The 72,089-nt window shown below is 43.9% G+C and overlaps 1 protein-coding gene across 4 annotated transcripts; it reads right to left on the bottom strand.

Annotated features, from left to right (window-relative positions):
• Window positions 1-15,328: 15,328 nt before the first annotated feature.
• Window positions 15,329-52,320, bottom strand: VSTM2B (V-set and transmembrane domain containing 2B). 4 transcript variants are annotated; one of them, XM_074969155.1, is made up of 6 exons: window positions 52,238-52,320; window positions 49,959-50,701; window positions 48,984-49,168; window positions 47,304-47,333; window positions 41,487-41,886; window positions 15,329-15,960 (listed from the first exon to the last, which is right to left on the bottom strand). In XM_074969155.1, exons 2-6 carry the CDS (start codon window positions 50,029-50,031, stop codon window positions 15,872-15,874), a joined length of 777 nt encoding a protein of 258 aa, XP_074825256.1. In that variant the 5' UTR covers window positions 50,032-50,701; window positions 52,238-52,320; the 3' UTR covers window positions 15,329-15,871. The 4 variants fall into 4 exon arrangements, with proteins under 4 accessions (XP_074825256.1, XP_074825254.1, XP_074825253.1 ...); XM_074969153.1 differs by lacking the exon at window positions 52,238-52,320 and adding an exon at window positions 51,940-52,117; XM_074969152.1 differs by lacking the exon at window positions 52,238-52,320 and adding an exon at window positions 51,302-51,420.
• Between the last annotated feature and the right edge of the window lie 19,769 nt (window positions 52,321-72,089).

The raw sequence follows: 72,089 nt of genomic DNA, 5'->3' as shown, positions 1-72,089 counted from the left end.
CTTTGCCTTAGCTTAACATACAGAATATGGCCTGTAGGTCTCTTGCGTTACACCCAAACTATTTTAATATAAAATTATAAACCTTTTATAATAAAACAATCAAAACCATAAAAAAAATAAACCTATAAGAAAAATATATAGGCAAGCCAGCAAGCTAGCCTTATAGGCTACAGATTCACCACTGTTACACTCTAGTGTTATGAGGTTTTATGAGTGTTACATCAGCATACAGTTGGGAACACCCCGCTGGGGAATCAGGGCCACCATTATTAGAAAGACAGCTATTATAACAGACATAATATTTGTGAGATTAATGATCCTCTGATCAATCTCTGTCTGAACCATCTGTTCATAAGAGCTATCACAAAGAATTTACTTGTACTTCAAATGATACTTTTAAGAAATAATCAGGTAAATGTAATTTCATGTGTGATACGTTCCCTCATGAGGACTGCTTGATGTTCATATTTTTGGAGCATGTCTGTTTTAGCAATTTGCCATTTATTTTATTGAGCTGTCCTGCTTTTGGTTTGGGAGTGTTCCATTTTGGGAAATAATTTGTTATTGAAAATTTTCAAAGACAAACTGGGGCCAAGATTTTTTTTAAATGGGTGTCTATTGCTAGGGTCCTAAGTCCATAGTTCATCCTCTAAACAGGGAGTCCAGTTTTCAACAGTGCAGAGAACCAAGCAGTTGCAGGGATGCCAAGGGATGCTGCTAGCTGCTCACCTCTCTTGAAAATTAGGCCTCTTATTTGGTTGTCTAAATATGAATATGCAAGCCTAACTATAGGTACTTAAAATAAAAACACTGGCAATTACACTTCAGTGTGGCAGGCTCTTTCCAAAAAAACACCACGGGTCTGTGAAAGGAGCGGTGGTCAGGCAGCAGAAGAAAAAGCAATTGTTTCATCTTTCCCCCTGCCACCTTTGAGGTAGACTGTTCGCTTGTCCTTCAGCTTGATTACATCCATTTGCTAATACTTCTTTTTGAATTTCTGACCTAGATTTGCTACAGCCGTGGCAAGAAGTGTTTTTCCTTAGTGCCTGGAGCAGTCAGTTCAAAAATAAACTTTATTTAATAAAACAATTAGTTCCAGCTGAATTCACTTTGTAGAATAACGATCCATTTGAAGTAAAATGGAAATGGTGGCAGGTTAAGGTCAAGAAAGAAGATAATGACGTCTGTTTCAAAGTGCATCCAACAAAACATCTTAAAAATTTAATGTTTCCACAAGGGCATTTTCCTCTTCTTAGTATAATTTCTCCCCACCATGTTACACACATGAATAAAGCCAAAACAATGTACAATAATAAAGCTAAGCTTGAGGCTTACTTAAGCATAGTACATATGTATATTCAAAGTAAATATACTACAGTATATATCCTAAAATGTAATTGGTTTCACAATTATTGCTGAATTTAGCTACCCACCGAGCTGAGGTCAAGGTCATGGGCCCCCATCCTTCTTTCAGAATTATTGTGGAATCTATTCTATGGTATGAGGAGGTTTACTTTTGTAACTCCCATTAGTGGTTCTGGCAGTTACCAGCATGAATCCTCATTGCATTGCTGGCCGAAGACTCCCTCCCCCATATGGTCATCCTTTGCCCTCACACAATACACTGCACGATCAGGACTTTAGCCAGTAGAAATTATTTTAAACACATTTTCTGTCAACCTGTAAATTAGCATAAGATGTAGGCCTTACAGTAAACAATGCTGCTCTTGGTTTCTCATCAATGCACCTTGAATACAATTTGCTATCTCAAATCCGGCTGAAGAGGCTTCTCTTCCCCCACCCCCAACTTCTGTCCCCACCACCTCAATGGTTTTATTATCCATGCTACTAGAAGAAGCAAACCCAACTAATGTTCATGCTCATTGTTGCTGCTGCATAGTGTAATCCCAGCTAACAAGAGCTGGGGTATGGTGTAAGTACAGCCATAAGGGGGAAGTTTTCTAGGAACTCCTGAAAACTTTTCTTGGTTTTAACCAGTATTATTACACCAGTACAGCCATGAGTACTAAACAACGATACTCAACCTTTTACTAAAAATGCCTTTCCCACAAACTAGAGAGCAAATTCTACTCCCAGTTACACCAGTGTCCATCTGGCATAACTCCACTGATGCAAGGTTATATCAGTGCAAATCAGGGCTAATTCCATTGATGCCAAGGGCAAGTGATTCCAGATGGGCACTGGTGCAAGGAGAACAGAATCTGACCTTACGTTTTCACGGAGGCCCTACACATGAATAAGCATTTTGACTATAGCTGCACTGACTTCCATAAACTACCCTCAAAAAAAGGAAATACAGCTCTAGTCCTAGCCCTTGTAGGTGCCAATATGTGAGCATTAAAAAATATCTGAGCCTTTCACAGTGCAATATGATTTACTGAGACACTGGGCCAACCTTATAAATCATTTTAATTATTTCACTTAAATAGACTGTGGTAATAGATCAATAGAAATTACAGCATTTAGTCTCATAATACTGTGCATTCACTATGGGGAAGAAATTATATTAACTGATTTAGGAGCTGCTAGTAAATGAAAAACAACAATTTAATGGAATCTTTCCAATTTTGAAGTTTGCTTTGCTAGAAAAGAAAGGATACTGGTATACAAAGCCAATTTTTGGCCCTAAAAGAAAGTAACATCTAGGTAAGATACTTATGACTTAAAAACTTTCAGCATTCCATACATTGCATTTTAAAAAACCCCAACAATCCATCCTTAAATAAATTAAGGGTAAGGTCATCATCAGGGCCCCATTGTAAATCAGCTGATACTACTGAATTGAGCTACCCTTATACAAATTTTAATTTTAGTAAGAAAACACATAATAGCACTGTATGTAATAAATTCAGGTAAGAATAACATCTTCAAAAACAGCCTCTTAATTTGTGACTGCAGTTTTGCAAGTTTAAATGTACCTGTGTGACAACTGTGTGTGAAAATGGGGCCACTATCTAATGGCCTATTTTGCATGAGCAATTTCCATGAGAAAATTCTGGGGTTTGTGCTGGCAAATTTGGAGGCTGTTCAGAACCCCATCAAAAAATTGGCCCTCTGGTCTCAAATTCATGTAATTAAAAAAAGAATCAATGTAAGTTAAACAGAGAAAATGAAAATCTGATCTCATTTAAACTGTAAGTGTAAACTGAGGGTGAGACCACTGAATGCATGAATTCAATATCGGTGGCCTGTGTTTTTTGCATGTGTTATGTTAATCCATATTATTAAAAGTATTTTCCCCTGAACTAAGCTGTTATGTTTTAAATACTTAATGTACTGATAAAATAATACTGTACATTTGACTACTGTGGGTTTCACAGGTGTAACTGGGCAGGAATTTGCCCGCAATAGCAAACCATCATGTATTACACCAATGCTGTACCTATGCAATGTGCTCTTTTAAGAGCCTGAAACTCTATTGATAGCTAGTATGACAACTGCCTGCTATCTCAGTTAAACCTTTCTTTAGGCCCTCAAGCTTCATGGCATTTGAATTACGCACTTCATTACACCCCAATTAGGTAGAGCTGCACAGTGAAAATGATCATCAGTGGGATTCATTTATGAAAACGCCACATTATTATATATGGTTCAGTGCATATGAAAATATAAATATTTGTAACATTTTTATTATTGAAGAGTCTGTTTCAGAGCAGCTGAGATGTTCAGACTCCTCAAACCTGCCAAGTTTCAGTCCGAATTTTTCAGATATCTCCTTGACCTTTCAGATACTGTACTTTGGAACTATTGTTCAAATTAAAAGAAATGGATTGAACTTAATCGCATAACTAATTTCAAGTGCAGAATTATATATATTATTGGTCTCTTCCAGTTTATAAAAACAGCAGCTAGCACATTTTGCACTGTATTTAGGTAAACACCATCCTGAAGCTTTCAAACTCCCCTTTCCATAAATTTATTGGACTTTCAGATATAGGCAACAAATCAGACTAATGTTTTCCTCCAATCCTTTATATACCAGCCGCAATAGTGGAACACTGAATTAAGTGAAATACACAGCGTGAAACACATGGTGTTTTCATGGCAGTGAACACGAGTAGTGTTTTTTCTGGCACTGCGCTCCTAGAAAAGACTGCAGTGGCAAGGTTTAAATTACCACTGGGTAATGATCCTAACCTTGGTTGACTTTTTCCATGTACATTTATGACCATGCTGACAGATACTTTCCTGTGACTACGAAAACTCTAGATATTCTCTTCACAGATGCTTTGCTTTAGTGAAATAGAGTAGTCGGGCTATAACACAAGTTGTCCTACCAAAATAGGTCTCATAAAAAAATTGTTAATTTCTTGCATGCATGAAATCACAGATAAATTTTAGTTCCCCACTCTTGTATTTTGTACTTGGAATTTTTTTCATTTATGCAGTCATACATTTTGTTTGTTATTATAATGTGGTAATAAATGCCGACTTTGACACATACTCATCATGCATTTTTATATTACTGTTTGTCTGGGCCTGATTTTGACAGGTGCTAAGCACCCAAAATTCCAGAAGCAAAAAAGATGGCACATTGTTCTCTGATTCCATATATTTCTGAGAAATATGACCAGGCAAAACCAGTGAAACTGAAAAACTCAGTTTTGGGTTATGCCTTATGCACCAAGGTATACCAGATTTTATTTTTCTGTCTTGTGTACCCACCCATTACCCTGTAGATTGCAGTACTGCGTATTATTAATTATTGCTATAAGCCATTTAAGAGAGTCTACTATATAAGGAGTTTTGGCATTGACTTCAATGGCACTGGAATCTGGCTCTGAATGAAATTGTTTGTTCAACCAGCAACTTAACTGAGAGTCACTATAACCAGAGGTTTCAGAGTATAACCAGAGTTGCAGTTAGCACCTTGTAGTCCATTTAACCAGCTGAAGACTTTCATTCCACTACTATAAGTTTAAATTGTATCCAAGTCAATATAAATGGATTACACTGTATGCAGCATTATTTGTAGTCCCAAATTATTAATTTTTTAGTATATTATATTGAACTAACATAAATGCATTGCAGATGTGAAATTTGGTAAAGATTATACAGTATTTGATGTTTCCTCAATCAAATAAGTTTTCATTGTCTTATTTGATTTTGTTGTCTTTAACTTGCATTGCACATTTTCTTGAGAGCTGCAGTTCCAAGCTAGTGATCAATATCACCGACAGACATAGCTCAGTCTGGATCATCACTCAGTACAGTTATTCCTCTGCCTGACTCAGATTTAGACATGCACACTATGTCACAATCCTTATCCAATGATTTATCATCATTCCCAAGTGAACACAACTCCCATGCACACACACTGTTTGGCTCATTCACAGCATGACACACTACCTATATATTTCTAGCTTTCCAAACCTTGGAGCAATATATGTTGATGTGCAGTAAATGACAATTTGGAATGTTTCAGTTTACAGCCTCTTATGGAGCAAGTCCTAATACTTGTCAGAGATACAAGATTAGTTACAATGTAATAGGAAAGCAGTATTTTAAGTTGTGAACAATTTATGGAACTCTTCAAAATCCCTGAAAGATGCAGCTTTTCTTGGAGTTCCCTAGATCCAGTCTGACTGGGCTTGCTCAGACAAAGCTCTTATTAAAGTCATTGACACTTTTACCTGAATAAAGGTTGCAAGATTGGGTTCTGTATAGGGTATGCTATAGAATACTACTGATTTTCTGATCCATTTCATAAACTCATTTCTGTGGTGATTTCACACTCTCACCACGGAGTCTAATTTACTCTACAGCGGTGCACACACAATTAAGGAAGGTTCCAACTTGTCTGCTTCTGGCCTGTCACCATCAGTGCAACTGCATATACTTGTGTGTTTAAGTCCCTTTCATAAGGCTGATCTGTAAGGCTGAGGCTGTGAATCCCTTGCAGTGGTGAGCAGTTACTTACAGAACTAACCTATGAGTAACCGATCACCATTGTGACTAAAGAGTTCATTATCTGGCCCTTCATGTGGCTCTAATTTTAGTGCCAAGGTATCAGAGACAGCAGAGAAGGAGAAAATAAACCCCTACTAGTCCATTCCCTAGAGGCCGTAATAGGATCGCTCCTCACAGAGTTTTTTCCTAATGCTTTAGCCAGTCTATTGTAGCCTTAAATATCTTGGGTGATAGGGCTTCCACCTATTGCTTTGGAAGGCTATTCCACACTCTACTGTGGTATCCACATGCGGATCTGTTCCCCGATAGCCTAAATTTACTTTTTTCATAATTGTATCCACTTCCTCTTTCTTCTACACCCTGAATAAAAAATGATCACTTTTGGGCGTGGTTTGGACTTTCCGCACAGCCCTGAAGAAAAGGTGGTGCAAAAGCTACATCACCCCAGAAGCCAGCCCAGGAGTCTCCATGACACCCGAGTCACAAAGCTCTCCCTTGCTCCCTCTTTGCTTAGGGCAATGGTAATTTGCTGTAGGTTTATAACAGGTATAAATTACAAGCCCAGTGCTGACAAGTGAGTAAGGGGTTAAGCTAGTTCCCCACTGCTCTCCACCCAGGGAAGGAGTAAGTATGCACATAGCTCTGCTTACACCTATACACCTGGAGAGGGGGGAAAGGGATTCATATTCCCTTTTACTTCGTTGTGTGGGCACACAATCCAAGTAATAATCTAGCCCATGGAATTTCCATCATGTTGAGTGCCTCCCCTTAGCCTTTTGCCAAGATATTCACACGTGGTGCATCGTTACCTGAGGAGGGAGGTCAAAGGGAGTAAATTTCAGAGTAACAAAACAATTACCTTCCAGAGAGTACAACCAAATGGAAGTACAAATTACTTTTCTGTACAGCAGATGACACATATTTAAAGATGCAAAAGCTGCTTGGTTAATGACACACTGACAGATATCCATCACTCGGAGCAATTCTGACAAGCCAGGAAGTACTGAAATGGAACTATCCAGTGCAAACTAAAAGTGAATGAATACATTACATAAATTAAGAAATTCAAAATGCAATGCTACATCCAGCACTTTATACACTGTGTAAATATATGTTTTCTGTGGCTTATAATATACTCTTTGAATAAGAACAACACTTACAAAAAGATATTGAGTGTATGGAACTCAGAAGTATAGTACTAGGATTTTGCCAAAGCAGTTGTGGATTTAGTTGAGACACCCAACATCAGCAGTCAGCTCCAGACACAATGCATATGGATCCTGAAGACCCAGAAGTGGAAATTAGTGACCATACTCCCACTGACTGACTGTCAGAACTACTATAACCCTTATGAAATTTAATAAGAAATAAACTTTATTGGTTTTTTTTTTTTAAAAAACCATCATCTATAATTTCATTGGAAATGACATGGCTTCAAAGATTTTAAAGCCAGAAAGGAGCACGTTCTGCAGTCATCTAGTCTGACTTCTTGTATAACCCAGGCCTTAAAATTTCACCAGTGATTCCTGCATCAAGCCCATTAACATGAAGTTGAACTAAAGCATCCTCCTTTAGAAAGACCTGGCTATAAAACCAAAGATAACAGTTAACAAAACCCATCCTCTATACATGCATCTATATATTATTATACATTTTGAGTAATTTCCATATAACCATATTAGTTTTACCCCTATTAAATTGTAGAGGACTTTTCCATTAGAGATGTGGGAAAATAATTTAAGGGAGGCACATCTACAACATTACATAGAGATCCATTAATTAATCTGCGGCACGTTCCTTTTCAATTTTATTCTTAATTTTCATTTGGGGGTTTAGAATTGCTCATGAATTGCTATAATGAAAGGGCTGGATGTCACCAGGGTTATGATACAAGCTCCCTGCCATTAAAAACAGATTAAATGTGTTCTTTTAAAGCGTATTTTTTTTAATATTGTACTTTTAAGATCACTGAGACCAATTTTAAAATAAGTAAAGCTGAAAAAAGTGTACCTTTCTATCAAATCTGGAACACAGAGAATCAAAGCGTCAGTGGTGGCCCTTCAAACTATGTGACCTATAAACCACATGGTACTCAACATCACAAGTACAGCCTCTGTCCACAGCACCATCCCTGATCCTGTCCCACTGTTACACTGGTGGTGAAAATGCAAATTCCTTAAATGCCTCCTTCACTTCCTGCTTGGCTTCTTAGCAGGTGATGTCACGTGAAGCTGCAGAGAGCCTCACTGTTGAGGGAGAAGTCAGGGGATAGCAACATGAATACCAATTTGGTCATTGAGTTCATTCCAGGTCTAGTCTATTCCAAGAAGAGAAGGGAGTTGAACTGGAACCCCAACAATCTACCTTCCATAGGAAACCCTTAAACCCAAAGTCAACTCAGTAAAGTCTTATAGTAAGCATAACAATAAACCATTTTAATCAAATAGAAATTCCTTTGACCTACAGGCCATATTCTGTATGTTTGCTAGCAAAAGAACAGAGATTGACTCAGCAGAGAGAGTAGACCATCTTCTCACCTCTGGATCAGATGTGCAGCATGCTGATGGGTCAGTGTGGGGAAGCTGGTGTGACTGCAGTAGTATGGTTAAACTGAGAAGACTTTGGATTGGAGGGCTGTCATTTCACAAATAAATCATTTAAAAATACATTATCAAAAGTTTTTGACCAGAAGTGTTTGAATATTACTTTGCTCTAGATATAAGTACAATTCTCCTTTTATGATTATTCACAAAGACAATGGTCAACTCTATCTAAGGTGATCAGATAGCAAGTGTGAAAAATCGGGACAGGGGTGGGGGGTAATAGGAGCTCATATAAAAAAAAATCCCCAAATATTGGGACTGTCCCTATAAAATCGAGACATCTGGTCACCCTAACTCTATCTAAATAATTAACAATTTTGGGGGGATTGGTTTCTTTTTGCTCGTGATTACATGCACCTTTTTTGTTTCCAAAACTTCTACTTCTTCAGATACAAAAGAATACTAATTGAAAAAGGATGCTCTTATACTGTCCCATACATCAAGTGTTGAAAACACTCCAATCTGTCTTTGCTAAAAGCATTAAGACTAACATTTTTGATCCCATCAATTTTCTGTCCTATTTTAGTAAATAGAAGTACTGAGGGAGTTTGAATAATAACTGCCCAAAGATTCAGGATGATGAAAATGAACTTAGCTCGCCTCTGGCTAAGCACAAAATGTATTGTTTAGTAAAAGATGCTATGGAAGCAGCACTTATGTTACCAACTTGTTTTTGACATACAAGTTCTCCACAATGAAGCAGTTTATTTACTAACTTTCAACTAAAATAAATCTCACAACCTGATTTCATGTTAGAAATTAAAATGTTCTCAAATGTCTTTTTACATTCTGAACGGAAGGCCTAAACTTGCTATGCTTCCTTATTGAGGGGAATCCTGGGTCTACTGAAGTCCATGAGGTTTTTGCCATTGACTTCAATAGAGGGAGGATTTCATCCACTGCCTTCTTTGATAGTTTTGCCTGATGTAGGCTTGGAAGACATTAAAAAAATGTAAGTGCATCAGGTGGATACTCTGTAACACTATACTAACAGCTTGTAGGCTATATTTCTTTGATCTTTAAAGATTACATATGTAGGGGTCTACCAAATTCATGGCTGTGAAAATTGCATCATGGACTGTGAAATCTGGTCTCCCCATAAAATATGGTCTCCCTGTGAAATCTGGTCTCCAGCTTCCCAGCTCTGAAGGCAAAGTGAACGGCAGTGGCTGCTGGCTGGACACCCAGCCCTGAAGGCAGCACCACCACCAGCAGAAGGGGAGAAGTAAGGGTGTAAATACCACAACCCCTTAATAGGCTTGTGACCCCCTTTTGGGTTGGGGCTCCCAGTCTGAGAAATGCTGCAGAGAAACCTCACATTTTTCATGGGTTGGTCATGGCATAAAAAGCAAATTTTGCAGACGTGTAACATGATTTAAAAAGATCCCTACACATATGTATTGCAAAAGCTAATTTGTCCTGTGCATTTTGAGTACACACAGGGCCAAATTTGATCTGTAACACTGGTGTAAATCTGGAGTTAACTCCGTTTATGTCAGTGGATTGACACTAGTGTAAGTGCAACCAGACTGACAGTGCAGCCTGGAGCCATTAGGATGAAAAGTGCAAAGTTCCATTAATTTTTCAGTGAAACTGTGTACTGGTTATTAGCCTTGGTACATAAAAATCATTGCTTACTCTTAGCTCGCATTGGCACTGCAGTAGCCCAGGAGTTATGTGTACTGTCCCATGATAATAGAAGTAATGTACAAAAACCCCCCACAGCACTTGGATTTGATGTATCATGTCAAAAATTCAGTTAACCTAGTGTTAGGTTCTGAAGGTCTTCTGACTTATTGTGGCAGGCAATTGGAAGAAACAAAACTCCCTGAAAGCTGTATAGTACATAGTACTATTCCTAATGGACACGGAATCTTATGAAAGAGCAAAAGGTGCTGCAAGGCTTTGGCCATTAAAACTGAAGCAGAAACTGTAGAGGTATGTTGCCCTTTGTGAATATGATCAGGAGAAGCGAAGCCATTTCCCTTTTCAGGGAAGTAGTGCTCTCAAAGGAAAGGTGTTTTAGTAAAAATCCCCAACACACTCAGAAGCAATAAAGCTGTAAAACCTCCTCCCAACATACATTCATTTTAAGTTTGTCAGGTATTAGGGCCATTTTCCTTCTGAATATTTCTTATGGTTACATTTAGTTTTAAGACTACAAATGTATTATGAGCAGTGCTGCCTCCATGTTTTTCAGCCAACAGCTCCCCTGTACTACTCTCAAAATATTGGGCCAACTCCAAGTTGCTTCTTCTATGTATGTGTATTTGGGAAAAGAGTTGGCCAAGTGAGATAGAACCGCTGCACTTTTCTCTAGGAGTAGCGTGACTATACGTCCTGTTTTGGCCAGGGTAGTCCCTTTTTAAAGCCCTGTCCCAACTTTTTTTTGCCAAAACTGTGCATTTGTCCCGTTTGCTCTTGCCAACTGAGGAACGTGCAGGGAGGGGGCTGGGTGAGCGGCTATGCCAGCCCTGCATGGGAGGGAGGGCTCGAGCTAGTCATGTCAGAATACAAGTACTGAAGATGCTGTGGTAGAGTACAGTCATGTCTCATAGAATGGAAAAAGTCCTGAATTTGGCCCAATAGATTTAATTGTATTTAAAATTCATACTTTTCTAATAAAACTTTTTCACCAAATCCTCTGGTGACTGTTTCACTTTTCAAATTGAGGTCTGAAACTCTTCTTATTTTCTACATTAGTCTAATTTAATTCTCATCTCAGTAATGATAAAGAAGTTATTAAAGTCTGAAACATTAAAAGTCTTGGTAATTTCATTTTTTTCCAGTGGACTCATAGATACCAAGATCAGAAGGGACCATTATGATCATCTAGTCTGATCTCCTGCACAATGCAGGCCACAGAATCTCACCCACCCACTCCTGCGATAAACCTCTCACCTATGTCTGAGCTATTGAAGTCCTCAAATCATGGTTTAAAGACTTCAAGTACACAAAGCTTTTAATGGATGTCAAAGTCCTCTGCAGGTACACGGTCTGTGACCAAAATATAAAGTCAAGGGCAATTGTTATGAGATGTATGGCATTCCTAGCTCCTGAAAATCATGTTATATGATCAGTTACTATGCTGATGAGTGTAGTCTAAGAACTGGACTAGAACATTCCACCACTTTATGCTTCAACTATTTACCCTTTTCTTGCCCCCTTCTACCTCTTCCTCCTCTGAGAAGTTTTTTGCCATCCTCACCAGCATATTGTTGAACTCATCTAAGGAACTCAGTTAAAACCCATTCAGGTTTCACTTACATGACCAGAACTTTATCCAGAGGTGGGCAAACTATGGCCTGCAGGACTGCCCTGCCCGGCCCTTGAGCTCCTGGCGGGAGGCTAGTCCCCGGCTCCTCCCCTGCAGCTTCAGCTCACCGTGCCGCCAGCACTCTGGGCAGCACGGCTGCGAGAGCCGCCAGGTGTAGTATATTAAATTGCTCCCCGTAGGAATATGCTACTTATGGAGCACCAGGACTGGCAGCCATAAGTAGTACACCGTAAGTAGCACATTCCTGTGGGGAGCAATTTAATACACTACACCAGCCCTCCATATAGTTTCGGAACCCCGATGTGGCCCTCAGGCCAAAAAATTTGCCCACCCCTGAATTAATCAGTAGATTACCAAAGTTCTTGTTAACATTAGCAAACCCACAAAGTACTTCAGCTGGAATAACTGTCCGTGAACAATTTTCTGGTCATGAATTAAATGCTAGTATTAATTTAGGCAGCATCTAGCATTCACCTCTTTTCTTTTCACCCCTGCTTTTCTTCCCCACTGTAAAGGAGAATCCCACTCACCTTCACTTTCTGAAAGCAGGAATATCCCTTTTCCACCATCTTAGAACAGTGATGACGTATAGGACGTTCCAGGCTCCAGAACCTCAGAGTAACTGTTTCCACCACATGTTCTTCCAAAGTTCTGCTTTTTGTATAGATGCATCTACTACATACCCATGAAAGACTGAATGGATTTAAGGGAATTAGTACTGTGATATGGACTCACCAGCCTGAGTTTAGCACAACGTGGTAGCGACGCAGAGTTACCACCACATAGTGGTATATATGAAATGAGCTGGTGTTTCAATCCAATGGCTAGTTGAGAAGTTTTCATCACAAATCCATCACTATGATTGGCAGTCTCATCAGAGAAGCCAGATTCCTCATATGTAGGGAGACTGAACAACCCTCTCATTCTCTTGTAGTCCCTCCAGAAGAGGATTCAGGTCGATAGTCCGAGGAAGCTTGCAAAAATGACTGCCTTTGCTGTACCTGTTCTGTTGACAGAAGCTTGTTGTCTCCATCGTGGTAAATATAGCACCTGTCATGAGCACTAAATTCATTTCTTTTTAAATATGTAAACAAAAGCAAGCAATAAAACCATAGCCAGTCCCCATGAACTCTCAGAAGCACTCTGCCAGATAAGAGAGTGTGTTTATTTACCAGTTTAACACATTAGGAAGAGTCCATTAGAAATTTGCATCTTAGCATACAACAAATATTTGAATTAGTATATTTGGTGTTGATCAGGGCAGAGTGGAGCACAGAACTGTTCCAAAGGAAGAGATTCTGGAAGAAGATTCACATCTAAGTGTTTAGGTATAGTAAATACTCCAATTTCCACTATAATGTTAAAACACTAAAGCTGACTGAGCTAGAGAGTTATACAGAATCCTTCATTGTTTGAGTCAAACATCAAGAGCTGCATCTCCAGTACTCCACATACATGGTTGGCAGAGGACTGCACGGTGGCTAAAGAACTTTAAAAGCCTCATTTGTTTCCTGCTAATCAAAACACCTAAAAAGTCAATCGCAAAGAACGGAACATCCTCAACACCCGCTGAAGTCATTGAACCTACCACCATTTTTGCCCGCCGCCATCTGGTTATTTCTTTTTTAGGATTCAGTCTTGTAGATACAGCCATCTTCTCTTTGTAAGAGATATTCGGAAATGGAGCAGCAGCAACCTTAACTGGACCTTAATGAAGTACTTTAAGTGAATATTGTACATCTGCTTCCTCAGGCAAATCTTTCTAGAAATAAAACTTCTGTAGGAAATGTAGCTCTTGAAATATCAACTCAGGGTGTTTCTTTTGAAAGCAATATCCCTTTCTCAGAAAAATGAAACAGACACAGATTTTGCTGTTTCACTGTCCAGCCCTTCTGGTCCCCAAGATAACAATAATAGCTAACTCTTTAAACTGACATTAGCACAGTGCAGTATTGAATGAACTATTTAAAAAATCATATATCCTTCAGGTCAGATTCCCTCTATCTCCAAAAAACAAGATTACATTTACAATTAGATTACTGATCAATATGAATGAAATCTGAAACAGCTTAATGTATTGACAAAATATGAGCCATATGTACTGGCATTTAGCAGGCAACTCCTTATTTGTGTTATGGGTTGGTTTTCTTCATATCGGTAAGAATATTTTCCTCTTTAAAAATCAAACTCAATTTGATCATTAGTGAAGCCTATTGACATTCATCACACTATGGGTTTAAGATAAATGAATACACTGTTCAAATGTAAAAAGATTAACCTACTATTTTGTTTCTAAATATTTGCCCCCAAAATTCCATAACTATAAGCATATTAAATACAAATTCCCTACTCTTCGACAGAAATTCAAACATATAAATGGAAATATTACAGAATGATGTAAACATAAACGGAATCAGTTACAGACACCAGACAATTAAGCAGTAACAGTTTAAAAAAAATGGAGGACCTACAATAGATACATATTTAGAGGTGTTGTCTAAACCCCCAGTATAGATGCAGTGCTCCAATGTAAAGCAAGGCTTGCACAGGCAAACCTTATCTCAGTTTCAAACCAATCTCAGTGTTTGAAGTTGACCTCTCCCCCACATAACCATTTTTCAGTAAAGATGAAGTTTCAATAACCATTTTGTTTTTTTAAGAGATGACATTTTTGTTAATGAAAATGTTCTCAAACCATTTTTTTGTGAAAAAAATTGTTTGTTGCAAAAAGTCCATCTTTGGAGGAGAGGGGGGAACCCTTTTCATTCAAAAAAAAGTCAACCAGCTCTACTTGGTATTTGTCAACAGAAATTTAAGAGCCTGATCCAGAACCCATTGCAGTCAATGGATGTTGGTTCAGGCCCTACTTATATCACAGAATCATAGGACTGGAAGGGACCTCGAGAGGCCATCTAGTCCAGTCCCCTGCACTCCTCGCAGGACTAAGTACGATCTACGTCACACAATACATTATTAGTTTTTAGTTTATTAATATTGCAAGTTTGAGAATGTAATTAATTTTTTTCATTCCACTGTTTTTGCAAGGATATTGTAAAAACGGATACATCCAAAATTTAACCTACCTTCAACATTCCATATTGTTTAATGGGTCTTCTGACTTTGCATAATGTAGCAGCTTCCCCAGACTGAGGTTATCAGCATAGTGAAATAAATCTCTGCTTTGTGACCAGATACTAACACACCTGGCACTAGATTCCTTTTTTATATAGATTTAATATACAGTTACATGTTGCACCATCGTTCCTTTGCCCTGCTTGTTGTGAACAGGCAGGTCATAGCAAGATTCTTGGATGTTCTAAGTGCTTCAGAAAGTAGGCAAACAGCCATGAATTGTGACTGAAGGAGGAACACACAATACATGTAGCAATTCAGTGCTGTCTATGTATAAAGGCATTAAAACTCATACACAGCTGCAGAAACATTATTTCAAAATCTTTTTATTCAACTGTTATTCAGCAATATACAATACAGTTTATAAACAAATGTCTTACCTTGCTTCCAATCTTTATTTAAAAATAAATATTATTGACAGTGAATATTAATTATGGTAAGATGTGCCTTTTTTAATCAAAATGTCTCAAAAAGAAATAATTTACTTTAATTAAAAAACAGAAAAAGGAAATCCAAAAAACCTAAACACAATAATCTACTAAAAATATTTCCCTTCTTTAGAAGGGCTTTGACTCAACATCTTTACATATTATCATAAAGATAACTGCTCAACAGTTCGTGCAAAATGAATAGTCAGAGGGAAGGTTTAGAAAAGAAAAAATATTACATTAAAATAGAGAAATCATAGGTGCCATGCACAGAGCGTGGCTTTACACCATATCATCTGGAAACTAGATTCATTATTTTAGGTGGTTTATTTTGTGTAACATCCCCAAAAATATGTTCCCCCCTCCCCATGTACAGTTTGTCATGCTTCTTTCAGTCTCTCTCTGTCCATCTTTAAAACTACAGTTCTTATCAAGGGTTTGTTTTGTTTTTAAACAGGTTCCTTTTTGTTTGGCTTAGGAATATTGGATAAAATAGTCCATCAGTGGTTTACTAATAAGTGTACAAGCTTATGCAGTATTAACAGGAACATATATAGAAGTGGGTCTGTAGCATAAATAGGTCCTGTACCTAGAAAAGAAAAAGACAAGGAGAGAGAGAGAGAGAGAGAGATTAATATCCTGTCTTTAAAAAAGTGTTACAACATAGCTTCTTAATATAGAAGAATATAGGAGGATTTATTTTCATCATTTCAGTCATAGGCCAGAAGCTTAATTTTAATAGTAAGATCACATACTAGAGCTCTCCAGCTCAAATGCCTTTATTCCCCAAAGCCTGGCTCTCACTTAGGTCATTTCATTATGCATTACTAATGGTATGGCCTAAACTTGGCATCCGTTATAGCAGCTATGGAGACTTCTATCAATATACCTTAACCCGTTACACCACTTCCTGACAGATGACAGCGATCAACCACCCAGCACTTTAAAAGAAAATGACAAATGCTGTGGCTGTACTCTGCAACATTCCTTGATCAACAAGACATGTACCAGTTTTGTTTGGAATTGAGGCAGCAAGGCCGAAGCATTTTGTTTACCTTCTACACATAAAGAGCAATATCTAGAAAAGTCAGATGTGGAAGAGACCGATTAAAGTCATCTAGTCCAAACCCCAGGAAGGGCAAGATTGTTTGGATTGTCTCAAAGGCTTTATCCAAATTAGTTTTAAATGCCACAAGTGATGGAACCTTCATCCTACCTCTTGGGACTTCTCCACAGTGTAGTAGATCTCATAGTTAAGAAGAATTTTCTCACATACAGATAAAATTTCTTATATCTATTACCTTGTGCTACCTTAAATAATTCTTCTCCCTGTGATGTTTACAAGTACTCAAAAGGTGTAAACAGTTATGTTCCCGGGTTTTTGTCCCTTAGCCAAGTATATTTAATTCTTTTAAATCATTCCTTGCAAGTCAGGTTTTAATCTCTGACTCTTTTTTATTGCTCTTCTCTAAATCCTCCCCTCCCCCCATTTGTCTAAATCATTCCAGTAACAAAGTTCCCAGAGCTCAAAATGGCAGGGATTCTCAAACTGGAGCCTGTGAACCGCTTGCTGGTGACCTGTGGAAAGCTGGCTGGTTGCATGGTGCTAGCTCCCCTCCTGGTTTCCATCTGCTCAGTCACATTAAGATAGTGATAAAAATGCATTACCTACTTTCCTATATTACTTTTCCATGTAAGAAATTGCTTTAGATGCCACAAGGATGTTATACACACTGCAAGTGATCTGTGATAGTGTATGGGAGGGGAGGTGTTTCTGCAATTTGCACCAAAGTTCTTACACTAGAGAGAACCCACACAGAGGCAGATTCTGCTGCCCTTATGTGAAGTAGTGCCTCTTTCCACCAGTGTTCTCATTGATGTGAGCAAGACTGAACCAGGGGCTATCACTGTAGGGGTATTAGAATCTGGTCCACAGAGAGGATAAAACCCTGGAATTAGTGCATAAGGTATTTTCTCACCAGAGTCACAGAAAGAGTACTGGAGTACTGTTGTCAGCTGGGGTTGCCAACTTTCTGATTGCAGAAAACCGAACACCCTTGCCCCGCCCCCTGTCCCCACCCATCGCTCACTCACTCATTTTCACTGGGCTGGGACAGGGGGTTGGGGTGTAGGAGGGGGTGAAGGCTCTGGCTGGGGGTGCGGGCTCTGGGGTGGGGCCAGGGATGAGGGGTGGAGGAGGGGGCTTCAGGCTGGGGCAGGAGTGTAGGAGGGGGTACGGAATCTGGGCTGGGGGTGTGGGCTCTGGGGTGGGGCCAGAAATGAGGGGTTCAGGGTGCTGGAGGGGGCTCCGGGCTGGGGCCGAGGAGTTTGGAGTGCAGGAGGGAGCTCAGGGATGGGGCAGGGGGTTGGGGTGTGGGAGGGGCTGCAGTTTCTGGGAGGGAGTTTGGATACAGGAGAGGGCTCAGGGCTAGGGCAGGGGGTTGGCATGTGGGAAGAGGTTCGGGGTGCGGGCTCCGCTTACCTCAGGCAGCTCCCAGAAGCGGACGGCATGTCCCTCTAGCTCCTAGGCAGAGGGGCAGCCAGGGGGCTCCATGTGCTGCCCCCATCTGCAGACGCTGCCCCTGCAGCTCCCATTGGCCACAGGTCCCAGTCAAAGAGAGCTGCAGAGCCAGTGCTCAGGGTTGCACCGGCGCTGCGGACAGGGTAGTGCAACCCCCCGGCCACCTCTGTGCCTAGGAGCCGAAGGGACATGCCAGCCGCTTCTGGGAGCTGTGTGGAGCCTGCTGCTGCGGCCAACCGGACTTTTAGTGGCCCCGTCAGCTCTGCTGACTGGAGCCGCCAGGGTCCCTTTTCGACCAGGCATTCTGGTCGAAAACTGGACACCTGGCAACTCTATTGTCAGCAGAGGCACCAAGGAGTATAACTGCCCTGCTACAGGTTGTTATGTTGTAGATCAAAACTGGGTCCTCCCTACTATTTTATCATATTCCCAACTCATATCTAGTTTGCTGTCCACTATCAGCTTTAGGCATTACTGCTTCTTAAGTGTGTTCCTCTGCCTTAATAGCTGCTGGATGCACTATTAAGTGCTGGAGCTTCTAATATAGGGAGTCTACAAGTTAAATGTTTAACTTTATAACAATGTAGAGAGGTTGGAAATGATTCTTCCCATAGCCAACTCCTTTCCATGCATCATAACAGTCAAAGAGTTTGCCCAGAAATATTTCTAAAAATGTGATAAAATACAAGTTTTGTTTTCTATTCATTAGCTACCGGCATTAAAAAGAAAGAAGTTTACACTGTGCCACAAGGTTGAGTTTGCGGGTCTGGCGGAAGAAACAGCTTTACACTTGTAAACCAGCAAGTGTATTAGTTATGGAGTCATTGAGAGACAAACAGGGAACCATCCAGTGCTGTATTTACAGTCACTTTTCAGAGAAGAAACCTTCAAATGGGACCTGAAGGCACTCAGTATCTCTGAAAAAAATCAGTCCACTTTTAATTTAGGAGTCAAGCTTTATATAACCTATTATGAAAATGTTAGTCTGGGTTTATTCCACAGGTTTGCATGCATTGTGAGTCTCTCCATGTGCGTTCTGTGGCTCAATTAAAGGGAATACTTGGAAATGTTCTTCTGTAAACAAGGCACCACTGCTCAGATTAACTCATGGCCTACATTTGCCTCACCAGCAAAGATATATTACTATTCAATAGCAAAATAATCAATCACAAATCTGCCAGCATGTTATTAAGAATTAATTTTCACACCATCTAGCTTCCAGACTCCAATGAGTTTATGAGAAGCCACCTTGCATGAATGCTGCTTGCCTTCAGTTACTGGCATTTTATTTTAAGTCTTTCCATGTACATTTGTATATGGGACCATCAACTAAGTAACAGCTGAGCATTAAAAGGAATTTTTACAGAAAATCATTAACAAATGCAATTAACTAAGGCAGAAAAAGAAGCAATTCATAAAGTTGTTATTGAAGGGCATTAGAGATGTGTGTGAAAGGAGGGAAGCATGGCATAGCTGTATAAACTCAAGATCTAAAAAGGTATTTCCTGGTCATCTTTTGTCCTATAATTGTGTGTTGCTGCGAGGGAGGCGGAAGGTACAAGTGGGAAAAAACAGCTCACAAAGAGAAAGGGTCACACTTGGTGCATCTAAACCAACTAAACTTCACGAGGCAGAGAATGAGCCTAATACAGGAAACACATAACTCAGTTCTCCAAGGGTCAGCATATGTGGAAACGCAAAGGGCTAGGTGACGGTCAGGTGCAAGGAATCTGTGCCTTTCTGTCCCTTTGGAGGGGCTGGGTACATTCCCAGTCCTTGCACTCAGAAAGCACAAGTGTTGTCTATGCAAATCTTTCCAGACTCCCCTAAAATGGGCAAGGAGGAGGTGGGATGATACCCACCCCCAAATCCTTGCACGCGCCAGGGGAGCTACCTCCATGCAGAGGAGGGTGCATAGTTAACACTTTAAAGGATGTATCAGCAGACATACTCTCTTTGTACTGCCTCAAGGAGCTTCTGTTGAGGCAGTGGGCCTCCTCATCACCCCCTCCCTCCCAGTCATAATCCTGCCCCAACTGTCTGGTCAATGAAGGCCTGTGACAAGCCAGCCAGAGTAACAGTACCTGGGACAAATGGAACCTGTATACAGGAATGGCTCTGGACACGAGATATGTCCCTATGACAGACTCCAAAGGCTGCTCTGACAGTTGGGACTGGGGTTACCTGGTGTAAGAGCCTCTCTTCTTCCCTCCCCCCTTTAGAGTGACCTTTCTCATGCTTGTTCTTTGCCCTAAGAAAAATAATTTTGGGGAAGGTGGAAAAGTTATTTAAAATTCTATTTGGCCTTTTAGTCATTCAAGAAGAGGGGCAAACGTAAGGAAGTTTTTATATCAATATGTTTTCCAGATTTGTGTCTATGCTTATATAACTCACAAATGTTCTGTTTAGAGAAGCCTGGGGCAGGTCTAGGGACAAGGGTCTTTGGCATGTAGAAAGAAATATAGTTCAGAAATAACTACGGGGAAGAGTTCCCACTCCAGACATTCTTTTCACATCGGTATGTCTGGAGCTCTGTGCATTACACATAAATAGGGCTCTGTTTACATCTACGTATGAGCCCGTAGACATACAGGAACACTGAAGTCAACAGAGGGACCAAGTACAGTTAAAACTCAGTCAAATAAATGCAGACTATCATACTGCAGTTGCTGGCATTAATACATTGTGCACATTGAAATAAAGGCACAGTGACCCCAATCCTCTGAGGTGCTGAAGGGCTCCTATAACTTCCAAGTGTCTTTGAAACACACTGATCCAAATGGGAACCGAGGGTGTTCAGTACTTGGCAGGTCTGGATCCTAAGGGCCCAAGCCTGCATATTACACACATTCTAAATTCTCATTTATAGCAACAGGAGATTTGAATGCCGGTGGTTATAGGATCAGCCCCATGTATAATGTATTTACTGATATACATGATCAATAGCCGTTCTCCTAATTTTTCCTTAAAAAAAGATACCGTGCACAAATATGTATATGCTAATACATAGTGATGTCTGAAAACATAAATGCATCAAGGTCAGAAAACGCAAAGTTAAAATTGACCAGAGAAGCTGTTAAGTTGACCACATCCTTTACTGCCACTCTATTTGCTATTTTTTTGTTCTTATTGCTATCATACCAACAGATGTAACTAAATAGTTAAATGTTTGAGGTTTTAAAAAATCTGTTTAATTTTTTGTGGTTTAAAGAGCAAGGATAATATAGCAAATGTACATGTAAAAACATGACCACTTCAACATCTCTATACTTATTATATGCATCTAAATCACTGGTACCATGAGTTCCAGCTGACAGCCCCATTTCCAAACTGTCAGCCTCATCTCATGCCTGGACCACTCTAACAGCTTTGGAGGGGCCAGCCCTTGAACTAGGGCATATAGGATTCATCATCTCCCACAGAAGCGCCACAGTTACTGTATATGGCCATCTGCAGCGAAGCCTAAGACTCTGCCTCTGAAGCAGGTGGCTGCTCTTGATGGCTATGCAAAGCTTGCCAGGGCACAGGCGCTCAGCCAGCTCCACACCTGCAGAGCACTAAGGTGAGGATTTGGCCTGGTATATTTTGTATGCTGTTAAAATCTAAGATTGGGTAAAGGAGCACTGCTGCCGCTGACATCAAACCAGTTCAGTGAATAAACAGGACTTTGATTTCTAGGGTTGCTACAGTTCATTTAAGGAAAAAGAAAAAGGAAAATTTTAATAAATGGAAAAATTCCCTTGAAACAGCAGCTAAGAATTGATCATCTATAAATTTGGTCTTTTAACAGGTATTCTGAAGTGGGGCCAATAGCACCTGGTTAGGATTTCTCTTATTATGCCATGCAACCATCATCTGTAACTATATATAATAACTGTAAATTTACAAGATCTGCTATAGCAAATTGTTCAGCTTGGCCAACACTCCTTACTGCTTTTAACAATTATTACAGGCTACTTGAATTCAGTGAGCCATACTTTGCTTTCAGTTGCATCAGTGTAAGTCTAAATATCTCCCTTGAAGTCAGTGGGATGACCCTTAAATTTACTTCCACAAGTTAACTGACAAGCCTAGGTGTAACTGAGCAGTACTTGGACCCAGATTTTCAGGATTTTGTCGTGAGAAAGAACTGTGGGATTGGATCCAGATTTGAAAGTAGCAAACTACTGTACCGAGGATCCTGACCGGGGTATCTGTCTCTATGCAGTTACTTCTGTAGTGCAGACACTTGGAAGATGAAATTTCATTTTATTTTTAGATATATATTTGCTATTTTTATGTTATTACTGTCATACAAACATATGTAACTAAATATTTAAAAGTTTGATGTTTTAAAAATTTATTTAATTACTTGTGGTTTAAAGAGAAAGCATAACATAGCAAATGTACATGAAAAACATGACATACTATATACTACAACTATTGATGTGTCATGAAATAATGGAAAAATAAAAAATATGAAATATTATTTTATTTAAATGAAATAGTTTAAAAACATTTAAATTTCGTTTTGAAACAAGCTTTCAAAACAGTTCTTCTTCTTCAGAATTTCTGTTTTGCTGGAAATTTTGAAAATATTGCAATTTGGAATGAAAACAAATTTCAAAATGTCAAAGTTTCCTGCAAAACAGAAATGTGAAATTTCAAAGAGCAGTACTAAGCAATAATCCCAGCAAAATTAAGAGCGGACGTTGTGAGACGAAGACACACTTCGCGCTTGGGTACGGAGGTATACCTGAGATGAGCCAAGCAGAGTTTCGACTGGCCAGACATGAATGCTCATTTGAGAGAGCACATGGAAGCAAAGCAAGATGTGCAAAGAAAGCATAGCGATTGACAACTGGAGGAGACGCTACAATTTAATGAAATCTCAGCCTGATGCTGGAAAAAGGTCAGAACACACCTGTCCACTTTTAATGAAAGGAACTACAAGGTCACAGTAGGTCACTCCAATTTGTGTGTGTTGGACAATCAGGCAACTGAACACGCATTTTGCAACATCTGGCATACCTGACATGCTATGCTCAGACAAATAGGCCACAGTACACTGCAACAGGATTCAAATGATTCAGCACAAGATGTCTTCCCCTGGGTACCCACAAAGCAATGGGAAGGCAGAGTGGGCAGTAAAAGCAGCAAAGAGACCAATGGTAAAAGCAAAACAGATCAGAAAGGGTCATTACCTGGCAATATTGGACTATCAGAATGCATTGTTCCAGGGACTAGATAGTTGCCCAGCACAGGGACCGGTGGATCAGGAGACCAAGACAGGGCTTCCTATGAGGGGCAACCCAGCAGAGGAACAACTGCCAGGACAAGAAGCTCTTAAGAGAATGCCAAGCTAAGCAGCAGCCTGCTACAACAATAGAATGAAGGATCTGAGGCCATTACACACAGACAAGCAGGGCTGGGTCCAAGAGCCACACAAGGCCATGGCAAAAGATAATAGTGGGATATGCATCGTATGAGGTAGCTACAGATTCAGTACAGCAGTGGAGATGAAACCCAAGACAACTACAGAGTAGCAGCAGACAGCTGGCACACCCAGACAGGGCCAGGGCCAAGACAGGAGGATTTATAACGAGCCTCAGCCATGTGCTGGCATGACAGAAATACAGAGGACCAACAGAATAAAAGCAGCAACAGGGTAGAAACAAGTCCCCCGCCGACAACAATAACAAAAACAAGATGACTGGTTCAAAGACCACTATATTGGAAGAACTATGAGGCCTAACAGGCCACAGTGGGCCGCCAGTAAAGGCTGTTTCCCATGGGTGGGCTACATACTGGAAACCTCTGGTCCCAGCAAGTCAGCAAATGCTTGCACAGAAGAGGCAACAAACATTACTGAATGGAAAGATGCAGCAAACTGCATGGAATTTGTAGGGAGGAGCACAGCTTGCAGGAGGCACCAGGAAGTTAGTCTATGTGCACATATTGAACGCTAGCTGCAGGTGCAGCATCTCTGTAAAAAGTTCTCTCTAATTTCACAAGCATGGAGTCCTCTCGTGTTATTTCCCTGCACACAGCACATATCAACAGCACTCACTGTTGAAGAGGTCAAGGACTGAATGGATTGTGGAGACTGAATTATTCTTTCACCCCAGAAGCAGCCACTGCAGGCCATGCTTGAGACACATTAGTGGGGAACTTGCACCTCAGTCACGTATGTACCTATGCTGTAGACTCAGAGAAACAGAGGCCTTCATTTTCCGGGATGTCAATCCAACACCACTACAAGCACTCTCACAAACAAAACAGAGTCAAAAAATTCAGAACCAAATATTCTTCCTCTCATCCTTCCTCTTCTCTTTTTTGGGCTGGGTCTCTCTTATTTTAGGATTGTCATTACCAGAACAGTGAGGTCCTGACCCTGGCTGGAACCTGTAGGTGCTATTGTAATTAATACAGATATAAATTATTATAAGTTGTTAACTATCAATGTTAATTATTTTTAAATGGCAGCATGGAGGGTTTTATTTAGGAGTCTGCATATTCCATTGAAATGTTGGAAACCGCGACATAACAGCATAGTGCATTAGGATCCAAAAATTAAATTGTTCAGTCTAGTTTCAGTGTCCAAGTTGAGTGAAATGCAAAAGTTAGATGAACAGCATCAATGAGGAAAGTGAACTAGTTATGAACAATTATTTCATTCTGATGGATTTAAAATGTTATTAGTAACAAAAACAAATACAATGGCTCTGATTTTGTTTTCTTACTCTAATATAAATCTGGAGTAAGTCTACTGAAATGACTGGAATTACTCCAGTTTCACACCAGTGTAAATGAAAAGAAAAATGAAGCCCATACATTTTAACTTGACATGATCCCTTTAATTAAATTATTACGCCACACAGTAATGGGCTACACTACAATTGAATGACTTTGCAGTTTGAGAAGTAATTCTGTAAGCTGAATACACTCTAATTCCATCTTTATATATGTACATTGACATCAGCACAGTATTGCTTTACTATCACTGAGTCTTTGAAAGTTCTAGCCCCACAGCTGGTATCCCAGCTTTACTACTGCTTGGCAAGCACAACATTTTCAGTGTGGTGCCGAGGGATTTATCTACATCACTCATTAACTTCATGCAATCTTCCAGCGAAATCCTCGTACACCACTAGTTAAAAGCAGGTGCTCCATTGTCACAAACTTATTCCCAGCCTTTGGTAACATGAAGCTTCATGCAAGGCTACTAAACTCTCTGCACTCCACTGGTTTAAAGTCCTGACTTCCAACTGGCTCTGCACAGCTGGACCCTGCACATCCTAGATAAGTGCCACTGTGCGACTAGAAGCAGAATCAGGGCCTAGATTTGGCTGATAGAATGCTGTCCTCCCACATGTTCTTAAACCACTGAATGGGATGAATTCACATTGAGCCACATGGGATGAAGCATGAAGTAGTGATGGTAATGAGTTTTTCACCCGTTGCACACTTCTGCTTATGACTTAGAATTTTAACTCTCCTTCCATGATTATGGTGTCTTGAGAAAGCTACTTTACATCAGACTGGATTTACAATACTATGCAGCTGCGAAAGAGGATGCGAGTGGTGGTCCTTCTCTCTCCCGTCTTCTGCCTATTGCTGTGGTTTACCAGGTCACCGACAGACCCTCATATATGTTTGGGTGAAGGATATTCTTATTTCCTGTTTTTGTGGGTTCCTGAAAGAGTAAAAAGTCCATCCCCCATGCCCCTCCCACCTGCCCACACATTTATACCTCAAACTCCTTGAAGAAACAGAAGCTAGTTTTATTTGCCAACAGTCCTGGGAGATCTTACAAAATTCCATCATCACCTTAAGTCTCTTCAATCACACCCAGATCCCCCCTCAACTTACTCCAAATCTATTTGAGCATGTCAGCATAGCCTCACTGTACTTATTAATCATGTCAATCCTCTAGTTGTAATGGAAAAATACAAGAAAAATTATTCTAATGATATTTCCAGCCCAATTGCACAGACCCAAAGATTCTGACAGGTCAGATAAGGTTTGAAATAGCATCTGGACTATTCAGTATTTATCTAAAAAAGCATTTTGAGGTTCACCCGTCACAGTACTATGGTGCTGGGTTAGGGAAAAACATGGGGGGTGAGGTTGATTAGAGAGGATACAGAAGGTTTTGCAGAGATTGTGTATAGGGCTGAACAAGGTATATGTTCAACACTGGTGAGAAATCATATTTTTGTAAAAAAAAAAAATTAGATCTGTGAAGCAGTTGACTTTTTATTTTGTTTGCTCCTTCAGCAGGTGGAAGATGTTGGTGTCTTGATGAATGCTCTGCTTTTATATGAAATATGGATAAGGCTACATTTTAGTCACAGCTATTTTTAGTAGGCCTATTGATTAATTGCAGTTAACTCATGCGATTAACAAAAAATTAATCGTGATTAAAAAAAATAATCGCGATTGATCACACTGTTAAACAATAGAATACCAACTGAAATTTATTAAATATTTTGGATGTTTTTCTACATTTTCAAATATATTTCAATTACAATACACAATACAAAGTGTAAAGTGCTCACTTTATATTATTTTTATTACAAATATTTGCACTGTAAAAATGATAAACAAAAGAAAATATTTTTCAATTCACCTTAGACAAGTACTATAGTGCAATCTCTTTATCATGAAAGTGCAAGTTACAAATGCAGGGGTTTTTGTTACATAACTGCACTCAAAAACAAAACAATGTAAAACTTTAGCGCCTACAAGTCCACTCAGTCCTACTTCTTGTTCAGCCAATCGCTAAGAGAAATATGTTTGTTTACATTTATGGGAGATAAGGCTGCCCACTTCTTAATTACAATGTCACCTGAAAGTGAGAAGAGACATTCACATGACACTGTTGTAGCTGGCATCGCAAGATATTTATGTGCCAGATGCACTAAAGATTCATATGCCTCACATGCTTCGGCTGTCATTCCAGAGAACATGCTTTCATGCTGATGATGCTTGTTAAAAAAAAAAATGCATTGATTAAATTTGTGACTGAACTCCTTGGGGAAGAACTGTATGTCTCCTGCTCTGTTTTACCCACATTCTGCCATATATTTCATGTTATAGCAGTCTCTGATAATGACCCAGCACATGTTCATTTTAAGGCACTTTCACTGCAAATTTGACAAAATGAAAAGAAGATACTAACGTGAAATTTCTAAAGATAGCTCCAACACTCGACCCAAGATTTAAGAATCTGAAGTGCCTTCCAAAATCTGAGAGGGACGAGGTGTGGAGCATGCTTTCAGAAGTCTTAAGAGAGCAACACTCTGATGTGGAAACTACAGAACCCGAACCATCAAAAAAGAAAATCAGTCTTCTGCTGGTGGCATCTGACTCAGGATGATGAAAATGAACAAGCGTCGGTCTACACTGCTTTGGATGGTTATCAAGCAGAATCCGTCATCAGCATGGACGCGTGTCCCCTGGAATGGTGGCTGAAGTATTAAGGAACATATGAATCTTTAGTACATCTGGCATGTAAATATCTTGCTACACTAGCTACAAGAGTGCCAGGCAAACACCTGTTTTCACTTTCAAGTGGCATTGTGAACAAGAAGCGGGCAGCATTATCTTCTGCAAATGTAAACAAACTTGTTTGTCTGAGGAATTGGCTGAACAAGAAGTAGGACTGAGTGGATTTGTAGGCTCTAAAGTTTTACATTGTTTTATTTTTGAATGCAGGTTTTTTTTGTACATAGTTCTACATTTGTAAGTTCATCTTTCATGATAAAAGACTGGTGCTGTGGGAGGGAGGGTTGGCGGGACTCTCTATCTGGCTTTGCATCCCTGCAGCTCCTAGGTGGAGAAGGCATGGGCTCCTCCGCTGCTCCCATAGCTCCCATGGGCCTGGAACCGCAGCCAATGGGAGCTGCGGGGGCGGGGCCAGCAGGTGCCAGCAGCACACGGCACAGAGACCCCCCCAGCCCCTTCGCCATCTAGGAACTGCAGGGAGGCCCCCCCAACCCCAGGTAAGCGCCCCCTCCTCCAATCCCCTGCCCCTAGCCCTGAGCCCCTTCCCACACACCTAAACACCAGCTGCTGCAGAAGTCACGGAAGTCAGGGAAAATCATGGAATCCATCACCTCTGTGACAGATTCACAGCCTTAAATATGGGGCATCACTATGAGCTAAATACTACCGTTATGGATGCATTAGAAGTATATAAACAGATTAGGCGGGGAAGAGAGGAGAGAGGCAATGGGGGAAATCTGTGAGCTTGTGCCATGAAGCAATGTTAGGCTGCTCCTTCAATGTTTATTTTCTAAAGCATTACAATGTTTTGCTGGCAGAGAATTTGTTTGCACGCCTGTGGGGCTACACAGGACAGATTGAGGAACTGATGGGGAAATAAAGTATAATGTATCTTCTGTAAGCCACCACAATTATCAAAAGTGGATGGATCTCTGATTACAGTAGAGCTCATTACAACTGAAATTTATTAGGACCAAATACAATATTTTCAAAACATTAGTACTGACAATCCCTTCCAAACATATATATGGTACAGAGGCCCATCAATCATCCTTTTAGGAGGTTTTTACAGTTTCTGCTGGATCATCTGGTTTTGGACACTTTTTAAGAGGTTATAGGAGTCAATAGCTCAGTAGCATGATCCAGTAGGACAACTGCTATGTTCCTACGTAGCACATTATTTCTATTGTTTAATTACTGTTTGTTAATGGTTATATTTAATAGAGGCAAGTTACACTAATGCGTTTGGTAAATTTGCTGGAATGCACATAAGGAAGAGAGCAGAAAATCAAGACAGCCTCTCTGTTCTTCCATGGCAGGATGGATACCTACAAATCATGTTAGTAAACTTGGGAGAGCCGAGCTCCCAGGGAAAGTCTCAAGAAGGATCAGAAGAGCACGTTTAAAGGAATCAGTGTGCTCTTATTCCCAAACAACCACTTGCACCACTTAGGACAGGAATTGCCACACAGAGCAGTCTTAAGGAAAGTCTAATTCTGCCTCTCATAAATACCAACATTTGATTATGGAAACTGTTGAATCAGGTCTGAGCTCTGCATCCACAAAGCCCAGCAGAGAAATGTCTCTCTACACATAAACTATGGTAATTTGTTCTTTCTAGCTTATACAGCCAGAATACTATTATACCAGTCTGAATTTAAATAAACTAATACAGTTCCGCTTCTGGGGTCTGCAGTCAGGTTCTTCGTCATGGTAAATTAATAGAATAGATTGCTGCTCTGGTGTCCGTGAGCAAGTCTCCATGATGTGGAACCAAGACACCAAAAATCAGATAAGAATATATTGCTGTGGATGTGCGCCAGTTATAGAATTTCCTATAGCAGTATGCCTAGGATGCTAACAGAACAATAATGTCATTAATTTTCCCCGTGGAGCTTTGATAATGTGGGATAAAATACGCTATTCTTTTTAAAAGGAAAGACTAGTGAGATTAGTGAAAGATTGATCTTCAACTAATAAGCTTTAAAAGATATAAGAGAATAAATTACCACATTAGTAGTTGTTAAAATGTTAAGAAATTAGGACCCAGTCTGCAAACACTTTACTACTAGGCTTAGTGCCTCCTCCTGTGAATAGTCACGTTGCTATAGCGCCAACTCCAAACATCCAAAAATAATGAGCCAGCACCCCAAAATTAAGAGATTGATTTAAAAATGGTAGGTTTCAGAGTAACAGCCGTGTTAGTCTGTATTCGCAAAAAGAAAAGGAGTACTTGTGGCACCTTAGAGACTAACCAATTTATTTGAGCATAAGCTTTCGTGAGCTACAGCTCACTTCATCGGATGCATTCAGTGGAAAGTGTAGAAGATCTTTTTATACTCACAAAGCATGAAAAAATACCTCCTCCCACCCCACTCTCCTATGGGTAATAGCTTATCTAAAGTGATCACTCTCCTTACAATGTGTATGATAATCAAATTGGGCCATTTCCAGCACAATTCCAGGTTTTCTCGCCCCCCACCTCGTCCCCTAACGCCCCTAATCTACTTGCGCTATATTGATGACATCTTCATCATTTGGACCCATGGAAAAGAAGCCCTTGAGGAATTCCACCATGATTTCAACAATTTCCATCCCACGATCAACCTCAGCCTGGTCCAGTCCACACAAGAGATCCACTTCCTGGACACTACAGTGCTAATAAACGATGGTCACATAAACACCACCCTATACCGGAAACCTACTGACCGCTATTCCTACCTACATGCCTCCAGCTTTCACCCTGACCACACCACACGATCCATCGTCTACAGCCAAGCTCTGCGATACAACCGCATTTGCTCCAACCCCTCAGACAGAGACAAACACCTACAAGATCTCTATCAAGCATTCTTACAACTACAATACCCACCTGCGGAAGTGAAGAAACAGATTGACAGAGCCAGAAGAGTTCCCAGAAGTCACCTACTACAGGACAGGCCTAACAAAGAAAATAACAGAACGCCACTAGCCGTCACCTTCAGCCCCCAACTAAAACCCTCCAACGCATTATTAAGGATCTACAACCTATCCTGAAGGATGACCCATCACTCTCACAAATCTTGGGAGACAGGCCAGTCCTTGCCTACAGACAGCCCCCCAACCTGAAGCAAATACTCACCAGCAACCACATACCACACAACAGAACCACTAACCCAGGAACCTATCCTTGCAACAAAGCCCGTTGCCAACTGTGCCCACATATCTATTCAGGGGACACCATCACAGGGCCTAATAACATCAGCCACACTATCAGAGGCTCGTTCACCTTCACATCCACCAATGTGAGATATGCCATCATGTGCCAGCAATGCCCCTCTGCAATGTACATTGGTCAAACTGGACAGTCTCTACGTAAAAGAATAAATGGACAGAAATCAGATGTCAAGAATTATAACATTCATAAACCAGTCGGAGAACACTTCAATCTCTCTGGTCACGCGATTACAGACATGAAAGTTGCTATATTACAACAAAAAAACTTCAAATCCAGACTCCAGCGAGAAACTGTTGAATTGGAATTCATTTGCAAATTGGATACAATTAACTTAGGCTTGAATAGAGACTGGGAGTGGCTAAGTCATTATGCAAGGTAACCTATTTCCCCTTGTTTTTTCCTACCTCCTCCCCCCCCTCCCCCCCCCAAGACGTTCTTGTTAAACCCTGGATTTGTGCTGGAAATGGCCCACCTTGATTATCATACACATTGTAAGGAGAGCGATCACTTTAGATAAGCTATTACCAGCAGGAGAGTGGGGTGGGAGGAGGTATTTTTTCATGCTTTGTGTGTATAAAAAGATCTTCTACACTTTCCACAGTATGCATCCGATGAAGTGAGCTGTAGCTCACGAAAGCTTACGCTCAAATAAATTGGTTAGTCTCTAAGGTGCCACAAGTACTCCTTTTCTTTTTGATTTAAAAATGAGATTTTGTATAAACAGTACATTTGGGGGGTTTTACTTGCCTTCTGGTTTTTAGAGTGCACTCGGGCCACATTTTCAAACTTTCCTCTACAACCATGACAGCTAGAAACTATTTTTAAAGTGAAAGCTGGGATATTTGTGTGTTCAGATGACTCCAGGAGCTGGACTTCAAAAGAAACACGAACTATTGTAAGGCTTACAACAAAACTGCAAAAGATGACAATTTAACTTCACTGTAGTAAGCTAGTAGTAAACACTATGCCCTGTATTAAGTGTTCACAGGAGTGGGGCCTTAGGTAGCAAACAAGGTTTTACCATTCATAGGTCCAACACTTGTCAGTGAAGTAGCTTTGACTTCACAGGAGAAATCCCTATATGTTGTTAATTAGCATTTAAATCTGGAAGTTTCTGAATTACTGAAGTCAATGTACTTTTACTTTGGGATTTTCCAGACAATAACTATCTCCCTTCCATAGGTCAAAGAATAAGTATTAGGTGTGTTAGCAGAGTACTTCACATGATTAAGACATAGTGAGGTTCACGAGCAGTCTTGAAATCTCAGGCCCCAGTCTACATGGGAAAAGTAAATATTTTAAGAGCTGCGAACCTCAGTCTCTATGAAGAAGAGATCACCCTCCCCCTGTCTATACATACATACGTTCATAAATGTTTGTGTGTGCACCTGTGCGCATGCACACACACTTTCCATTGGTGAATCTGACAAAAGGGACAGCCACCATCCTCTTCTGGATTAAAAGAAAGTAGCTGTAACACTTTCCATTGAGAGCTATGAAATACAATTTTTACAAAAACAGTCAACAAGACACTTGCTAGGGAAAAAGTGTAGGCAGAGGGATAACAGTGAATGCCATCTTTTTATGTGAAACAGAAGTACAAGAAGTAAAAACAAAAACAAAAAACCAATAGGATTCAGATTAGAAGCACTTGGAAGCACACTGCTTTTTTATATCTACAAGGCAAGTAAAATGTGTTTTAGTTAAACTAAGCTAGAGTATGTCTGAAAATTGACTAATATGATAGATATAAGATAGCATCAAATGAATTGTTAATCCTGTCATAATTAGTCTTGAGGTTAACACCTGTCATTAGCACATTCAAAAAGAACATTCTGCTTCATACCACTAATCTATGCAAATATATGGGCAGGCCTCAGCAAGTTATTGTAACCACTTGACATCATAACTAAATTTTTTTTCTCCGACTGGGTCACAATAAGCTCTGTATTGCAAACACACCAGCTTCTCCACAGAACACAGTTGCTGTTCGGTCAAACTGCTCTACTTTCCTGTTAACACAATTGCCTCCCAACTGAGGACAGCCTAGCAACACAAAATACTTGGCTGTTAACTGCTGTTGTGACAAATAATACTATTTTGCTGACACCCCCATTTTATTACTGACACATAGAATTGCTTTGCCATTATCTAATTTTAACAACACATAGTAAATAGCAATTGTGAACCTGTCACAATACTCACTGCTTTAACAGAGCTAAATTAAAACCTATAATGAAGCCATCTTATTACTAACACAGTCCTGTCAGACTGGTAAGTAAAGACAAACTACTGTCTTTATAGGACTATTATCAGACTCATTTTCTAGCAGATGCTGTCATACTTTTGCTTTTCAACTACAAACCCCACTATAATAATCCTCTTTATAACTAGGTTTGATTATTGCATTCTTGGCTCCCAATGCTGGTGTTATAAAAGTATTTTAAGTGTACTACTTTAAAGATTAGGGGAATACAATATTAAATATTACAATACAATCCACCCCCTAAAAATGAATACATTAACGCTATACCAATATACTGGAGTCCTCAACTATCTATTACCAGCTTCTCTTGCAAGAAGTACTGATTGTGAACAAGTTCTACACATTAGAGACTGATTTTGCAAAACAACCACCGGACATGTACCTTCAAAATTTGCAAAGTATTCTTGTTTGCATGCACAGAAACCATGCAACTTATATGCTTGAGTACACAGACAGACATTTAGGCACATAGTTTTCGACCTCCAAATGACCATTTTTCACTCATAAATGGATACATGGGCAAGTATTATTGATGCAAATGCAATTTAGAAAGCTCTTTGAAAATGTAGTCCACAATAGATAAGGCTCTCCAAACATTTAAAAAGAAACTGGAGCCCAGTTTCCATTACTTTTTCTAATACTTTTTCTTTATTACAATTTACACATACTTTAAAATATATAAATAAACGTCTAGCTTTCTTTGTTCTAGTCTGGCATAGGCTAGTATACTTTTGCATTGCAGGTGAGAGCTAATTAAATAAATAATATTTTTCACAATAATTAGCCTGGCCTAACTCGTTTGTGCTGAAGACATTGCAACAGAGTTCTTACTTTTGTCCAGTCTATGAACTAATCAATATCACATTACAAAAAAGCACTTGACCTCACTTGTCCCTACTGGAAACCAAGAGAATCCTTAATATGCCTAGCTTTTAAAACATTAGCGATGTGTATTTAATGAGAAATTCCTTTTGCACTTTTATCACTCAGTGACATTTAGGAGCTTATTCTGATTTCATTAATGCCCAGTGTATCTTGGTATCGTACTTCATGTATATGAAAAAGGCAATATGACCAAGATTTCATTTACATTGTGCAATGGCAGTAGTCAGCCTCTTGGAATGTGGAGAGTGATCTCACTGAAAGCACCAGGTGCAGACATTGGGGAGCTGGGAAAGTGGGGAAACTGAACTATATAAAAAGTTACAAGGTTTTGCCTTTCCAAGTTACTGTATGAAAAACTGATGCATAAAAGGTAAATTAGCTCCACTGGAAACTCTTTGGACTGACATGCATCAGACCAGCCCGAGCCTGACTAAACTCTAAAGCAGAGCTTTAGACCCAAGCTGTAGTTTTTGTCCCCAATTCCAGTCTCAAACTGAGCCCAAATCCAATCTGAACAAAGGGCTTCCAACAAACCACAACAAAGGGCTATCACAACAAATCTAAGTGCTTACAGCACTCTAACTTCCCTGCTCTGACAACACACCTTCTGCAGTCCCCATAGCAGGCGCTAATGTCTTCTCACCTCAGTGGATTCTCTGATCCAAACTTTGTGGCTCCATGGCCCATCCCAGCTCAAGGCCTGTCTACATATATGCACTCCCCTCCAATGGAACTGGGAGTTCTGCATGCACAACGACTACAGAATTAGGCGCTTTCATTGGCTATATTATCTCAGAACATATGCTCCAACAGAGAAGGCACAAACAGGGATTTCTTTAGCATCAGCCAGAAAAGGCTTTTTTTTTCTTTTTTTTGCACTCATTTGCTTCCCTACTATGAACAATCCATCTCTGCATTCAGGCTCGAGTTTTGCAGTGTACTTCCGAGCATTTCAAGCATAATGAAGAATAGCTTTTTGTTCCACATTCTTATCTTTGTTTATTTTATTTAAAGGCTTCTGCTTCAGAACTTTGTGACTAGAGATCAAGCAAATAAAAGGGAATTCTGAAGCTCCTATTTGTAATCTATGTTCAAAGCACAGGTTCATCTAAAATCTGCCCCAGAGCCAGTACATAGGCATATATTTGGGGCAATCCATAAATTATGGGACACATTTTTGGTGATTACCCCCTTGTAACACTGAAACATGCAAAACGAAGGACCCACCTACCCCATAATGTGTTACATAGCTTACGGGCAGCCCCTTTTAGACATTCTTTACAAGACTGTTGTGCAGACAACGCAGCCGACTTGTCTTTCAGGAGATAAATATGTAGATTATATGTGTCTGTCACTTAATCAGAGTGTAAGGTTTGTCTTGTTAAGGCAGTGGACTGAAATTCAGGAGGCATGGGTTCAATTTCTAGCTATGCCACAGCTTGGGCAAATCACTTGATCTTTTCTCCCTTCCACCCTTTGTCGGCCTCGTCTATTTAGACTGTACACTCTTTGGGGCAGGGACTTTCTTGTACTGTACAGTTTTAGAGACAAATGTAGAATCCCTAGATAATGGGGCCCTGATACACATAGGGCCACTAAATGCTACTTCAGTACAATAAAGTCAAACACAGATGCACGTCTGAAAACTTTAATGCTCTGCATGTTGTTATACTTGTTCAGCCTGATTTTATTTGACAGTTCTAGTTTAACTTTTATTTTTTGAATTGAGTTTAATTTTGGGGCTCACACAGATGACCCCCAAGTATTACAACATGACTATTATCAAAGGTAATCTTAGTAGTAGAGCTTGCCTTACTTACAGCCTAAGTAACAATTTCCATATTGATTTAAATACTTTAGATAATCCACCTTTATGGCAGGCAAGCAATAATCTCTCTAAATCTCATTAGATCACCGCTCTGTTGTTTTATATATTAGTTTAAATATTACAGATAATCTTCTATTTGACACGCTAATATTTGACATATTATGCAACAATTTTACAACAACTTTGGCTTTGTTCTCTTCTATCTTTACAAAGCTGATCAGAAGTTTGCACTACCTGCTATTTTGAACTACAGGCCCGTGATGCTGGAAGTAGGGAAGCTTGGGGTGCTACCACACCCCGCTTGCTTGAAGTAGTAATGCCAAACGCATGGTTTCCACCATTAGCACCCCCACTCTAAACATTGTTCCAGCACCCCTGCTACAGCCTACAGGCCCCATAGTATGGATTTCCCATTTAGATCTGGGTCTGTCAAATGGAACTACGTATCCTTTAGAAAATGTCTATAATAGCCACATCTAATCCACTTTAAAATCAATCAGAAAATAAAAAGGACCACGTTTTTGTCCTTGAATGCATGCATGGGACTCCCACTGAAGAGCCCTGCAAGCACATTTGAGGGCAGCAATTGACCCTATAATTAAAACTGCTCGAGTATCGTACACAGGAAGCCCTATACCACTACACTGAAAGTACTGGGAACAGGAGGAGTCCCAAATTATCCAGCAAACAGTAGCCCGTATCATGTCGTCAACTTTTACACTGAACAGCCCATTGAAATAAACAGGAGCTCGTCTTAAAAACTGATGGCAACTATATACCCTGTGTTTGGGACCATTTCTGCTTTTATTTAATGACAAAACCCCACATAATATATGAGTAGGAGGATTAGGTCTTTTATAACTAAAAATGTTTTGGGGCTTATGGCATTACAAACATTCTACTAATGATGTTGTGCACATTTTTAAAGTGCAAATAACTGGACATACATTATTTATATAGTGCCATCAGTGTGTTTTACAAAACCCAGAACAACATAAGACGATGTGTGTAATTTTGCTAAACGGAATAGATCTGTGGGACAGATAGTTAATGCTACAGTGGAAAGACTGACTTCTGCCACTCAACTGTCACACTTTGCATTTCCTTTAATAAAGGGCAATATTCCCACAGAGCCAACCGTGACCACGCATGTTTTTCTTGTTTTAAAATATTTTCTACAATAGGTACTGTATTATTTATGGTAAATGGACTACTTTCCATCAAAATCCATTCAGTATGTTTGGTCAATAACATTTTATTTAAGAAGCATATATTGATAATTAATTATTGCTTTACAGGTTATTAATATGGGCCCAGTAATGGGAACCCTTACTTAGATGAGTAGTTGCATTAAAGCCCATGGATCCACTCAGGCAATAGGGTTTGCAAGGCAGTGACCTATATTACCACTTTTAACAGATGTCTTATTGAGTTCATATTTGCTCCCTTCCCTGTGCAGTTTCCTTTTATTCAGTTCACACCTTTCTTGATGGTCTGTACACTTCCTCTACTGCCTGTTGATGCTTCTACCATGTTATGCCATATCCTCACCTGCTGTCTTACCCATTAAGGGTCCTAATCTCGCATTTTCCAATAAATTGGGATTACTACTATGCTAACAAGATATCCCACAGCACACTGAATGCTGAACAGACTGGAGAGCCAGAAAGGCAAGTGTGTAGTTGGACAAGAAGGTAGTAGGGGCACAGTGAGAAGGCTTCCCAAACAAAAAGATATGCACAGCCCTTCTGGATGCATTGCCAATTGCATCACTCACCAGCTTCAGATCTAGAGCTGTGTAGAAATGAGGTGGCAAGGTCATAGTGTAAAACTTTACATACCCTCTCGCTAACTTTGGGTTTAGCTATTCATTTTGGAATTTAGCTCAGGCAGGAATGCAGGCAAATAGATCTCCAGTTACTGCTGCTCAGCTCCTACACCAACAATCAATGGTACCTGGAGCATTTGTACTTCTGCATATGGAACAGCCCTTCTTTGTGGGATGCATACTCACTTTCCTCTTCTAGTTTCCCTTGTGAAAAGCTACTACATACCCTCGGACAAATCTGCAGTGTGCATGGGGAGTTAGAGCCTAGCAACGTGAGTTGTCAGATGCTTTTCCCACTGGTGCTACAGATACCCTGTATTTCCACAGCTATTGACTCATACTGAGCCTCTGTAAGCCAGCACAGGATTTAGTGTCTTATGGGCTCATTCACCTCTGATTGTAGAGGTTTGACTTGGACTGTCAGCCCTATTCAGTGAAGAGCTAAACAAGAAACTGCCATGAGTGGGTCAACTCAAAATAAGGCTTCTTTTCTGAGAGCAAGACAAAGAAAGAGAAGCCATTATTTATGAAAAAAGCCTAATTACCTCAGTCAAAATATCTCCTAAACACCAGCCATTAAAATATTAATTATTAGACGCCTCGCAGGGTGATGCTGACTGTTTCTTTCAACACATTTAAAGAGATGTTAGTGTTTGTGCAAGCACATGTCCAAGTAAGAGCCCTAGAGTGAAGACTTTTCTATTTTTCCACAAAAACGGGCAAAACACTAGTACTGGTAATGTCACCTTCCCCTAAAGCACCTTGCCCCTGTGCCTTAGTTCTGAGAAGGAGGGACCGCTCCATTCAAATCTGTGTCTCTCTACAGCAAAAATGGCATCAGCTGCAACTGTGGTTTTTAGGATGCGGACATCAGTTCCCTAGAATCTGGACAGCAACCACCAGTTTGTTTCACAAAGGCCAATAAATAGCCATCAGATGGCAATAACTTTCAGTCACGATCAATCTTGGAATGCATTAGAAAGAGCAACTTGGTGGTCCAAGTCTTCATGTTACTAATCCCTTGAGCGGTATAGTGGATCTCCTTCCCATACCGACATTTTATTATCAGAATAATTCTACGCTGATCCTACCTGTGCAAAACTATGGAAATGGTAACAGACCAAAGTAAAATGTTGTCATTTGGTGACTCCTGAGTCAAGTGGAGGAAAAGCCCATTATCGTCACAAGACACAAGCACAGAATATAAAACACAATGTATTATCTGCAGGTAGACACAAGTAATGGCTCCTGCACACCTTATTAAATAAGCCCTATGACAGCTAGCAACTACCCAAGCTCTACAGAACCATCTCAACTTTCTTCCTGAAAGGTAACCAACTTGTATGCCATTGTGTGGCGGTGTTCATTGATGCTAGCCTGTGCAAAGAGGATGTCACAACAGCAAATCTTGGTTTAGCCTATTTTGTAAGGGTGTCCAAATGGAGACTCTCCCTGACAGGACTACAAGATGCTTTTCTGCATTCCACCATCTTTCACTTGATTTAAATGAGCCCAGTATCTCCATATCTGGCTGCAACAGTTGTGTTTTATTTTAGGAAATTAATCCAGTCTAGGAATGATGTAGCAGTGACACATCCCCTAACAACAGGCATGTAAAAATCAGGCTAGACAGCAATTTAGATAATCTAGGCAGCAGATCTTGCCCTAACAGACACTGCTAACGTGGTCTCTTGGCTGCACACACTCATGCACATCTGTTAAGGTGGCACTGTGCCAATTACAATTTGAGCAGACTGTTTTATCAGGGCTTATGCACTATGCAAGTGTTGACTTAGATGGGCAGGTTGCATAACAGTACATATCCTAAATGAGACCTCTTTTATATAGCAAGACCCTTCCTTGTGTCAGTAATGAAACACTGGCATCACAAGGCTTTTTAATCCTCCACATATCTGTTAAACTTAGATCAACAGGGGGAAGGGGAAGACGTGAAAACAACATGCAAAGCCAATTCTGACTGCTAAAATGACAATCTACATGTTTAATGGAAAAGAATGGCTCACAGGTATTCTATTGTTCTAGTTTAATTCCCTGGTGTCACTGTCAGCCATGGGAATATCTACAACCAATAGTGCACACAGAAAGGTTTAAGACAGAACTTTTTCATTTGTCTTGAAAAGTCACTATTAGACAGATGGCATGCCATCCTCACTAGCCCAACAGTACACAATACTCTTTCAGATGGTACAAAACAAAACCCAGATTTCACAGGATGATGTTTGACTGTGCAAAGAACAGAGATAGGTAAAAATCACAGAAGACAGTTTATCTGTGAGCTACATACAGTTCCTGGATAGTAACAGCTGACATGCTTGGTTTCAATTATCTGATCCAAAGCCTGTAAATATTTGATGCAAGAGTGTAAATGGGAATAAAGAAAGGTGTATATTTCCATTTAAAGATGAGTCTCGCTCCAAAAGCCCTCTCCTGTGAGGTAACCTCAATTCTTTTTCTGAGCATGCTCAACTATCCATATGTCATCTTCCATATATACAGGCATGATTACTTGCTCTACATTATGTAAAAGATAGTGGCCAACACATGAACCAAACACAGCCAGAATAATGCTGAATATCTTGACAGTCTTCACAATGCAGAACAAAAAGGGCCAGATCCTGCTACCACTAAAGTAAATGGAATTTTAGAACTGACCTCAATGGGAGCAGGATTGAGCCATAATACAGAAATAATTACTGTGATGAAAGAAATTAACTTAGCTTAGAAAGGCTTCTCAGTGTTTGCATTTGCAAGTTTTGTTAAAAGAAATGGTAATATAATCACTTTGAATGCTAAAAGCTAAAATATAGAATCATTGTACAGCAGCTGACATTTAGCCTTCTTCTGTCCTAATTCTGCATAACGTTCTATGTGGGATCAAGGGCTTGCCCATAGAGGTCAACATGTAGCACTGAAGCTTTAAGACCTCTATAGAAAAATTGTAACATTTTACTTTATGAATGTTGTTACCACTCAAAACCAAACCAAACCAAAAAGCACAGATGTACAAAATTACTTTGAAAATGTAACATTGTATAGTTTATACCTCCATAAAAAGCTCTGGTTTCTATCCTACTCCCAGTGGAGTTCCCCACAAAACTCTCACTGAGTTTAAAATAGTGCAGGATTGAGTCTTAAAACTTGATCCTTTCAACACTTAAATATATAAATACATTTACTCACATACTTAACTATTTGCAGAATTGGAACCTTAGTTTTTACTCCCTTAATTACATTTCTTTCTACTGCTGGTCTGCACTAATATATTTTAATAAAGGCAACAATTTTAAACTATTTATAATGTTGCCATGACAGAGCATCTGAAGTGCTTTATTGCCACTTGGTCCATTCTACCACTCCAACATGTAAAGGTTGTATTATGATTTTAAATGGTCTGTCCTTCAATTCAGACACAATTGCCACCCCCATTTTAATCCATTACTTTCAATACAATTTATGTCTACTTTTATCTATGGAAAGATAAATCCATGATAAGCCTTTAAAGACAACTGAAACATCCATTGAAATAGAAGGTAAATGTTTATTACATGTGCAATCGAAAAACAAAAACAAAAACCATCCATAGTGGAGACCAGGAAACTCTCTGGTAGCTACAATGACTAGGCCGAAAGAATTTGCAATACCGGGGCCAGTAATGGACTTTTTTCCCTTTACTAGCAGATACAATTTGCTGATACCAGTTGGAAAGGAAACCTATGTACTCCACAAACAAACAAACCCTAATCCTCAAAATCCCCCATTTGCAACCCATTCCTCTAGGGCTCCCCACTAGAGGCCTGTTCTCTTAGCTCCCAAATCCCTTTTGCTTAGAGGATTTTGGCCGGGTGCCACGCTGACTCAGAAGGGGGGGGAGGGGCTGAGCCCGAAGAGCCTCCCAATACTACTAACACCCCCGGGCTCACTGTATGGCAGGGCCAGTTTTATGGCCCGTTGTTCCTCCCTGCAGAACACGGAGCCTCGCTCGGCGCCTTGCGCTTCCCCCCGCGCCCCGCTGGGTGTCGCTGCGCTCCCACCGCGCTCCCCGAGCCCGCAGGGCACCTACCTGATCCGTGCTGCTGGCGGAGGATGGCGGCCTTGCCGGGAGGGGGCGAGGCCGAGGAGGACGCCGCGGTGGTGGAAGCGGCGGGCGAGGCGGCCCCGGCCCCGGCCCCGGCCCCCTGGGGCGGCAGCAGGCGCTTCTCCAGGCCGGGCTCGGCGGTGGCCCTGCCGGCCGGGCTGTACCTGCGCGGCCCGCTGCTCTGGATGTGCGACACCGCCTCGGCCGCCTGCATGTCGGGCGGGGCGAAGCGCGACAGGACCCGCAGCAGCGCCTGGGCTTTGTGCTCCTGGGTCTCGTCGTCGCTGTAGTCCGACACCCGGCACTCGTACACGCCCTCGTCCTGCCGCCGCACGCCGGACAGCCGCAGCCGGTGCGAGATGTCATTGCCCTGGACCCGCACCGTCTGCAAGAGACCACAGCCCGCGGCCGGTCACTGCCCCGCGCAGCCCCGCCGGCGGTCAGCAGCCTGCCCCGGTGCCGGGCCCTGCCCCGAACCTGGCCCAGGGCGCCTCCCCTCCGATCGCCTCCCCGAGCCTGGCCCAGGGCGCCTCCCCTCCGATCGCCTCCCCGAGCCTGGCCCAGGGCGCCTCCCCTCCGATCGCCTCCCCGAGCCTGGCCCAGGGCGCCTCCCCTCCGATCTCCTCCCCGAGCCTGCCCCAGGGCACCTCCCCTCCGATCGCCTCCCCGAGCCTGGCCCAGGGCGCCTCCCCTCCGATCGCCTCCCCGAGCCTGCCCCAGGGCGCCTCCCTTCCGATCTCCTCCCCGAGCCTGGCCCAGGGCGCCTCCCCTCCGATCGCCTCCCCGAGCCTGCCCCAGGGCGCCTCCCCTCCGATCTCCTCCCGAGCCTGGCCCAGGGCGCCTCCCCTCCGATCGCCTCCCCGAGCCTGGCCCAGGGCGCCTCCCGTCCGATCTCCTCCCCGAGCCTAGCCCAGTGCGCCTCCCCTCCGATCGCCTCCCCGAGCCTGGCCCAGGGCGCCTCCCCTCCGATCGCCTCCCCGAGCCTGGCCCAGGGCGCCTCCCCTCCGATCGCCTCCCCGAGCCTGGCCCAGGGCGCCTCCCCTCCGATCTCCTCCCCGAGCCTGCCCCAGGGCACCTCCCCTCCGATCGCCTCCCCGAGCCTGGCCCAGGGCGCCTCCCCTCCGATCGCCTCCCCGAGCCTGCCCCAGGGCGCCTCCCTTCCGATCTCCTCCCCGAGCCTGGCCCAGGGCGCCTCCCCTCCGATCGCCTCCCCGAGCCTGCCCCAGGGCGCCTCCCCTCCGATCTCCTCCCGAGCCTGGCCCAGGGCGCCTCCCCTCCGATCGCCTCCCCGAGCCTGGCCCAGGGCGCCTCCCGTCCGATCTCCTCCCCGAGCCTAGCCCAGTGCGCCTCCCCTCCGATCGCCTCCCCGAGCCTGGCCCAGGGCGCCTCCCCTCCGATCTCCTCCCCGAGCCTGCCCCAGGGCGCCTCCCCTCCGATCGCCTCCCCGAGCCTGCCCCAGGGCGCCCCCCCGAGCCTGGCCCAGGGCGCCTCCCCTCCGATCGCCTCCCCGAGCCTGGCCCAGGGCGCCTCCCCTCCGATCGCCTCCCCGAGCCTGCCCCAGGGCGCCTCCCTTCCGATCTCCTCCCCGAGCCTGGCCCAGGGCGCCTCCCCTCCGATCGCCTCCCCGAGCCTGCCCCAGGGCGCCTCCCCTCCGATCTCCTCCCGAGCCTGGCCCAGGGCGCCTCCCCTCCGATCGCCTCCCCGAGCCTGGCCCAGGGCGCCTCCCGTCCGATCTCCTCCCCGAGCCTAGCCCAGTGCGCCTCCCCTCCGATCGCCTCCCCGAGCCTGGCCCAGGGCGCCTCCCCTCCGATCGCCTCCCCGAGCCTGGCCCAGGGCGCCTCCCCTCCGATCGCCTCCCCGAGCCTGCCCCAGGGCGCCTCCCCTCCGATCGCCTCCCCGAGCCTGCCCCAGGGCGCCCCCCCGAGCCTGGCCCAGGGCGCCTCCCCTCCGATCGCCTCCCCGAGCCTGGCCCAGGGCGCCTCCCCTCCGATCGCCTCCCCGAGCCTGCCCCAGGGCGCCTCCCCTCCGATCGCCTCCCCGAGCCTGCCCCAGGGCGCCCCCCCGAGCCTGGCCCAGGGCGCCTCCCCTCCGATCGCCTCCCCGAGCCTGGCCCAGGGCGCCTCCCCTCCGATCGCCTCCCCGAGCCTGCCCCAGGGCGCCTCCCCTCCGATCTCCTCCCGAGCCTGGCCCAGGGCGCCTCCCCTCCGATCGCCTCCCCGAGCCTGGCCCAGGGCGCCTCCCCTCCGATCTCCTCCCGAGCCTGGCCCAGGGCGCCTCCCCTCCGATCGCCTCCCCGAGCCTGGCCCAGGGCGCCTCCCCTCCGATCGCCTCCCCGAGCCTGGCCCAGGGCGCCTCCCCTCCGATCTCCTCCCCGAGCCTGCCCCAGGGCACCTCCCCTCCGATCGCCTCCCCGAGCCTGGCCCAGGGCGCCTCCCCTCCGATCGCCTCCCCGAGCCTGCCCCAGGGCGCCTCCCTTCCGATCTCCTCCCCGAGCCTGGCCCAGGGCGCCTCCCCTCCGATCGCCTCCCCGAGCCTGCCCCAGGGCGCCTCCCCTCCGATCTCCTCCCGAGCCTGGCCCAGGGCGCCTCCCCTCCGATCGCCTCCCCGAGCCTGGCCCAGGGCGCCTCCCGTCCGATCTCCTCCCCGAGCCTAGCCCAGTGCGCCTCCCCTCCGATCGCCTCCCCGAGCCTGGCCCAGGGCGCCTCCCCTCCGATCGCCTCCCCGAGCCTGGCCCAGGGCGCCTCCCCTCCGATCGCCTCCCCGAGCCTGGCCCAGGGCGCCTCCCCTCCGATCGCCTCCCCGAGCCTGCCCCAGGGCGCCTCCCCTCCGATCGCCTCCCCGAGCCTGGCCCAGGGCGCCTCCCCTCCGATCGCCTCCCCGAGCCTGGCCCAGGGCGCCTCCCCTCCGATCGCCTCCCCGAGCCTGGCCCAGGGCGCCTCCCCTCCGATCGCCTCCCCGAGCCTGGCCCAGGGCGCCTCCCCTCCGATCGCCCCCCCGAGCCTGGCCCAGGGCGCCTCCCCTCCGATCGCCTCCCCGAGCCTGGCCCAGGGCGCCTCCCCTCCGATCGCCTCCCCGAGCCTGCCCCAGGGCGCCCCCCCGAGCCTGGCCCAGGGCGCCTCCCCTCCGATCGCCTCCCCGAGCCTGGCCCAGGGCGCCTCCCCTCCGATCGCCTCCCCGAGCCTGCCCCAGGGCGCCTCCCCTCCGATCTCCTCCCGAGCCTGGCCCAGGGCGCCTCCCCTCCGATCGCCTCCCCGAGCCTGGCCCAGGGCGCCTCCCCTCCGATCGCCTCCCCGAGCCTGGCCCAGGGCGCCTCCCCTCCGATCTCCTCCCCGAGCCTGCCCCAGGGCGCCTCCCCTCCGATCGCCTCCCCGAGCCTGCCCCAGGGCGCCTCCCCTCCGATCTCCTCCCGAGCCTGGCCCAGGGCGCCTCCCCTCCGATCGCCTCCCCGAGCCTGGCCCAGGGCGCCTCCCCTCCGATCGCCTCCCCGAGCCTGCCCCAGGGCGCCTCCCCTCCGATCGCCTCCCCGAGCCTGGCCCAGGGCGCCTCCCCTCCGATCTCCTCCCCGAGCCTGCCCCAGGGCGCCTCCCCTCCGATCGCCTCCCCGAGCCTGGCCCAGGGCGCCTCCCCTCCGATCTCCTCCCCGAGCCTGGCCCAGTGCACCTGCCCCCGGCCCCAGTGCACTTCCCCTCTGATCTCCTCCCCGAGCCTGCCCCAATGCACCTGCCCCCGGCCCCAATGCACCTCCCCTTCTCCCCCTTGCCTGCCATAATGCATGCCCCACCCCACAGCCTACCTCAATGCACCTCCCCCAATCTCCTCCTGGAGCCTGCCCCAATGTACCTCCCCCCTTATCCCCTCCCTGAGACTGCCCCAGTGCTCCTCCCTCTGCCCCCAAACCTGCCCCAATGCACCTCCTCCCAATCTCCTTCCCGAGCCTGCCCCAATGCACCTCCCATCTGATCTCCTCCTGGAGCCTGCCCCAGTGTACCTCCCTCTGCCCCTGAGCCTACCCCAATGCACCTCCCCGATCTCCTCCCCCAGTCTGCTCCAATGCACCCTCCCTCTGCCCCAATGCACCTTTCCCTCTTGCCGCAGCCCCAAGCCTGCTCCTCCCAGAAATTAATGCATCTCCCCTCCAGCCTGCTTTACCACCTCTAAGAATTTAGAGTATCTCCCCTCCAATAAGCAAACACGTAGCATCTGAGACCACCCCAGCTGCTCTGCAAAATCAAATCTCTCTCCTTCTGTAATCCAACCTTCCAGCTCCTCCTTAAAATAAATGACTCCCTCCCCCAAATTACCAAGTCACTGAACCTATTCCAGCCCTTCCAAAATTAAATGCAGTAAGTGATGCATACTCTAGTCAAGCACCAAGCTACCGAATCCACCACTTCCGAAGAACAACGTACTCAACAGTGCACCCACCCATTGCACTCATACACCCTTCAGCTCCAAAATGCATCTCTTTCCTTCCCTCCCAGAAATCAAATACAAAAACACACAACCATTGCTCCTACCCCATTATCTTCTATAAATACTGTAAGCACTGCATTTCCCCATCAAAGTCCAAAACCCAGCCATCAATTCCTGTTCTTCTTTTCCAAACTGAATGCACCTCTTCACAGCACTCAAATCACCAGCCACTAATCCTGTCCCTCCCTCTTCCCAAGGTTCATACATTAAACATGCCATCTTCTTTCTACATTTATTGTTAAAAAGCCACTAATCCTGCCCTCATCCCCTTCCAAAACTGAAGGCATCTCCCAACTAAAACCAACAGTCAGCCACTAATCCTCCAATTGCCTTTCTAAAAATAAATCTGAGGAGTAATCTTTCCCCAAAATGAAACACACCCACTTAATCCTCCCAACTCCAACACCTCACCTGCTAAAAACAATGCATTTCCTCTCTCTTACCCCCTACAAAGTGGAATATAAGCCACCACCCAGCCACTAACCGTCCCCTCCCTTCTAAAAATACACGTCTTAACTAATGCATCTCTCCCTACCCCCAATCCAACACAAAATACCCAAATATCTTCATATGTAGTGGCCAGACTGCCCACACCATCCCCAAGTCTGACACCCTAGCCATTACCTAATACCTTCTACCCTCAGATATCCCCATTATAAACACAGGATGAAGGATCAAACTCTGCTAGCTTTACTAATTGCCTTTAATTTCAGTGGGACTATTAGGATGAGATCTTTAATTCACTCAGGCTATCTCTACTCCCAACTGCAGTGTTTAATCTCTGCAAGATTCTCCCTACCTTCCCTAGCATCCTTTTCTTACTCCCTCTAGCCTGCACAGATGGACATAGAAAAGTGACAGTGATGGGATTAAAACCAAACAAATAAATGGGCTTGCCCATGCTCCCAGTGAAATCAGTGACTGGATCGGGCCCCAAATCAACAACACTTGGATATAATGTGCTATAAAGAAATTTGACCTTGCTGGGGGGAGTGGGTTTTCAGTAGTGGGGGCAGCCACATGAAAAGTAGAATTATCATTTGACCAGACCTCCAGTACTTTCCAGGTGAGATCAAAGAAGAGGAGAAAAAACAAATACCTCTTGCCTGGATTTGCAAGTAAAAAACTCCACAGTTAAAATAGCAACAGATGGTAACATTTTGATGGCGATATGGCACACCAAGGAGAGGAAAATATGCACATGCCCACTGTGCTCCGCCATTTCTGTTGCTCTAGAGGGTTAAACTGGCTGAAATCATGTGTTGGGGTGTTACAAAACCAGCATGGACATACAGAAATTGTGCATCACTCTGTTTGATCTGCACTTACGCTGATTTTAGTTGCATCCTTATTTGTTACCTAAAAAAGCAGAGAAGGAAACATGTTAGACTAGACTCCTAAAGCATATTAACATTATTATAAGCACTAAGTCCCCAGCTAAACAGAGGTAGGGCAGACAGATCTTCAGTGCAACTTTCATAACTTGAACTGATTGTGTGTGACTATGGGGAGAATGTGGATTTGATTTAATCAATTGGCGCTCGAGGAACAGGATTGCTTTGGAACAATGTAAGTGGGCTTACTGGATGCCTGTAGTAAAAGTTTTGCCGTTGCTAAGGGATATATGTCTGCAGAAGAATATTTGCTCCTTGTATAAACAGAGCAATGGTAATTGTAAAAAGACCAATTACATTTGAAACAGCTATTTTAGACAGGAGTGGTTGTTTTCTATGGTAGTGCAGAGCCGCGCATGGAAATGACTCGGGGAAGCCAGATTCTGAATTGCTTTAGTGCAGGGATGAGGTCCCTAAACAGCACAAGATCAGATGCAGCTCATCAGTTTTTGGATCGGATTATTTCCTTGTTACAATCAACTTCACTGTAAAAGGAAATGATGCTTCTGATCTCTCTTAATACGCCTCCCAAGGAGATAGTCATTTTCTGGGCATGCCCTGTCACCATTTATTGTAAAAGCAGCTCGCAGTTTTATATAAGGTTAAAGAAGACATTTAAATCCAAGCGATTTATTTCCCTCTCTGACAACAGACTTTACATTACAGCCAGACGGCATCACATTAGTTCGGAGGCTTTATGCTTTGCATCTATATTGGAGCCTTGCAGGAAAACAAGCCTGCCATATAGATAGGACCTGGTGTAGGCATGAGGGGCTCCTCAGGGAGGATCATCAGGCTTAATGGCTCTGTGGTAGGAAAAGGTCAGATGTTGTGTACTTTAGAAAGACACACCTTGGAACGCCTGCTCAAGACTTCCCCTCTGCTGTTTAACCTGGTTTATATACTGGGCAGCATTACGCTGCCAATACAGGGTGTTGCGCCAAGATCTGGGCTGCAGAATAAACTGGGTGATAGGGAAAAGTAGCCTACACATTAAGACTCGAGCCTATATCGAAGCCAAGAGGCCGACTGTGGGTTGAGACAGAATACACAAGATTTACCCTGCTTTCCTTAACGCCTGTTAATCACTTCATTTGAGTATGTGAATAGATCTGCAGAATTGTCCTGCAGGATCTCCAGCTAGGAGCCTATCCCTCTCTCCTCCATCTGCTCTCGTTAATCATCTACAGAGAGGAGCTCATCTTGTTTCATCAACCTCTCCCGCGTTTGTTCGTAGTGATTTCCAGCTCGGTTCAGACTGGCTCAGTTTCGCAGTTGCCTCCCGTTTATCCCCGCTTTGTAATGTAATACAATAAACCCGGTTAAAGCTTAACGATGGGGCTTGCAGTGAGACTGACATTTATATTCTTGAACAACATGTTTACAATCCCCAACGTGCTGTTGGATTTTTGGGGGCGCATGATCACCAATTTCTAGTCTCTCCTCCACTCCCCCATTCCACGGGGGAGTTTAGGATACCAGGGGATAACTACCTACTTCACGGGATGTAACAGGGGACGCTCCTGCCACCGGCAGTGTCCGTTAGCTTTGTTTTAAGCACTCTCTGAGCAGGTTGCACTTAATGAATATGTATGTTTCCGTGGCACTTTGTTACCTTGCTTCTGCTGCCGGGGGCACTGATGGCTAATTCATGGGCAAGTTCTCTGGCTGGTTCTTTAAGGTACCACCACTGGATTTCCAAGGAGTAAGAGGTGGATCCGCTGGCCCGAAAAGCACAAGGCATCTCAATATCATCTCCCTCCCTAACAGTCACATCTTTGGGAACTTCAGTAAATGCAGCTGGGAGGAGAAGATAGAATTACAAGGGCTGGTTAACAGGAGAGATTAAGAGACAAAATCAGTCCGGTTCGTCTTAATCTGATCTGCTTTCACTCGAGGGCTAAAAGCTGTCGGGTAAAAGAGCGTCCCGCCTTCCAGGGCTGAAGACCGAGCTCGGTTCTCCTCCCCCCGCAGCCTGGGCCCCTACCGGTGCATCCACGCCAGTGCCAACGGAGACAAGCCTGGGGAGCGTTTGACAGAAAAGCGCCTCTCGGAAAAGGAGGAAACGGATGTTCAGATTCCCTGGGCCGAAAATCTGCCACACAAATCGACAGCCAACACCTCTGCACGCTTCAGATCGCTCTCCTCCAGACAGCCCGGCGCAGGCAGGCTGCAGACCCTGCTGCGTGCCCTGTGCCTCCCGGCTTCAGACAACTACCCCCCAGTGACCCCCTGAAATTGCCCTCGCGTCACCTCCTTTTCCTCTTCTGTATAACCCCCCCCCCCCCCCCGACCACGTACGCTGCACAAACAGTAAAGTTCTTACAACACAAAGGTGCAAGCCCGTTAGGTCTATTGCGCTCAATAGTGACCGGTGACAGGAACAAGGATTTGATTGATCGGATCTGATAATATAACACAGGTTGTTATCTGCTGGGAACAGAAGTAGAATAACGTTTTACCGAGTCAAACACACGGTCCCCCGGCCACCTTAGACTTCGCCCCGCGCTCTTCTACCGGCTCCCTTTCTAACAAGCTGTGTTTGGGGTGGCGATTCTCTATGGGAAGATTGCGAAAGTTTGCGACTTACCGTTCACTATGAACAGCAGGGGTGCATTGAACATCAGGTAAGAAAGGGCGCCGAACAGCCCTCGATTTCCCATTTCATATATGGAAACTTGAGGGTGGAGGGCAAGTCGAGAATTTAGCGTGACCACAACACAGCTAAGAAATCTGCAATCCCATTGCAAAGGGAAGCCGCGTCTCCGACACTAGTCCAGGGGTACGACTCTTTCCAAAAAAAAAAAAAAAAAGCAAACAGCCACCAAGCTAACTTTTAAAAAAATAAGTAAATCTGGAAGCAAGTATAACATCCACAGCCGGCTGATCAAAGGTGCTGCCGGGAGGAGGGGTAGTTCCTGAGGATGAAACGATCAGTCTTGTCCCGGGTATCTCCCCCCGCTGGATTCTACCCAACACTAAGCGCGATTCAACTTCCTTGCGTTGAACAGGATTTTTTGCCGTCCAGAAGCAGGGGAAGGACCCTGAGCTCCGCTCCAAGACCCATCACAATGGCAAGTCTGGTCTCGGATTCTCAAGGAAGGTCTAAGGAGGCGGCAGGGGATTATTCGCTTCACTCGAAATCTGGGGAGCAATCGATACTTTCCTGTTTGTGGTCCCGGGTGGCTCTGCCGGCGATGGTGATGGCTACAGCCGGGAGGAGCTTTGGCAGGTCCGGATCCGCCGTTTGCTTGTGGCGCGACGTGCGGTCCGGCCCGGGAACCAAACCACAGGCTTCCCCCCCGCCACTCTCACACCAACGCGCGGTTCGACCTATGAGAGGGAATTTCAGGATCTGACGTCCCCGCGTAATGCAGCCCCGAACACCCAAAGCGCATCAGACCGCTGGGGTTGTGCTCCCATCCCTGCAATCGAGCAGCGCAGCGAAAAGCGCCCTCAGTGTGTGCTGACAGTTTCCCCAACAAGGCAGGACAAAACCCGGATCCCTTTGCCCGGCCCCCCACCCCTGCTCCCCAGAGCCTTCGGGTCTGGTTCCGCGTTCGGAGCGCGGGCGCCGGGCTCGGGCTGGGGGCTGCAGGATTCAATCCACCTCCCCCCGTCACTCCCACAGCGGCGCCTTCCCGATCGGCGCCGGGAGCCCCCCAGTGCGGAGCGACCCGAGCCGGGCAGCTCGCCTGTGACTAGCCGGCACAGCTGGGCCCCCAGAACTGCTGGACTTGACGTTAACAGCATCTGGATGGCTGTTCACCAGGCCGGCCAAGCTCCCTGCCCGGCCAGGATTAACACCCAGCCCGCCGCGAACTGCCGTGGGCAGGAATCACCCTCCGCCCCGGCGTGCAGCCGGTCTCTCTCCCCGGGCACCGCTGCTGGGCAGCCCGCAGCCTCCGCAACGCCCGGTCTCCCCCGCCTTACCTGGGGCTCCCGCCGCCTCGCCCACGGCCGGCCCGGCCCGGCTGCTGCCCCATGGCGGGGAAAGCTCGGCGGGGCGAACGAGCAGCCGAAGCGCCCGGCGGAGCCAGCAGCTGTGACCCGGGCAGGTCCGGGGCGCACGGGCCGAGCGAGCGGGGCCCGGGAGCGCTCCGGGGTCCCGGCGTCCGCTCGGGTGCCGCGAGCAGGTGCCGCGCTCGGAGCCGGGGGCCGGGGAGACACAGACTCGTTGATTCAGAGCAAGGCAGGTTTCCGGTTGGGCCCCTGGGCGGGAGGGGGTGTTTCCTGCCCTCATCTAGGGAAACAGACCCTCCCCGCGTCCGCCCCCTCCGGCGGCTGGCCTGGGCAGAGCTGCCGCCGGGCGCGGGGGGACCGCGGGTCCCAGGCGGCGCGGAGCCGCCCCTCGCCCCCTGCAGCAGCTGGGCCAAGCTGCCAACAGACTCGGCGGAGCGAGCCTCGCCTCGCCTCGCCTCCTCGGCCAGCTGCCCGGGACAGGGGCAGAGAAACGCCCCTGCCGCAAACCCAGCTAGGGGGTTACCCCCTGGGAAGCGAAATAACGATGTTACGAGTGTGCAAGTCTACGGAGCCCAGCCCCTGGTCTAGCCCCTGCGCATTTCACCTGCCTCGGCGGAGGAGAATGACAGGATCGGAGTCTGGGGCTCTAGCCGACGCCGGATACTCATAATAAAGTGCAGGGCCAGAGTTCCTCTGGAATTAGTCGTGTTCTGGTTCATGCGATTCCCCGAGGAACTAGGAGGAGCGGGGGATGTGTTTGGAAGAGGGGTGAGTGATGGAAGACAAGGAATTCCACCCTCTACCTCTTCCCAGGCAGAGACTCTATTTGTCCCCTCCTCCTCTTCTCTGTAGTGCTGTGGGTTGTATAATTATTTTGCTAAAGAAATTATAACACACACCACTTACCTCAATCTGCAGCATTTTCCAGTGCTAGTCAACGTTATATGGTCAACCATACAAGTGCTATCATGCACAGTCTTCATTAGAAAGCACACTTCCAGGGAGCTTTTCAATTGGCACTGAAAATTTGCTACAAACTGAAATAGAAGGTGTTGGCAAAGCAATCACAGGAAAGCTTATTTCTTAGACACATTAAACTTAAATTATTTAATCCTTCCTTGTTTATTAACTGAATAGATGACTATCCATCTATTGAGTTAATAAAAGTTACCTTAAATATTTTTATTTTGCATTTGCAGCGTCAAATTTTCAGCATTGGTACTAATCAATAAACTTCCATTTATATGAAATGGTGGGAGACTGTGGCAAATAGCCTCAGTGTGCTCTCTCAACTCAACCACAACCATATCTTTGGATAATAAACACTTGGGGCCTGGAGTTTTTTACTTGAGGAGCCAGTTATAATTACTGAGTTAATGGGAGCATCCCCATGTTAATATTACACTGATATTTCTGATTAAATATTTGTCAGCCAGAAGTTTTCCCTCTGCTACCTGGATGACAAGAGAAGGCGAGGTGGCTACGGTTGCTGTATGTGTGTGAGTGGTGAGTTGTGAGGACAGTAGTCAACCAGTGCAAGGAATGATAGAGAGGACACACTACTAACTCATAACTAACCAGTGGGGTTTTTTTAAAGCATGAAGCATCTTAGTATCTCTGTGATTGGCAGAGACCATGGTGCTTTGAATACAGTTTAGTACCGCTCCCTCTCTAATCTTTCATGGTGGGTTTGGTCAGAATGGGAAACTCCCAAGGAATATCTAGTTTCAGAGTAGCAGCCATGTTAGTCTGTGTCCGTAAAAAGAAAAGGAGGACTTGTGGCACCTTAGAGACAAACAAATTTATTAGAGCATAAGCTTTCGTGAGCTACAGCTCACTTCATCGGATGCATAATATCTAGGTGTTGCAGAAAGCTGCTTTGGGAATTCAGCAGGTGGCACTCTTCCTTTTGTGTTAGTGATTGATCAATAATAGTGGTTTGGTGCACTGTGCTGCTGAAGGTGTTGTCTTTCATATGAGAGGTGAAACTGATTATCTGGGCACCTGTACTCATTACAGTTGCCATGACTTTTTTTTTTTTTTTGAAAGAGCAAGGATCCACTCAAACTGTACCTCAGAAATTGCATTCTGTGTACTCAAATTTGCCCTGCATTTCCAGCTGGAAAGAATAATTTAAAAGCTGTGTGAAGTGACCACAAAAGGAACTGAAAAAAACCCTGGTCATCACTTTTAATAAAGGTGGAACAAGTTCTTTTAATATATAAAAACAACAAGGAGTCCTTGTGGCACCTTTGAGACTAACACATTGATTTGGTCTCTAAGGTACCACAAGGACTCTTCGTTGTTTTTGCTGATACAGACTAACACGGCTACCGCTCTGAAATCTTTCAATATATAGGCTCTTTTAAGACAGAAGTTTGTCTGAAAAAGGTGATGCACACAAAGCTTTTTTTGCCAAAATTCCCACTGGTGCTACAGCTAGTTAATCTTCAACCTTGGTAGCATGAGTGGGAGAGCTGCTATCGACAGGACTCCATGGCTGGCAGGGTTTCAACCATGGTGTCATCTAACCCTGCTCAGAGCAGATCTTGAAGATACAGTAGCTGACACCAGCAGTGGCAGACACCAGAGCTTTGTGTACCCTAGCTTCTACATTGTTGGTATCACTGATTCAATCATAGCAACTCTGAGAAAGTTGTTAGTACAAAAGCTTAGTGTATAGGAAGCTTCCTGCAGGCTTCACTGTATTCAGTTTCACTTCCTATTTTGTATCCTGTGTTCCACCTCAGCAGTGACTGCATTTCCGTGAGAGGGAATGTGACCTTTCAATAGCCTTTGGTCACCTCAGCGTGGATAGTGAGAAGCTTATTAGATGTTAAGTGTTGTGATGCTTGTAAGTTAACATAAAGCATCCTGAGATCCTTCGATATCAGATAATATATATTATTTTTATTTTATTATGCTTCATATATGCATATCGGCATGAGAGAAACACCAAATCATTAATTTAACTGACCCTTCCCAGTGAATCCGAAGTGTGACTCTATAGCTTCATACATTTACAGCCCTGCAAACTGAATTTGTTTGGCTGGAGAATATCGATTATACAGGTAACATCAACATTTTTCATGCAACGTAGTTTCCTTGGCACTCTAACTATTACCACAGCTTTTTAAAGATTTTAGTCACTGACTAAAAGTAACTTTAAAATTACTTCATTGGAACAGCAATAAATTAATTTTGCACTGTTAGCACATTGTTCAACGTCCAAGCATTTTCTTGGAGTGCTTGCTCCATGAGCAGAGTTGATTTCCCAGTTACCACCAGCTTTTCCATATTCAACAGATTTGTCCCTTCTTTAATAACACTGTTTTTAGTCATAGAATCATAGAATCTTAGGGTTGGAAGGGACCTCAGTAGGTCATCTAGTCCAACCCCCTGCTCAAAGCAGGACCAATCCCCAACTAAATCATCCCAGCCAGGGCTTTGTCAAGCCTCACCTTAAAAACCTCTAAGGAATGTAGAGGTAGGTCCCTAGGTAACCCATTTCAGTGCTTCACCACCCTCCTAGTGAAAAAGATTTTTGTAATATCCAACCTAAACCTCCTCCACTGCAACTTGAGACCACTACTCCTTGTTCTGTCATCAGGTACGACTGAGAACAGTCTAGATCCATCAAGTCAATGCATTTTCATTTAAAATACAGATCATCTGTAGCATAGAGAGAAAAAGGTTCACAGGATTGGAAACTCTCTCTGGCAGACTTCAAAATAAAAACAAAAAGTTTCCATGAATAAAGGCTGCAGGGTTGGGCGTACACTGTGTGTTATAATCACATGGTAGTTTGGTATTTGTCTAAGCTATGTGGAGAGAGACATGGTTAAATAAGTGTGAGATGCACTTCCAAAATCTAATCTAATCTTGTTCTGAATTTCATTGAGTGACATCACTGTCCATCCATGTCTTCATTTAATCACTAGAGCAGTGCAGAAATTGGAATTTCTGTCCTGTGGGCTATTTCAGATTTCTGAAACTTCTTCCTTTCTGAATTGGTACAAAAAGTCAGATATACAAAATTTTCTGTGGAACGGACAATTTTGAAAAAATTCATTTTGGAAAAACTGAAACGGAATTTTTGGAAAATTTCTGAGCTGGCAAGTCAGTTTCCTGGCTGGTGTCAGCAAATTGGCTGGGTGGCTGGTGAACAGGTAGCCTGCCTGGCCACTGGATGGACAGTCCTGGAAACTGGACTGCCCATCAGTCTGCCTTTCCTTCAGCTGGCTGGCTGGTGGGCAGGATGGCAGGAAATCAAACCTGCCTGTCTGGTTTGTGCTGAAAGATTTGATGGACTCAACATGACTGTTTAGATTCATTGGACATTTTTTAACCTGCTCAATTAATCACATACCAATGTAAATCTTAGCTATTTACACAGTTTGTAAAACACCTCTAACAGCTGGCAGCATCTAAGACCCTGTATATTATTACAATAGTAATACAGGACCACTCTTTGTAGTCATCCTGTTCATCAGACTTGAACCATTCCTGTAGGTCCAGCTGAATCATACTAGCAGGTGGAGTCAGTTAGCTCCCACCATGATATAAGAGCCCATCTAATAAATAATAATGCAATAATCTTGCACAACACTTTTCTTCTATTGATCTCAAAGATCTTTGTGAAGGAGGTAAGCATTATTCCCCATTTTAAAGATGGATCAGGGATGTGAAGTGACTTGTTCAAAGTCACCCAACAATCCAGTGGCACTGCTAGGAATAGACACCCCCGGCTCTTGGGAGTCCTAGTTTGGTCCCAGTAGCCACTAAGCCATATTGCGTCCCTTAGGAAAAAAGATAACTATGGTTTAGGACAGATAGATCCTGCAAGAAAAATCTAGGACCAAGTAAATTTGGAGAGAAAGTTTATGTTGTTGTTGTTACTTAACTTACTAATAAAACCAAATCCTAGGAAGGGGGTAGGTTGGACTTTATAGTATATGCATCAAATCCTCAGCAGGAATAAATTGGTGTAACTCCATGACTTGCTTTAGCACTTATCAACAAGCGTGGTGATTAGAAAACACGTAGCAAGATAACACAGTGTCAGGTCAGATCATAATTCAGATTCAAAATAAATATCTTCCAGAACTTGGAAGAAGTTACTTACTTGAATTCCTTGCAGAACTGAGAAAGCTGCAACATTTTGTAGCTGATGACCTTGACTTTACAATCAACTTCTTCTGCTTTCTTATCCTCAGTACTTAGCCGAGGAAGCTCCAGTGGCTTGCAGATCCAGATGTCTTCAGATTTTATCTGTATTTTTACATACCAAGCTGCCAAGTGCATTAATGAAAAAATGGCAAACATTTCATATTTATAAGGGACATTTATAAAGTAGTTTTACCCAAAATTTAGATTTTTATTAAAATATATATTTAAGGTATTCCTCAAAATATTTACAAGTCAAACACTGCAGCATTGAATTAACTCTGAACGGGCTATATTAATTTAGTTTCACTCCTTAGACAGACGAAAAATAAGAATATGAAAAGCGAAAAGGCAATGTAAATTTTAAAAGAACCTTTTATTTGCAATAAGTCTAACGTTATTAGTAGCAGACACAATTTGAAATGTCTTTTTGTATTGGTAGTGTCCCTTGGATTAAAAACAGCCCTCCAGGCATATCCTGTTTGTATCCCACCTGGCCGATCTGATTTTATATGTAACAACTGAGTGCTCTAGTTATGTTATCAATCCATACAATTAGAACAGGAAACATGGACTCAAGTATCATTTTTCACAATTATTAATCTAGAGTAAGGATAAATCTCTTTATGCTTTGGTCTAATACTAAACAATAACAATACTATTATATACTTATCTGAGGAGCAAACATTTTATGCACATCACTGTGCTTCTATGGTGTCAACAAGTTTTGGCGTTAGCTATTGATTGGGCCCTGCCACTAAATAGGCTTGCCAGAACCTGGAATCCATCATTTACCTGCGTATGTCTACAACACGCAGGCGATGAAAGCCTAGAATGCCATTCCTTGGAGCAAGAAGCCACAAACATATACTGCACATTTAGTCACAGATTCTTCAGTGGGATCCACTCGAACAAATCCCAGTGAAACCCTCTTACATGCTTAAAGTGAAGCATGTGTTTAGGTACTTTGCTAGATCAGGGCCCCATAGTACTTTCCATGTAAGGAATCACTTCACAATTATTAGTTGAACCTTACAGCGCTCTCGAGTGGTAGGTGAATATTATAAAGGTGACTATAATATAACTATTTTACCGGTAAATGGAAATGGCTTGCTTTTATAGAAACGTCCTATAGCATTTCCATAGGATTTTATTTTTTCTGAATCAACCATTAGATTTCAATAGAAAATTACATCACTGCTGTATAATTCTACAAGTGGTTCAAAAACATATAGAAAACAGTTTTTAGAATAATTTCAATAGGACCATATTAGACTTCAATTGGACCCTAGCGCTTTCATCCTTATTCTATGCTGATTAACACAAGCTGAGTATCTGGCCTTTTAAAAAGACAGTCAGAATTATGAAGATGATTAATGTGAATTATTTGCCTTTGCTGATGCTAGACCATGTTTTATAGAAACCTAAGAAATCCCATAAAAGACACCAGTAATCTGTAGCTGATGACGTTTAAGGTCATTTCTCCTCTTCCCACCCCAATTTTTAATAGCCAGCAACTCCATTATCTAAATATTCAAAATACTTTCAAATGACTGGCTCAGGAGGCTTGTGGTTTAACAGATCATTCTGCTGTTTGGTGTTAACTCACTAAAGAAAAAAAACATTGTAGGCCACCCTTTAAAAAAGGATAAAACTGTAAAGTTTTCCCCAGTTATTGCCCATGCCCAGAGCATATATGGTGAGTCACTTTTTTTGTCTTAATGTGAAATCCCAGATCCATCTGTTTCTGGGTTTGCCCATCCCTGTTATATCTCATCTAATCTAATCCATCCTCACCCATCACTCTCCCAAAAGTCAGAAAGAGGTCCTGTTCCTTGGAGTCCCTTTCCTTTCTTAGATTTGTATTATGGGCTTTTTCTCATTAGAGACTCAAGTTTTTTCCCCCCCCCCACAATCAAGGGGACCTATTTTGCTGTTGCTAGAGAGATTAGTTTTCCAGGTGATTCCAAATAATGGTAATGGCAGCCCTGTTCATATATATCTCCCACCCCCTGATGTGAGAGAGACACTTGCAGACTACTCAGTCTAGCACCACTGTAGCTTAGACACAGGTTTCATAGGAAACTTTAGTGCTCGATGTTTGTCCTCAGGAATATAAATACTCTGATAGTGTATTTTAACAAGTTTCTGCAGGCTGTTATCTTTAGAAAATAGGTGAGGAGCAAAAAATAAGTATTGAATACAAACACCACCACCAAAAAAGTGATGCTAAAATGTTCACATCTTTGCTTCCAGCACTGTGACCTTCACTGTGGAGTTTATGCTTCACTGTAGCTCATAACAATAGACTGACAACTGCCAGCATGGTTCTTTTTAAAATGTCAGTGGTTTAACATCAATTCAGGAGACTTTATTGCATTTTTCCTTCCCCCTCCCCACCAATGAGATTTCAATTCCAATCAAGCCAAAACCAAAGTGACAGGATATTTGTATTCTCATAAGAAGTTTGTAAAAGGTCATAAATGCAGCAAGTTCAAAGGGTCCACATGGTTTTCAATATACATGATTACTTTCTTATTTCCCATTAGCAAACAGTGGGCCACATTGTCTTGAAGCAATTTCAGGATTTAGAAAATAGGTGGAAATCTAACAAATTCTCCTAGCTACAATTGATTAGTCCTGTTTTGGCACAATGGGGTTAAAACAATGAGAAAACTATGATCTTAGTGGGTTTATTTATGAAGCATCTTCTCACTTTAGACAAATAAAATGTTCAGTGATAGGTTTTGTTTTACTTTACAAGGTGCTTAAGATAGAGCTTTCCTGCAGTTTGGTGAGATACATTTTTGCTTTATACAGTAAATGTATTTTTTATTGGCTTTCATTTCCATCTCTTTCTTGCCTGCTTTTTGCTAATAAATGTAAGATCTAAAGCTATAAGAGAAGATGTACACTTTAAGAGCTTGTGGAAGAAGGAGGCAACATATGCTTATCATGAGGCAATAGTAATGTGTCTTATAGTGCACCATGCTTTGCAAAAATATGCTAAATGCATAGAGGCAGCCAGATTTTAATGCTACTGCGGGACACATTGCCTGCAAGAGGTACTGGAACCCATATAACTAATAGGGAGATATCTCTTTAAGAGATCTATTGGGGGGGGGAGTGATAGGCATGAGTTGTGGCTGGGTCAGTGTTGCTAGGCAGATGCACAATTAGCACTCATAGCCAGACGTTTCTGCAATTGGGTGTGGTAGTTTTGGGTGCGTTCCGTGATGCTGGACTCAGAAACCATGAGGGCAAGTAGTCAGTGCAGCTGCTTTACTCATGGCCATGTGCCCTGGGTGGGCTGGGAGCAGATGAGAAAAAGCAGGCTGTTTCCCCTAACTTGGAAGCATTTTGCTGCAGTTTTTTAAATCTGTGCACTTAAACCGAGTGGTTGGTTAATTTGTTAGCGGACTAGCTAACTGAGCGATTTCAGCAGAGGAGGAGGAGGAAGAGTCTGCCTGGATTCCAGATGAAGGTTTCTGCAAGCAAGAGGAGTATAGCTGCAGTGCTTTTGACTCAACAGACTGTATAGATTTTGGGGATCAAAGACTGTAACGGAGACTCAGATGAACTCAACGTAAGCCTCTAGGAACTCTGACTCACTTCTCACTCTGTTCCTGTGGGGACTGACCTGTTTAGATTTAATTTGTCTTCTTTGTTTATGTATGTGTAACTGCAAATATAATGTATGTGGATTATAAAGTAGCCATGTTATGCTGAAGAAAGTAAGTTATTGTTATTTATTATGTTTCTTTATCATTAGAAGATCTTATAAAATTGGTACTTAAGGATTAAGTTCATTCCTTTTGTTCTTTTGGACTCGATTGTGAGGAGGTTGACCATGGTCAATCGACGCTGAAAATCCTTAATGACTGAATTCTTGATCTCCATGTGTAGTCCCACTGAACACTAAGCTAGAGAAAAATACTGCTAAAATTGCAGAGCTTGAGGAGAACGTCTCTACAGGAATTTAAAAGTCACCTGCAATTGAAAACAAATTTATTTTGTGCCCCTTTTGTTTGTTTTCTCTGATGTGTGAAGATGCACAAAAGTACGTTTTGTTTTGTTTTTTAAAAATGAATGTTTGGCTTGTTTTATTACTATTGTTGGGACCCCTTTGTGCTAGGTGCTGTACCAAGAGAACAAAAAGATGGTTCCTGCTCCAAATGCATTAGAAATTCAAGTCCTGCCTTCTCTTTTTGCCAGGAAGATGCTATGGATGATGGGAGAACTAGTGTAATTACCGGAACATCGCACATACCATCCAAATGTACCCTCCCCTCCTCTTGGAGTTTGCCAGCTCCTGTATTCTGGACTGAGCCTCTAGGGCAGAGGTGGGCAAACTACGGCCTACAGGCCACATCCGGCCCGTGGGACCCTCCTGCCCTGCCCCGCCCCGAGCTCCTAGCAGGCGAGGCTAATCCCCGGCCCCTCCCCCGCTGTCCCTCCCCCACAGCCTCAGCGTGCTGCTGTTGCAGAGCTGCGGCCTGACCTGCTGCTCTGGGCGGTGCAGCTGTAGCGCCGCCAGCCACCGGTGCTCCAGGCAGCGTGGTAAGGGGGCAGGGGGGTTGGATAGAGGGCAGGGGAGTTTGGGGGTATGGTCAGGGGGGTCGGGGCGATCAGAGGGGAGGGAACAGGGAGGTTGGATGGGGCAGGGGTCCCGGGGACAGTCAGGAATGAGGGGGGGTTGGATGGTATGGCAGGGGGCAGTCAGGGGTGGGAGGTCCGGGGGTGGTCAGGAGACAGGGAGCGGGGGATGGTGGATGGGACAGGAGTCCCGGGGGAGCCATCGGGGGCGAGAAGTGGGGGGGGGTTGGATAGGAGGGGGGGCCGGGCCACCCCTGGCTGTTTGGGGAGAGACAGCCTCTCCTAACCGGCCCTCCATACAATTTTGGAAATTTGATGTGGCCCTCAGGCCAAAAAGTTTGCCTGCCCCTGCTCTAGGGCATCCTACTCTATGGACAACAGCAATGGTGGCTACAAGAGTGCTCTGACACCATTTCCCAGCATGCTCGGAGTCAGGTGTGCTGGCAGAATGGACTAGAGACTCCTGCTGAGGCCAATTGGGAGGCTTCTCAATAGGATGATGTGGTCAGGCAGTTTACTGGGCCAGCGATGAGCCTGGGCTGCTCAGCCCCTCAGTGGAGGGGAGAGCTTGACTCAGAGACAAAGAAACTAGTTTTACTTCAAGGTTTGAGTAGCCTTGAATGTCCGAGCAGAGGGAGAAGCAGAACAACTCAGGGAATCTGATTACCTTTCTCTCCCCACAAAAGGAGGCTTTGGACTGCTGTGGGATCTAGTGCAAGGGTCAGATGGTTCCTTCCAGCCCTGCGGATCCAACCTGGCACCAGCTACCAAGGGTCAGCTGAGACCCCCACAGGACTCCAGAGCAGAGACCCATCCTGGGGTGAATACATAAAGAGGATCCCTTTGTTTGTTCAGCGGGCCAGCATTCACAGCTCCACAGCACTTGCTTCCAGCCTCATGCTCTGTGTACCAGCTAGCTGGGAAGGTGCCAGGGAGGGCACTGGGGGCTGGGAAGACTTGTGAGTGTTGGGAGATAGTAATTACCCCTAACCTGTTCCCAGAGCCTAGTTTTCTGCTCCCAGTAAAGTCCCTGTTTGCTCTATTGTTATTTTTGGGTGTGCCATTTCTGTGCTGGGGTTTATGTTGATGGATTATATTGTTCCCTGTGTACTGGGTTTTATAGTCCTTGCCAGCAGTGGTAGCATTATTCATTTTCCCAAGGGACAACACCCCTTGTGGGCTAGGTCCAGTGAGGAGTCACTTTGTGGGGAGGCACCAGGCATCACAAACAACTCAGGACCCAACTCATGTGAGGAGAGAAGCCACTAAGTAGAAAGAACCAGGGAGGAGGCTTAAGCCACACTGCGGTGAGGAGCTGTATAAAAACCCTCCAATTAACTGGGGGGTGGAGAGGTGATTTTTATTCATTACTTAAAATTCAGTGTTTGTTTTTGTTAACTCAGAATGCCCTATAAACTATTAGAAGAAAATATGTCACTATTAAAGACTCACCGTCTTAATTCAAGGGCTGAGGCAGCTTCCAATCTATATCTCCGAGTCCTCCAAGAACACCTGCAGCAAAACCAGGGAGAACAGATTGGATATTTCTAAGGTTTAAAAAAAATAAGCAACCTCCTTTTAAAACACACTCTCCTAGCAACCTCCTCCCCCTGGCCTTCTTTATACATTGCTAAAAACAGAAAATGGTCACAAACCCAGACACCCCACCACATACACTCTGCTTCATGTTAAGGGCTATAACATCAGAGAGTTACAGGGAGTCCAGAATAGATAACAATACCTTGATTATAAAACTGGAGACCTGGAAGATAGGTCTCCATGTTCAAACTTGAGAATAACAAGTATCCAAAGGGCAAAGACATGCTTGTGGTGGGTATGCAGAAAATATCCAGACCTGGGGCACGAGGACTGATCTGTCCCTCAGATACAATATTCACAATGACTACAAAGGATGCTGTCTGAGGGGATAAAACGGAAGCAGTTTGCCGAAAATCCTGTTTAGTGCCCATGTTGCTATCTAGCCAATGCAAACTGGCCCAGTAGCAGTGAGAACATTGCTCCTGCAGAAAGGAATGGTAAAAAACGAGCTGAGCCAGCATGATGTCTTGTCCTGTGACAGCAGCATTTCTTGTATACTGGTTATCCAAGTACGTACCGCTACCCCTGCTACCATGGCTTGTGGTCACGTTGCCAGGATCTGTCAGTTTTGTGATACTGCAGCCATATTCTTCACAGTGATATTATTATATGATTAGAGCATAATTATGATGCATTTTATGCAAGATGGGTCATGTCAGGTGTCATCAGAAAAGTTATGATTTGCTGAATATGATTATCCTATTTGTATGCATGTATCATTTTTGTATCTCAAGTTATGAATAGTGACTATGTATCTGTATTTCAAATGTACATCTGTGTGATGCCCACTAGGCAAGATGTTTTCAGGCTAGATAGTGGGTGGGGAAGGGCCTATTCAGGGTAATGAGCCATTAGGGAAAACAATAGGTCTTAGGAGAAGCTTATCCATCACCTGGTGAGCCTTCTTGTAAAGGTTCCAGACAGTCTATAAGTAACGGCTGCTACGACTCAGCCACGTATGCCAGGGCTTGTGACCAGGCCACATGACGCTGGACTCCATCTTGGGATATCAATGTTTTCCCACAAACTGGGTTTGGGACCAAAGGATTCCCGCCATATGCTAAAGCTATATAAGGCAGGGAATGACATCATCTGCTGTTCTTCACTCCTCTCACAAGAAAACTCCTGGAAACACCTGAGGAACAAAGACTGAACTGGGGGAAGTGCTGGATCCAGGCTAAAGGGATTTCTAGTCTGTGGATGAAAGACCTGGGGATTCCAAGCTGTAAAGCCAGTGCAGCTTGTCCCTTAAGAATCTGCAGCCTGCTTGTACCATCTCTCAAGGTGAGAAACTGCTAATTCAAATCCTATCTTTCTAGTATGTTAAGCTTAGTTTGCATTTTTATTTACCAGGAAATCTGCTTTGATCTGTCTGCTATCACTTATAATTACTTAAAATCTATCTTTTTGTAATTAATAAACTTATTTTTTGTTTTAATCTAAACCAGTAAGTTTGGAGTGAAGTTCTTGGGAGCCTCACCTTGGGGGGCTGTTGCATTTCCTCTCCACATTGAAGGAAAGGTGAACTCTATGAGCTTATGCTGTACAGTTCCCTGGGCAGTGAAAGATGGTATAATTTTGGGTTTATACTCCCTGGGGAGGGTCCTAGGCTGGGAAGCTAGTGTTATTTTGGCTGTAGCCTCTCTATTGTTGGTTCATGCAGCAGCTGATCAGAGAGCCTGCACATAACTGCAGCTGGTGTGTCCCTACCTGTGTGTATGCTGAGGAAGTGTAAACCTGGGAATGGGTCTGCAGCTTGTCACAGCAGCACAGTGTGAGAGGGATCCCAGGCTGCTGGGTCAGAGGGCTCAGTGGTACCCCAGTTCCAGGTGGGACCCCGGGGGAAACCTGTCACATGTTTCACATGTTTGTCTTTGTTTTCCAAACCACAGTTGAAGTATTTTGTTATAAATTTTTCAGTGTTAAAGCAGAGTAGCTCTCTACAATGTTTATTGTTGCTTTGTGTATTGTTCTTTAAATGTTTGGTTAGATTCTATGTTGTAAATACCGTCATAAATGCAATTTGAGTGGTGCAAAGGAGGGGGAGTTAATAATGTGAATGAGTGCAGCTTATTGTAACCGCTGGCTACATTGGGATTTGAATATGCAACAAACCTCACAGCTGAGTATTTGGTTCATGATGTGTTAATTAGAGATGTTGTTCTTGTGATATCTCAAGGGGGTGAGTGAGATGGCAAGAGAAGAAGCTACGGTTAAGGCTGGAGGGAGTTTGATTAACTGATATAGCTCCAGTCATAGCTGGTGGCTTCCTTGGAGCAGTGCAGTAAGAAAACATGCAGTAGTCCCACTTCTCAGTATGAATGTTAATTGGTAAAGGAAAGGAGAAAGACTAAGGAAAAAGAAGTTTCAGGCACAACCAGAAAGTTATGCAGATTTTACATATACCATAAATGACATTAGGCGCAAAAGGACGGTTAGGCAAACCACATATGGGCTGGCCCATATTTGAGAATACTTAATTTTATTTTAAGTTTCCAGTTCATATTTTGTGTTATCTTTTGCTAGGAACTGACTTCACCAATTCTCTATATTAAACCACGTAATAAAAGAGCTCTTAGTAAAAGAGGGGTTTCTCCGTCTCTAGACTAGAACTCTGGCAGGAGACACAAGGACCCCAGACACAAGGCAGGAGAGGTCAGCAGGACCTGCTCTTTGAAGAGGTAATGTTCTCTCTTTCTTTCTGTAACTAAACTGAGAATGCCTTATCTTAAATCTAGTTATGAAAAGCAAACTTTCTTTAATTTTAAATCAGGTTTTTATGTTTTTAATAAACCTCATTTGAAGGAATTCTTTGGTTGGGTAGGTGTGTCTAGTTGCTCCTTCCAAAGGAGAAAAGACCCCTGCAACCTCAAAGGAGAGATGCTGAAGGATAAAGCTTTTATGGGACTTAAACAACTCAGTCAGTCTTGGTCAAAGGGCATAAGTAGAGATGTCCTCTCCCAGTGAGGTATTTTGCCATCAGACTAGGCCAGGTGAACAGCTGGCGAGACACTAACAGGAACAAAGAAGAGACATAAGTTGAAGGGGGGGGTCACAGTCATGTGTCCCCATTTGGGAAAATGGCAGCTTTCCCCCATCAGCATTAATATGAAAACAAGATGGGAAAAAAATCAGTTGGTTAGCTTCTGACAGATGTTTTCTGGCCTGATTTTCTTGATGCTTTCAGCATACAAAAATGGGAATCGCCAAAACTTCAACTGTAACCAATATGTTTCGACTAGGAGATTTGTGCTTCAACAATTGATTAGATATTACAGTATCGAGGGGAGCTTTCAGATTAGACAGATAGAAAATGTATCATCTGGTTTTCAATTAATTCTTCTTTCCATATGTTCAAGAAGTTTCTTGCACTTAACTGGACTGTCCAGGTTTGTCTGTGATCAGTATTTTCTACCCTGTCTCTAAGGTGCCACAAGGACTCCTTGTTATTTTTGCTGATACAGACTAACACAGCTACCACTCTGAAACCTGAACCCAGTCAATGTTATTCAGCAAGTGAACTCTACAAGAAGAAATCAAAATAGAACATTGATCAGAGATTTCTGACTAAAATGAATATTTGTGTTCCAGCTGCGGATGCATTCAGGTTCTGTACTCAGCGCATTGACCTTCTACCAGTTTCTGTGGAAGCTCGGTATATTATGCCTTAGAATATTTCTATTCATGAAAGATTATGTGTAAGACTGAGAGTCTATCACAGAGGTCACGTAAGTCACGAATTCCGTGACTCTTCATGACCTCTGTGACTTCTGTAGCCTGCTGGGGTGCCTGACCCCAGGGCTGCCTGGCAGCTCGGGTGGCCCTGGGGCCAGCTGCACTGGCCCCCCCAGCAGCAGTAGTGGTCCCAGGCTGCCCCGCACCAGCAGCAACGGTGGCAGCGGACCCATGCGGTTCTGGGCTCCCCTCCCCGAGCACCAGTGGGTGCCCTGGAGCGGTGCCCCTCTCCCGAGAGCACTAATGGGTGCCCAGGAGTGGTGTCCCTGCAGAACACCCAAGATTTAGCCAGAGTATACGGTACAAGTCAGGGACAGGTCACAGGGCTGTGAATTTTTGTTTATTGCCCATGACCTGTCCATGAATTTTACTAAAAATACCCATGACTAAATCTAAGCCTTAACTATGTGGCACTTTTCTGATTAACTATCTGTATTGCATAGTAGTGACAAGGCCCCTTTTAACTGGGCTTTAGGCCTTGGACTAGCCAGATGTGGCTATTGCAAATGGGGTGAGGCATCACATGGGTCTTTGCTTGCCTGCACAGGGAGCAGCAATAGAATCATTCCTTGTACTTCAAAGGATGGCACAGTTGGGGCCATCAATAGCTCACAGGGCCAGGGTGTTGCATGGTCTTTTCTCTTTCAGCACTGGGTCGTGGACAGCACAAGGGTGCTACATCGCCAGCAAGAAGGTGGAATAACTGGAGAGCACTTCATCCTGCCCCACGTGAGGCAGTCTGCTAGACTGTGCCTCTAGGAACTGCCCTCTAAATTCCCCTTCCACCCCAACCTGTGTTCTGGACAAAGCATGATAGGACCTGTCACAGGGTGGTCCCCTGAGAGTCCTTTCAGGTCTTAACCACAGACCACCACCAGGCTTTATTATATACGATAGTCAATAGCCAGCTACTCCCCTTACTGCTAGGGAAGGGTACAATCACAACAGCTAGTCCAGCTTACTTTTGCCTCGCTTCAGGCTCCCAACTCTCCTCCCAGCCCTTCCTTCCTAGCTATAGTGCAGGAACTTGGAGTAGTGGGGGTGCTGCTGCTCCCCCTGGCTTGCAGTAATAACAACAAACTCCAAATACATGATTTCCATCATCAGCACCCCTACTATAACATTGTTCCAGCACCACTGCTTCCTGTTTGCTTATATAGCTCTAGCTGCTGGCAACACTTCCACCTGATTAGCCCCTCAGCTGTATCTCCACTCAGTTAATTGGCCTCCTCTGCCAACTGCCTGTCTTTCAGTCAGTGCCCAACTGATATAAATTGATGGGGATTTGAGTGACAGGGCGCTGAGTTAGCTCCTGAGTCTGTACACCCTGTTACAGGGCCCTAGAATATTTTCTTGCTGAATTGCACACTGTACTATTGATGTCAACTCTGTGGTAGAGATTTTCAAATCAACTAGGGGATTTAGCCACACAACTCCCATTCATTTCAGAGTGACTAAATCCCCTAGCTGGCTTTGAAATCTCAGCCTTGCCATGCATAACCCTCCCTATCTTACCTACAGTGGTTTTGGTTTGCTTGTTTAAGTCTAATAAAGGGAGAGCAGCAGTGGGGAGAAAAAGGGACACGTTGGAGTCATCTGTGTTTTTGCATATGCGCAGAGAATAGAGCTGGGAACACACCTATAAGCACTCAGAGCTACCCAGAAGAGAGAATGGTGGTAAAGCATGTTGTTAACAACAGTAATAATAATAAAACCATAATTTTGAACTTGTTTTCATTTTGCAGGATTTCATGGGGGTTTTTTTTGGTGGTGGTGGGGAGGCAAATGTTGCCCCATTCTTTTCCAGATTGAACCTGTTTGACTTTTTTTTGTTTATCACAATGTGGATTTCTTAGCAAACAAAAAACGGTGATTAAAAACTTTTCAGTAAAAAATTAGTATAATTTTGATTTAAAAAACACTGCAAGAAACAATGAAAAATGATGAGAAAAGTCAACAGGTTTATGTGAAATGTGTTCATTTTAGAAAAAAGGGCAATTTCTCAAGAAGAAAAATTGTCTGGAAAATTTAAACCAGCTGTAGTTATTGCTAGTTACCAAGCAGGCTCAGCAACTGCCTGGAACCTGTGTAGCCTCAGCTGCCCCACTGGTGTTCATGGTGAAAGAACAACATCCCATTAAGTGGGAGCCCAACAGCAGTTCACTTTTGGGCAAATTCTGGTGCTGCGAGGGGTAGTTTAAAACATCCTGGGCAACAATCAGAAGACAGCAATCCAAAGAAGGCAGTGCATGTAATGGTGCAGTGTGAAAGACCCAAAGTAGTAGCCTGTGGTTTACTTCAGCTAGTTTTCCTCTTGTGAGTATTGTGGAATTGTACCGCTACCATTGTGACTCTAGTACTGCGTAGTATCCCTGGAGGGTCTGATCCACCTCTTAATTTTAATGAGAGCAGAATGCAGTCCATAGAGTATTACCAAAGTGGATAGATTTTCCCCCACATCCTTAAATATCTCTACCTTAAAAAAAAAATCATTCTTATTTCTTTTTTTCCCCAAAGCTTTTTTTGTTTTTGGCTGCACTTGGATTGACCTTCACATTCAGCAACAATGAATTCAGGCTTTTTGGCGCTTTTATTCTTGACCTTTTCTTATGTAACAGCTGATGATTTTCCAAACTGTTGTCTCATGGCTGAAGTTAAGATGAGACCAAAATGTTCACCTGACTGTACTTAACTGGTGGTTTCAGTGGGTAAAAAGAGCTGCACTTTTGACACTGATCCACTTACAAACACATTGAACAAGTGCTGGGATTATAATTTCATATGTTATTAAATTGTACTGTGAACAAAGTTTTTCCTCAGTGCTCCAAACAGACAGAAAATTGCCTTTGGTATTATATTTCATCAGTCACATATCATGAATTTATGTAAATGCATAATTAGAAATGATAGCCTGGGAAAAATTCACTCATTTATAAAATTAGACTTGTTAAATTAAAATTGCAGCTAATGACTTGTATTTTACTCTTTAAACATGTCAGATCTCTGTGTTTTTACAAATACAGCAATGTAATTGATGGGTTTTAGTATATTACTGATAATATGCAAAACCACATTACATGAGTGAATGTTTTTGGATGTAATGAGTCCAACTGTTAATTATAGAAAGGCCTTCTTACAAATCTAGGATACCATCTGTCCTAAAGCTACCTTTTAGATAGCATTATACTTGCATTCTGTGCATCTGTACTTTGCCATTATGCTAAAAAATAAGTAAAGAGAATGTTACAGTATAAGTTAATGAATAAATGACGAATTGCTAAAACTGTCTAACCAGATTATTCACAACTGCTTCACTGTGAGTTAGAAATTCAACTTATTTTTCTTCATCATCACTCAAACCATCCATTTTTGTTATTGTTATTACACATTTTAATGATTAGTTAGATTCATCAGACTTCTGTAAATTCAGTTAAATACCAGACAGTGAAAATAAACCAAAAGCAGGCTGGTTGTAGTCATGAATTATCATCATTTCAGTATTTGACTTGTGCCAGTGTTGAGAAACGGGGAAAGAATGTTTTTGCCCTGTGACTGCAGTACATTACGATACGGAACACTTGACAGTTGAATGGAGGTGTGTATAATTTTTTTTCCTGAAATGAGAGAGCCATTTTGAAGGGGCTTGTGTTTTTCAAAACAACAGTATGTGATTTGTCTCACTCTCTTACTAGGTGACAATATTGTTATTAATATTAACCAACTGTTTACTACAATATTAATTGATACAACACTTTTGATATAAATAGATGGAGCTGTTTAGATAAATTCCCAGTTAAATCAAAACCACAAATTCTAGCTGATAACTGAATTGCACAATATTTTCATAAATTCAGACCCACATTTTATCATCCCAACTATAGAAAGTATAATCCAAACAGCCCCTGGTGACTCTATGCGAGTCTATGATTATGGGTTTTTTATAATTCCATTATTGCATAACACACACCCTCTTCCTATTACTGTTAAAATTTGATGGGGATTGAATTTGGTAATATGATGATACCTGATTGTTTCTATGTACATTATTAAATTTTACACAGATTTTTGTTCTGAAGCCTATCCGACATTTGCTTATATTGGCTGTGAAACAGCCTTCCAGCCCACACTGTGTAAAATGGTGTGCAGCATAATACAATAGGACCGTGGTTTTCAAACTCAAGCAACCCAAGGAACCCCACTTTGATTTAAAAATTTTCAGGGACCCCCAAAGCCCCCTGCTTAGCTCTTGCTCTGCCTGTTCCCTGAGGGGACGCCGCTGCCCCTTCTCCAAAGCCCCGGCTCCCCTCCCCTACTTTCATCAGGCTGGGGCAGGGGGTTGGGGTGCTTGAGGGAGTGCATGCTCTGGGAGGGGGTTTGGGTGCAGGAAGGGGTGCAGGGTGCGTGCTCTGGGAGGGAGATTGGGTGCAGAAGGGGGTGTGGGCTCCGGGGGGGAGTTTGGGTGCAGGAGGGGTTGAGGGGTGCGTGCTCTGGGAGGGAATTTGGGTGTGGGCTTTGGGCTGGAGCAGGAGTTTAGGGTGCAGAAAGGGGTGAGGGAGGTGGCGCTTACCTCGGGTGGCTCCCAAAGCGACTGGCACATCCCTCTGGCAGCGGCTCCTAGGCGGGGGGGTGGGGGAACAGGATGTCTCTGCATGGTGCCCCTGTCTGCAGGCACCACCCCTGCAGCTCCCATTGGGTGCAGTTTCTGGCCAATGAGAGCTGCAAAGTCAGTGCTCAGGGCAGAGGCAGGGCATGGAGACCCCCTGCCCCCACTCCCCAGGGCTGTAAGGACTTGCCGGCTGTTTCTGGAAGTGGCGCGGAGCCAGGGCAGGTAGGAAGCCTGTTCCCCGGTGTGCTGGGAGCAGGAGGAGTTTCTCACAGGGCCTGCAGACCCCCTGGAGTATGCTTCGGGACCTCCAGGGATCCGCAGACCCCTGCTTGAGAAACGCTGCAACAGGATGTATCAGAAATATTCAGGCTTGTGGCATCACAAGAACTGGGAACAACCAACTCTAGGAGTTCTTCCAATGATCAGTCTACACTAGCTCTCTTGTGCTCATCACCTTACGAAGTTGCATACAGTGCACTGGTGATCTATGTACAGACCCAGAAATACTTCCTCTTTCCCAGGAACAGGAAGATGTTTTTCTCCCCTCCTCTATCTTGTAGATCTAGCTGCCTCTTTTGGGTGTCTTGCTGTCATAACAAACTCAAACTCCTTGTCTTTCCTCCTAAATCCTCTCCAATAGTTTCTTCTCTATCCCCATTGACAACTCCACTTCTCTTAATAAACCTGAGTGCATCTTTCTCTTTAAACCCCAAACCCACCCTTCCTATCTCCTCAGCTAAAGCCCCTGTACATGCTATGGCCATTTCTTGTTTTGACTATTGTAACCTTTTCCTCTATGTCCTTCTTGCTTCTTCCCTTCTCCTTTATATGAAAAAACACTACTGCTAAAACCTTTCAGGCATTCCAACCACACAACCTCTCCTCGGATCCCCTCTACTACTCTGCTACTGTGTAAAATTCAAGCTCTTTGTCCCCACTTTTATGGCTATACAAAATCTCATCTCCTCCTAGTCCATTTCATGTTCTCTACCCATCCCCGCTCCTTACTGTTCCCTTCACCTCCCTTCTTGGCTTCACACCTTCATTCATACTGCC

This window comes from Natator depressus, chromosome 12 (genome assembly GCF_965152275.1).
Source record: "Natator depressus isolate rNatDep1 chromosome 12, rNatDep2.hap1, whole genome shotgun sequence".
Classification (NCBI taxonomy): domain Eukaryota; kingdom Metazoa; phylum Chordata; order Testudines; family Cheloniidae; genus Natator; species Natator depressus.
Note: the sequence above shows the minus strand (reverse complement) of the source record. Positions and strands in the feature narration are given on the sequence as shown.

What these genes read in the sequence shown, in the direction of transcription:
- VSTM2B (XM_074969155.1), bottom strand. Translation starts at nt 50,031, where the DNA reads ATGGGAAATCGAGGGCTGTTCGGCGCCCTTTCTTACCTGATGTTCAAT. An exon ending in CCTGCTGTTCATAGTGAACG is followed by an intron (nt 49,169 to 49,958) that starts GTAAGTCGCAAA and finishes TTCTCCTCCCAG; the next exon opens with CTGCATTTACTGAAGTTCCC. An exon ending in CCCCCGGCAGCAGAAGCAAG is followed by an intron (nt 47,334 to 48,983) that starts GTAACAAAGTGC and finishes CTGCTTTTTTAG; the next exon opens with GTAACAAATAAGGATGCAAC.